General features: G+C 32.7%; 5 protein-coding genes and 1 long non-coding RNA gene across 13 annotated transcripts in view; 5 read left to right on the forward strand and 1 right to left on the reverse strand.

Annotated features, from left to right (window-relative positions):
* The first annotated feature begins 2,237 nt into the window (after positions 1-2,237).
* LOC107846901 (HVA22-like protein c) lies at positions 2,238-10,838 on the forward strand. 2 transcript variants are annotated; one of them, XM_016691174.2, is made up of 5 exons: positions 2,238-2,455; positions 2,614-2,640; positions 3,076-3,198; positions 3,781-4,021; positions 10,638-10,838. In XM_016691174.2, the coding sequence occupies exons 1-5, from the start codon at positions 2,391-2,393 to the stop codon at positions 10,704-10,706; spliced, it is 525 nt and encodes a 174-aa protein (XP_016546660.1). In that variant the 5' UTR covers positions 2,238-2,390; the 3' UTR covers positions 10,707-10,838. The 2 variants fall into 2 exon arrangements, with proteins under 2 accessions (XP_016546660.1, XP_016546661.1); XM_016691175.2 differs by having other exon boundaries at positions 2,239-2,455; positions 10,641-10,838.
* Positions 10,839-25,338: 14,500 nt separating this feature from the next.
* LOC107848281 (PH, RCC1 and FYVE domains-containing protein 1) lies at positions 25,339-36,373 on the forward strand. Of its 3 annotated transcripts, none has more exons than XM_047398760.1 (10): positions 25,339-25,401; positions 25,783-26,065; positions 26,688-26,774; positions 28,529-28,618; positions 28,955-29,035; positions 29,154-29,312; positions 29,426-31,522; positions 33,244-33,390; positions 34,121-34,401; positions 35,970-36,373. In XM_047398760.1, exons 2-10 carry the CDS (start codon positions 26,018-26,020, stop codon positions 36,064-36,066), a joined length of 3,087 nt encoding a protein of 1,028 aa, XP_047254716.1. In that variant the 5' UTR covers positions 25,339-25,401; positions 25,783-26,017; the 3' UTR covers positions 36,067-36,373. The 3 variants fall into 3 exon arrangements, with proteins under 3 accessions (XP_047254716.1, XP_047254714.1, XP_016548495.1); XM_016693009.2 differs by having other exon boundaries at positions 25,394-25,512; XM_047398758.1 differs by having other exon boundaries at positions 25,389-26,065.
* Positions 36,374-48,333: 11,960 nt separating this feature from the next.
* Positions 48,334-58,698, forward strand: LOC107847975. 4 transcript variants are annotated; one of them, XM_016692602.2, is made up of 9 exons: positions 48,334-48,673; positions 53,611-53,708; positions 54,092-54,274; positions 54,378-54,483; positions 54,656-54,838; positions 55,891-56,050; positions 56,515-56,831; positions 57,754-57,843; positions 58,387-58,698. In XM_016692602.2, exons 2-9 carry the CDS (start codon positions 53,673-53,675, stop codon positions 58,458-58,460), a joined length of 1,149 nt encoding a protein of 382 aa, XP_016548088.1. In that variant the 5' UTR covers positions 48,334-48,673; positions 53,611-53,672; the 3' UTR covers positions 58,461-58,698. The 4 variants fall into 4 exon arrangements, with proteins under 4 accessions (XP_016548088.1, XP_016548089.1, XP_047254718.1 ...); XM_016692603.2 differs by having other exon boundaries at positions 48,441-48,931; XM_047398762.1 differs by lacking the exon at positions 48,334-48,673 and adding an exon at positions 48,800-48,899.
* Positions 58,699-61,597: 2,899 nt separating this feature from the next.
* Positions 61,598-70,946, forward strand: LOC107848114 (ribulose-phosphate 3-epimerase, cytoplasmic isoform). Its single transcript, XM_047400118.1, has 8 exons — positions 61,598-61,775; positions 61,859-61,988; positions 66,401-66,489; positions 66,608-66,669; positions 69,788-69,885; positions 70,100-70,192; positions 70,321-70,362; positions 70,546-70,946. The coding sequence occupies exons 2-8, from the start codon at positions 61,875-61,877 to the stop codon at positions 70,690-70,692; spliced, it is 645 nt and encodes a 214-aa protein (XP_047256074.1). The 5' UTR covers positions 61,598-61,775; positions 61,859-61,874; the 3' UTR covers positions 70,693-70,946.
* Positions 64,453-65,128, reverse strand: LOC124888463. Its single transcript, XR_007046619.1, has 3 exons — positions 64,979-65,128; positions 64,813-64,875; positions 64,453-64,712 (listed from the first exon to the last, which is right to left on the reverse strand). It is a non-coding gene; the product is annotated as an uncharacterized LOC124888463 (long non-coding RNA).
* A 689-nt stretch (positions 70,947-71,635) lies between the features above and the next one.
* The window catches only part of LOC107848405 (protein DA1-related 2-like), a 19,865-nt gene continuing 19,411 nt past the window's right edge, over positions 71,636-72,089 (forward strand). The window contains exon 1 of one of the 2 annotated variants that reach the window (XM_047398763.1): positions 71,636-71,914. In XM_047398763.1, coding sequence (XP_047254719.1) covers positions 71,887-71,914 — 28 coding nt within the window. In that variant the 5' untranslated portion in view covers positions 71,636-71,886. The remainder of the gene's footprint in view (positions 71,915-72,089) is intronic. The other variant, XM_047398764.1, reaches the window with a different exon arrangement.

Genomic DNA, 72,089 nt, shown 5'->3' on the forward strand with positions numbered 1-72,089 from the left:
TCTGTTGAAACAGATTACTAATCTGGTGCAATAGAATACCCATCTATTCGATTCATATTACGGACACCTAAAACCCTTAAACATGAATCCATCCAACATGAGCCTATTGTTACAATAGAACATTTATCTGTTGCCGCAGATAATGGATCTGTTTAAATTGATTGCTCTTGTATTGCATTCATATTCGTGTGCAAGCTATTGTTGAAAAAACAACACACTAGCAATTACCCAGATTCAACTAAAAAGCATAATCTGACTCACCAAAGTCTCCTCTCAAGTAAATTCAAAAGTTGAAAGTGATTTACAAAATAAAATTTGACATAAGAATTTGGTCAAAGAGCAACAGTTGGGGTAACAACAACAACAACAACAACAATGGTCAACAAGAAGAATATGAAGATGATAATGAAGTATAAGATGATGATAATGAATCAGAATATGATGAATAAAGCAACAGCAATAATGAACAACAAATATCGTGAAGAGAGAGAAAATAACAACGGATGAGGAGAGAGAAAAATGCGCCTTTTTTTCCTTCATTCCCCGTTATATATTTACTAACATTTGGATCAAAGTATAAATTTAAAAACTTGTGGATTATTTTGAAATTTTCAAAACTTTCTTAAACCATAATTAAGTAATTATCACCTCTACTCAATTATTAAAACTTGTGTCACCTACACCTTATTTTAAAACTCTTTTATCACCTGTGGCTCAAACCCCCCAAACTCTTGAGGTTGAAAAGCAGATTACGACAAAAGGAAGAAGGAAAAAGAAAAATGCAATTATTAAGTGACCCTAACCTTTCTTAATCTGTTTTAAAAAAAGAGAACATATTTTTATATTTAAAAATAAATTAACTCTAACTCCTCATATTACTCTAGTAAGATATTTTTATATATACCTAGTAAATGATCTGTTCAAAATCATATAAGATTCGGCTACTCTCCATTTCTCTTCTCTCTAATTTCTTAGTTGAATTGAAGATATATGTCATAATTTAAAATTAATAATTGAAATTTAATTAGTTAAACTAAAATTTTAATTATAATTATCTACTTTCATATATTTTTTAAAAAATATCTACTTCCATATATTTGTTGCTTAAATATTTTTAACAACTCACTATATCTTTCTTAAATATATTAAACTTCTATCCTTGAACAATTTTCTGCTGGATTTTTACTTTTTTCTCTTTTTACTAATGTTTGTCATTTTTCTTAAGTAATATTTTTCAAATAAAAAAAATAAAAATTATGGCTTGAAATTTTTATAATTTTATTTTTTATGTCAAATAAATTTATTAGACGTGTGCCAAATTAAATATACAATTGTGCTAAATAAATTCATTATATTTTCATTATGTAGCTCTTTTGAATTCTCAATTAGAAAAATTAAAATTTTAACTATATTATGAATTTTAAAAAATATATATTTAGGAAAAGGTTTTAATATATATTTGTGGCAGCAAAAAAGTTTTTAAAAAAATATTGAGTAAAAGATATAATAGATATTTAAGGAACAAATATAATTAAATATATGGAAATAAATAATTATAATTAGAATTTTGATTTAACTAACTAAATTTTAATCATTAATTTTAAATTATGATATGTGTCTTTAATCCAACCAATAACTTTAAAAAATTAGAGAGAAAGAAAATGAAAAGTAGCCGAATCTAATCATATACAAAGTTTCAATAGGCTTATAACCATGAAAATATCATATCATTTTTAAGTCACTATCTCCGAAAGTTATTCCTTTCTAAAAATTTAAAAAATCGTCTCGAGACAACTTCCATTACATAAATCGAAGTAAAAATTACATAAATATTAATTTTTTTAAAGTTATTATTTTATTTTCAATTTAAAAAAAAATTATTAAAAGAATTTAATTTAGTCCACATGAATACATTAATATTCTTTTGGATACAACACTTAATTTTAAATTGATACATCACTTAATTTTATATAAATACATATATTTTTTGATGATGTATTCGAATTAAAATTACAAATTTAAAAAATTATTTTAAATAATTATAATAAATTTAGCAACGTTATATAAATTTTTCCAAATTAAAACAGAGCACAAACATCCATCAATGATGTTTCAATATTTTTTCGGTGCCTCGATATTCGCGTAACATAAGATGCTTCTTACAAAAATATTGCTCACTGTTTTCAATCATGTAGTATTTTCTTTGTACATCCCAGTAATCACTCATTTTTCCACTTACCTTTTTGACTTTTCTTGACTACTTTCTGTACTAAAAAGTCCATGCATTTACACTACCAACAATTCAGGCTTTTCACTTCCATCTTCTAGTAATTATAATAGCCTCTTCTCCCCTAACACTACTGTTTCTTACTAGTTGAACGTATCAAAAAATGGGGGGTAATTCAGACAACAATGTTCTTGCTGTCATTGCCAAAAATATTGATGTTCTTGCTTTGTAAGCTTTCTAGACTAGATCTTCTTCAAGTTTATATATATATATATTATAATAATGATCACACATTTTTTTTCTTGCTAAGTAAATTTTATTTACTCATTTCACATGCTAAAGATTCAAGTTTTTTATTTGACATTATTTATTTTCTGTTTCTCCAGGCCTCTAGTATCTCTTGTATACCCTCTGTAAGTGTAACATACAGTATAACCTCTAAACTTTCTTTAGATTAATACTTCCTTCGCTTATTTTTACTTATACACTACTGACTTGACATACACTTTAAGAAACAATAAGTATTAGAAATAATTTTGTTATATTACTCTTTAAATATAATAATAAATTTAATACGTAGTTTGGATAGTAAAAAATATTTAATAGCAAGGATAAAATGACACGAAATGATAATTATTCATTAATTTTTTAAAGTAAATAAATATTATTGAACATTTATTTTTAATATTATATACAAGTAAAAATGGATTTTTAGTATTATATACAAGTAAAAATGGACGAAGGAAATAGTAGGTAAAAAGGAGTTATTTTTAATTGATTTTAGTAGTTTTTTTTGTCTCTGTGTGAGCTGATTTTTGTTAATTATTAAATGGGGAATAATTTGGCAGGTATGCATCTATTAAGGCAATAGAGACAAAGTCTCGTGCAGATGATAGACAATGGCTAACGTATTGGGTTCTTTATTCTTTGATTACTCTCTTTGAGCTTAGCTTTTCTAAGGTCATTGAATGGTAAGACACATTTTTAGGTTTTATACTTATCTGTTGTTTTATTTTTGTTATTATTTAGTGTTTTTTTGTACTTTGATGATGTATAATTTTATTGCAGTGATTTTTTTTATTTTTTATTTTTTTGTCATATTTTCTTTAGCATTGTGCCGAGGCTTCTTTTACCTCGTTGTTTTCTTTTTTCAAGTTACTTTTATTTGAGTTAAAGATCTATTGAAAATTGTGGTGGAGTCGAAGTTTTAGTGAAGAATGTAAATTTTTTTTTTTTTTTAATTATGTTAAGCGTAATGCAAAATTAAATATATATTCATAATAATCTAATCAACATTTAACTTTTGTACACCTCATAAATTCCACCAAAAAGTATGCAGCAGATCACCCTTCATCTAAGTTGGCTCCACCTATGATCGGAAACAACGTCTCGATCTATCTCTCAGGGTGGGGCTAATTAAGGTCTGCATGCATACGCACAACCCTTGATTCTTACATCTCACTTATAAACTTAAAAGTAAAATTACACTGAATATGTTGTTGTTTTACTTCTAGTGCAAACTGACTTTTTGATGATGTTATAATATTCTTCAGGTTTCCAATATGGTCTTATGCAAAGCTAGCTGCAATCTGCTGGCTAGTTTTACCTTATTTCAATGGAGCTGCTTATGTTTATGAGAATTTCATAAGACCATTTTACAGAAATCCACAAGTCAAAATATGGTATGTTCCTCTAAAAAAGGACATTTTCAGTAAGCCAGATGATGTCCTAACTGCTGCTGAAAAATATATTGAAGAACATGGACCACAAGCATTTGAAAGGCTTTTAGCCAAGGTAAATCTATATTAATATTATTACAATTTTTAATTTTGTTTTTTTAATTTAATAACTTGTCTTTTTTATCTACATATTCTTAATAGCTAAGAAAAATCCAACACCAATAATTCAATCATATCTAGCAATATTGGTGTTTCCTTGACTGAAACTATATGCGGTTAAATCTTTTTATAACACCATCATTTCTCTGTCTATCTATCTCTCTCTATATATATATACTAGTTTAATTGCACGTGTCTCGCACGTGTAACGTTTAATTATTTAAAATTAAATAATTTTGACATATAAACTAAAACGAAGCAATACGATAATCAAGATATAAGAACAATAAGATGAAACCTAACCTTTATACAAAAATTCTTCATAGCCCAATCAAACTTTCATCTAACGACAAAGTAATATGATAATCGAGCTATGAGAACAATAAGATTAAACCTAACTTTTTTATAAAAAATTTTCAAAGTCCAATCAAACTTTCATCTTTCACATGTAAACTACGATAAAATAATACGATAATCGAGCTATGAGAACAATAAGATTAAACATAATCTTTCATCTACATGTGTAAACTACAACAAAGCAATACGATAATCGAGATATAAGAAAAACAAAATTAAACCTAACCTTTCATCTACCACTACAATAAAGCAATACGATAATCGAGATATGAGAATAATAAGATCAAACCTAACCTTTACATAAAAATTCTCAAAGTTCGATCGAACATTCATCTACCACTTGTATCAAGCAAAAAAAATAATACAACAAAACAATACGATAATCGAGATATTAAAATAATATAATTAAATTATAATACTTTTTTAATTAAAAAGGGGTACAGTTGCATGGTTCTCCTCGTTGCCAAGAGGATCAACTTTGCAACAAATATAATGGGTTTTGATACAAGATCGAACACACAACACGGATTCAAGAGATCTACAAGATCAACAACAATAGAGAATCAAAGGCCCCACTCGACCTCTCTATGTTTTCAAGACAACAACAACAATATTCAATAAAGTAGATAGAGAATACAAGATTACAAGGCTATAGTGAATCGAAGAGGCCCCACACGGCTTCACGATGTCAATACGTAAAAAACAAGATTACAACAACAAGAAGGTTACGGGTACAGTAACAACAACAAGGAACCATGGATTCAACGAGATACAAGAAAAATAGTTAGACCAAATGAAGGTACAATCTTAAGAACCCAAGAATTGTTACACTCTTGGACCCTTAAATACTATCCGTGACACAGACCTAACTCTACGTTGACACAAGAGGGCCTTTACCTCCTCTAAACACCAACGTTTCAAGCCAATATGCAAACACAAGTGAATCTTCACTTGTCTAGCCCTAGTTTCTGTTGGAGCTCTTGAGAGAGAACTAAAGTGTTGCAAATGTTACAAATCTCAAAATATGATCAACTAAGTGAATAAAACCCTAAGTGGTTCTATTTATATTACATCCCCCAAATGACTTAAAATGACAAAGGTGCCCTTTTAATGAATAAGGCTTCAAGGCCACCCCTGTAGTGCACACATAGGGGTGATTTTTGGCTTCTCCCACACTTAACTCGGGCCTTCTCTCGGTTGCCTTTGACATACACAAAAAGGGTCCATCTACGAGATCACACTTGTATCATCCTCTCCATCTTGAGAGGAGTTTGACCTCAAACTCAAGCAATCTTCACCCGTAAGCTCTCCTCTTTGAATAATCTTTTCTCAGCTCCTCCCAAGGTTAGGATATTCAACCAAGGATGTCATGAGATCATCAAGATTGCTCCTTGGGCTTGAATGTCCTTCAACCTGCATGTAAGAAGAATGGATGCTAGGCAAAGTGCTAGCATCTCGGTTAGTAAGTATCAAAGGGTCTTTGTGGAGAAATCCCACTTCTTGAACTCTCGGATCCTCCTCTTCTTCATTATCCTCACCCTCGGTTTCCTCTTCTAAACCATAACTAAGCATGATTCTCCTTGCCATAAACAAGGGTACTATACACTCTCCATCAACCAGTCAAATATCTTTCACGCCTTCATCTATTTCTACTTTGGCTTTTTGCTCTCCATCTTGAGCGTTTTCATCAAACTCATTTGATGCAAGCCCCACCTCCTCACCAAGGTAATACAATTTTTCTTCCCTAAGGATTATATTTCTTCGATTTGGGCACTCATTATCCTTGTACCTCCACCCTTGACATTTAAAACATTGAAATCCTTTAGGACGAGAAGTAGAATTTGGTTTACCTTCGTTTCTCGGAAGATACCTTTGGGAAACCTTGGTCTCGGCTTGGATCAGCTTGGCCTTGGGTTTATCCTCATTCAATCTTGTCCTTGTGCCAATCCGAGGGTAATTGCCCCTGAACTTGCTGCCCGCCCTTTCCCGTATCTCTCTCTCAATCTCCAAGGCGTCTTGGAAAATGGATTCAATTATGTCGAACTTGTGTAAGGTCAACCGTGAAGCAATATCTCTATTCAAACCCACCTTGAATATAATGATGTCATGACTCACTTGTTCCCCTTTATGATCAAGTTTCAAGATGAGTTATTAGAACTCATCCTAGTAAGCCACGATGCTTTTGTTTCCTTGCCTCAAGTTATACAACTTGGCAAGGAGCTCTTGATAATATTTTTTGGGTAGGTACCTTTGTCTCATGAGGTACCTTAGCCGAAACCAAGGAGGGGGCTACCCCTCTACAAACACATTGCCAAAACGCTTAACATACTCCCACCATGTAGTAGCATAGCCCTCAAAGTGAGCAATCGCGTAGAAACTCTTCTTCTCTTCGGTAAGATCATTGACTTGGAAGACCCTCTCACATGCGGATTCCCATGCAAGAAAATATTCGGGATCACTCTCACCCTTGAAGATTGGAAGCCTCATTTTGATGGTATTTAGTCCTACTTTACAGATTTGGTTCCCTTGTTGGTTCCAATGACCAACTCTTCCTTCTCAGCCATGAACCTCCCTTGGATCAAAATGTTTACCTCGTACCTCTTCCCCCCTCATGTAACCATCATCAAATAGACCATACCCCTCATGTTGGATAGGTCTATTTAGGTTGAGTGGAGTTTGTAGTGGCGGGTTTGGATTTGGTGGATAATAAGGTTTTTGGCCAAGTGGAGTTTGGTTTAGAGGGCTCAGGTTGTGGGGTGGAATTTGGTTTCAAGTCCTTCTTGTTGGACTTGGTGAAGTGGTGGTTGGATTGGCCTCTCATGGTCTCGGGTGAAGGATTACAGTGGAGTTTAGTTTGTGACATTGGAGGGTTATCTCGGTGGATGGAACATTTGGTGCAAGGCTTCGGGAGTAGTGGTCGGGGAAATGTGTTGAGGGGTGGATGGTCGACTCCTTTGACTTTCCACACGCTCTAATCTCCCACTCATTGATGCCACATCCGTATCTAGTTTCTCAAAACCCACATTCAACCTAGCCACATCTTGGGACATAGTTTCAAGGAGAGCCAAAATGAGATTGATGGCATTACTATCCATTGTTTGAGCATTTGAAGCCTCGGGTTCCATTTTAATGGTATCAGAATTAATCCTTCAAGTTACGATCCAACAAGTCGCTAAATCAGTCCACTATGTCACACACAACAATACAACACAAAACCTACAAAACAAAACACAAGTTAGTTCAAACAACCTCACTATTCTCTCACTTACGTTGTGGCCTCACACTTAATGTCACAAATGTTTGCAAGTCGGCTTGTAGTTGTGGTGAGTTGAAGAGTAAGTCTACTCATTAGTTGGAATGGATTCTTTATTGGATGACTCAAGTAAGTAATGTTTGAACTTGAACCAAGAAGCACTACTATTATAAAAATGACAAAAGCACAAAAGAAACGTAGACACGAATAAGAGATGCAAAAGACTAATTGACAATATAGTAGGAGTTTACTAGTTTATTAATTAGTTCTAGGATCAACTAATGAAACCAAGAATCAACAAGTAGAAACTAGAAAAATCCAAATTTGAGTTTAATTATTGACATGAACAGTAGCAAGTGGTGACATGGCAACATGTAATTTGTCTCGGGCCTACACAACTTAGTCATAAATTTGAAATTCTCAACCTTCACATAATTTAGAATGAAAAGCAATTGGTGTTGGAGGGAAAGTATAAGTCTTGAGTCTTTTGTAAGTTTATTCTCAAATGGATGATCTTGACTTGTACTAGTTCCACCAAACAAGGCTCCTTGATTTAAGGATAGTAGTTGAAAAGTCTATGAAGTGATGGTTCTTCTCACCAACAAACTTTAAAACTTTTATCTTCACTTTTTTGAATCAAGTTTGCACTTTTTGTAGTTTAAGTTATAAAACTAGGTAAAGAATAAGATGAACACAATAACAATATTCATGAACATAACAACAACACCACCAATCGGCCACCAATCTTCAACAACAAGGTTCAACACATGGCCAACTTCAAGTCACCACAACAATAGTCAATATTACAAGGTCAACTTTAGATTTGGACACTTTTGTGTTGATAAGAAAGGAACAACAGAAGAAACAAACAAAAAATTTAAAATCTTTTGTAGATCTACAACCAATTTCGACCAAGACAACAACACAACACCATTTTCTCAACCAAGAACAAGATGGACAGATTTCTGCCCTTTTTTGTTTGGAATTTTCAGATTTCAACAACTTTTTTTTTTTTGTATTTTTCAACTACCAAGCCCAAGATTGATTTTGTTGGAACAAAATCAACCACAAGCTCTGATACCAAATGATACAAGATCGAACACACAAAAAGGATTCAAGAGATCTACTAGATCAACAACAATAGAGAATCAAAGGTCCCACTCGGCTTCTCTATGTTTTCAAGACACCAACAACAATATTCAACAAAGTAGATGGAGAATACAAGATTACAAGGATTATAGTGAATCGAAGAGGCCCTACACGGCTTCACTATGTCAATACGTAAACAACAAGATTACAACAACAAGAAGGTTACGAGTACATTAACAACAACAAGGAACCATGGATTCAACGAGATACAAGAAAAATAGTTAGACCAAATGAAGGGACAATCTTAAGAACCCAAGAATTGTTACACTCTTGGACCCTTAAACATTATCCGCGACACAAATCTAAATCTACGTTGACACAAGAGGGCCTTTACCTCCTCTAAACACCAACGTTTCAAGCCAATATACAAACACAAGTGAATCTTCACTTGTCTATCCCTATTTTCGGTTGGAGCTCTTGAGAGAGAACTAAAGTGTTGCAAATGTTACAAATCTCAAAATATGATCAACTAAGTGAATAAAACCCTAAGTGGTTCTATTTATATTACATTCCCCAAAAGACTTAAAATGACAAAGGTGCCCTTTTAATGAATAAGGTTTCAAGGCCACTCCTTTAGTGCACACATAGGGGTGATTTTTGGCTTCTCCCACACTTAAGCTCGGGCCTTCTCTCGGTTGCCTTTGACATACACAAAAAGGGTCCCATCTACGAGATCACACTTGTATCAGGTTTCTTGATTTCTCTAAACAAAAGTAGTTGGCAAATATAATTTGAGTATTTAAAGATGTATTATAATCAGAGGTAGAGAACAATTCCTAACTTTCAATACTCAGAAAATAATTGATGCAAAACTATATCGAAGACAAATTTATTATTAGAATTTTTTTAAAAAAACAGCAACATAATTGCTTGATCATATTACTTTGTGGATAAAATTATAGCCTACTGGACTTTTTGAAATTATATAATATAGGAGTCAAATATTATACGTACAAGAAAAGATTTTCTCCAATCATATATTTTAATTTTTAAGATTCCTGCTTTTTTCTTCCTAAAAAATATTTAGCATTCCTTATTTTCACAAAGATTCTTTGAACCATCTATTTTAAGTAATTTCTCACTAATAACCTTTTATCATAAATTTTTCCTTCTTATACCATATATTTTAAAATCTTTATTCCTTATATTTTAGGGATACTAGCACGACTTTAATAAAAACTTACGGCCAACTTGAACTACCAAATTCATTGAAGTATTTAAAGATTTATTTAAGGTAAAAAAATTAATTGACTTTAAAGTCCTAAATTTTAGGTACATAAGTTAAATAAGGAAAGGTTTAATAACCAAATGTTTAATGAATTTTCAAGTTCTAAAAAATTTAGAAAATAGTCAAAAGATAATTTTGTCTATTGCGAAATATTTTAATGAAGGGCAAAAGGTCCAAACAGCATTTCTAAGGCCCTTCACACTTTTAATATATTATAGATAATAGATATAGATTATAAATATAGATATAGATTATAGATATAATGTAAAAATCAATTTTAAATAAAACATGATTGTTGTAGTGAAATGTTTTCATAGAAAAGAGTTGATTATATATAATTTAACCTTAATAAGGTGTTGGATCAATTACCAAGCCTTTGTCTATGAAATTGAAAATCTTGAAATCTGTCTTGAAAGTCTCCTTTTCGTAGAAGCGGATTTAGGATTTTAAATGAGTAGTGCGGTAATACCATTGTACTTAATTCTCTTTTTTATGCCAATGCACACAGCATATGTTAGTACACACATATATTCTTTTTACATGCCTTTTTTATTTTGGGGTTTAATGGTAATGATTTTGATTCAGCAGGCTGATAGAGATGCAAGAAGCAGGAGGAACAACTACATGACCTTTGATGATGATTATCGATATTAATTAGATTAGTCTTCTTAATTAGTTATGTGTGTTACTTAATTTGATGAACTATGTTTGGGTAATCCGTTGAGTTTCCCTACTCTTATGTAAGAATATTCGATTTGCTTAATCTTTCAAGGCTACTTGAAATGAGACTTGAGACTTATGTTCCTTGTTCATAATCAATTGCCAGAGCTAAAATTGATTATTGAATTTCTTTCTTTGAGTTTGGCTTTAAAAAATGGTGTTATGTTAAAAAGTAATGGCTTGATACCTCAAACTTTCTGTTTGAGTGATATTTTGAGCGAAATAACGAACGATAAATCACTTTTCTAATACAAAGAAAAGAAAAATTAACCTTTCTAATAGAGTCGTCGACATAGGGTTAGCCGGGCCTCATTCAACCTAGTTCATGGTTTGATGTGCTTTTTAGCTCTACCTAAGTCTGTTAGCCCATAGGCCAAATAAAAAGAATATTTAATCAAATTACAAAATTAAACCAAAAATAATAAAAATAGCATCCCGAATTTAAAGTCTACTTAGTCCAACATATTATAAAACCCAAAGTCTAGTGAAATTCTTAAAATTTAATCACAAAGTTAATCACTAGTTTCGTTATTACTCATTAACGATTTAGTTTTCATACTAGTATCGTCATTTGATTTGGAGGATATCAATTTTCTATCTATTAACGATGTTAAGAGTTATTAAGTTTTATATAAGCTTTATGTTCAACCAAATTATTTATTTGTACAAATATACACGAAATATTTGCATAGAGTATAAGAGATTTATATTGAAGACATGACATATAACCCACTTTAATACAGATGGTGCAAAGGTATAACCAAATCTTTACTTGAATTCAAGCTTGACTTCTAACAAATTTGTACCAAGACCAGCTGCAAACCAATAAAAAGACACTATATGTATCCAAATTATACTAAAGTCAGTAAACCATACGAAATTCTTCGTACATAATGGGCATTATTAAATTATCAAAAGCATTGGATAATTAATATTTGATCAATAAGTATTACTAAGATAATTTAATTATGGACTGGAAACTTGATTAGCAACATTATGTAATATTATCTTACAAGTTTATGTTTGAGCACTTTTACGTTCAAATTAGATTTTAAAAATAATTTCTTTTAAGAAAATGGGGTGCTGACCCGGCCCATGACCCACATAGAGTTGGGCGGGCATGAGAGGGCCTATCCAAAATGATGGATTAGGGAAATTTCAAGCCACGTATGGAATGAGCTGATCCATAATGACAATTAGATGCTGTCTGACAGAGGGCTCGTAGGATCTGTTTGAGCGGCTACACATTAAGTGAAATAGAAAAAGTTATAATTGAAGGGGAGCCTTGGAGTAACTGGTAAAGTTGCTGACACGTGACCAGGTGGTCATGGGTTCTCAAGCCTTGGAAACAGCCTCTGACAGAAATGCAAGGTAAGGCTGTATACTATACACCCTTGTGGTGGGGCCCTTCTTCGGACACCGCACATAGCGGTAGTTTTAGTGCACCGGGCTACCCTTTTTTTTTTTTTTAGAAAAATGTTATAATCCAGGGAAAACTACACCTCAAAAGCTAGCTATTAAGGTGGGAGAGTCCAAGGCTATAAATATCCCACACGAAAATTTTTATCCCACATGAGATATGTCAAGTAATAGTTGAGTGAGGCATTCATTACATGACAAGTGGAGCGAGTGTTGGCCAGTTAACAATTCTCATATCCAGAAGTTGAAGGTGACAGAAATGAGGATGTTGCGTTGGATATGTGGGCTTACTAGGGGAGATAGAATTAGGAATGAGACTATTCGGGAGAAGGTGGGTATAGCTTCGGTGGAGGACAAGTTGTGGGAAGTGAGGTTGAGATGGTTTGGGCAAGAGATGAGGAGGGACACGAATGCCCCAGTTCGTAGGTGTGAGAGGTCATCTTTGGCTGGTTTCAGGCGAGGTAGAGGCATGCCGAAGAAATACTGGAGGGAGGTGACTAGATGTGATATGAATTAGTTACAGCTTACTAAGGACATGGCCCTAGATAAGAAGTTGTAGAAGACACGAACTAGGTTAGAGGGCTCAGGGGCGGACTCACGTGGTCCGTGTCGGGTGCTTGAGCGCCCATTTGCTCTGATAAAATTTTTATATATTTATATAGAGATACAACAAAATTGGTTATAATGCATTATTAAGCACTCATAAACACAGATGACTATTGGGTGCTTTGGCTTTGGGGTGCAACTTGAGCACTTTGATGCCTGAACTGGTATGAGTTCGTTTCCTAGTAGCAACACACTTTTTTTTCCTTTTTTTCCTTAGATAGGAGTGCTTTGGTGTTAGTCTTACTAGTAGTCGTGGGAGAGTTGGGGTGAGGGGTGTGTGCCCAGTTTAATGGTGTAGAGTACTACTTTGTGGGTTCTATTTTACTTTATTCCATCTTGTTTCATGTTTTATTTCGATTTTGTTTACTGTCTTTGGTCCTGAGTCGGGGTCTATAGAGAACAGCATCTCTACTTCTTCGAAGGTAATGCTATAGATTGCGTACATTCTACCCTCACCAGACCTCACTATGTAGGAATTCACTGGGTATGTTGTGGTGGTGGTGGTGGTCTTTTATACTACTTCAAATAGCTTTACGGTTTTAGCCAATTAAATAATCATATTTAGTTTTACTAATTTATTTAATTAAAAATAATTACTATTTTTTCTTTTTTTACTGATTTTAAATTGTTGGGATAAAATAAACTTTTCTCTTATGCAACTCTGAGACTAAGCTAATGTCTGACAATATATTCTAAAAAAAATCTTCAAAGATTTGTTTTATTATAAAATTGATCATATTTTGAAAATTTAATCTTTAAATATGTTTAAGCTTTCAAAAAACTGTCTCACGGTTTTTAGATTTTTGAAACTTTCATTTACAAAACTTCCAACTAAAATTTTAACATTTTTTTAGGAATAAGACCACATTGAGCTGGTCATTGATAGCGTGAGTAGTGATGAAACACAAGTAAATATGTTAAAAATAATTTTTGTGCTAATTATAATAATAAAATTTTAATATGATTTGATTTTGAGTTAAGTGTAAGAAGAAACATATGTAACTGATCAACAAAATCATGTAAGAGTGTTCATGGATCGATTTGGATCGATTATTGCTCATAATTAAAACTAAATCAATATAGGCGGCTTATAAATTATTAAGATCAAACCAAATAATATATTTATCAATTTGGTTGTCATCGGTTTGGATTTGATTTGGTCTGATTGTTTGATTATTAACTATATATACACGAGAAAAATAAAAATAATTCATTCAAAAGCAAAAAATAGAAAGGACAACAATTCATTTTTACAAAACAAAATAAATTCAAATATTACCACATTAAATAGTAACATGACATGGTCTTCTACCAAAAAAAACGTGACATAATCTAATACAAGATATTTAAATTATAAATAAATTTAATGAAAATATATAAAAGATATTTAAAATTATTCATAAAATAATATATTATATGCATATATATGTGTGTGTGTTTATAAAATTTATCGATTCAGATCGATTAATTTTTTATTTTTTGGAACAACTCCAAACCAAATTAAATATTCTCGATTTTAAAAATGTAAAATCAAATCAAGTCAAATATAAATTCATTGGAATCGATTTTTATTCAAACCATGAATACTAATACACCCATATTTGTTAGCGTTATATATATATATATATATATATATATATATATATATATAATTAAATGAAATTTGAAAAGTAATAACTTTATTTTTTTTATTTAGCTAGTTCACCAATTATAGTAACATATGATTCGTGGTTTATTTTAAATTTTGAAACTTCAAGTTATTTCCATTTGTTTTATAAAAAGAAATTTAAAAAAATCAAAAGCAAATAGCGTTTGAAAATTAGAAATGAACAAGAGGAGAGAGAAAGGAGAGCCATAGAGCTGTCAGGTGGGATCACCAACAATGTCATATGTCTAATAAATAACACAATCTTATACAACTTTTATTGGTTGTATGAGACTTAAAATAAAACTACACCTCTAAAGCTAGCTACTAAGGTGGGAGAGTTCAAGTCTAAAAATATCCTACACTAATACTTTGTAATACGGATGCGGGACTTTTGCTAGCCCCAACTGAAAACTATCATACTGGCATCACCATCCCAGTGGTGGGCACGGAAGGTGATGGATCACTCTGATGCCAGAGTTATAACTCAGGGAGAATTATACCTCAAATGCTAGCTATTAAGGTGAGAGAGCCCAGCCTAAGGCTATAAGTACCCCACATCAATACTTTGTAGTATTGATGTGGGACTTTTGCAATGAATCATAACAAAAAAGAAATGTAACTTTTGACTTTTGTGATATAAAAATAATTGTTCATGAATTTCTCATAGTTGAGTAATTTTTTAATAGTGAATTTCTAAGAGAACATCTTTTGTAGTTTCCTATTAAGCTGGATGTAACGCTCCGAGGCTATCCCTAGACGTCACAGGGTGCTTAGGACCACAAGTGATCCCAAACTAACTCTTATACTAGCATAACTCATGAGCAACTAAGTAAGATACATTAATCTGAAAGAAATAAGCGGAAGAGATGTCTTTACTAAGTAGGCTCAATACAAAATTGTATAAAACGATTACAACTTTGATTATACAAAATAAAACTGAAATTAAATACATCAACTATACTGACTTTCTATGAAGCCTCTACTAATATTAACTATAGGTAGCTGGGACATAACCCCTAGATATCTCTAATCAATACAACTGAATATAAGAATGATACTAAAACTACAGTTGACTCGATTCCTTGAATCAAAATAACTCATCACTTGCTGGTTGAAAGTTGCGAATTGTCTGACTATGATATGCTACAACTGGTACCTATATTGTGAGACAATATGGCACATAGACATATATGTGGATCAGTACTTCTGGAATGTACTGAGTATGTAGGGGTGAATGCATAAATAAAACAATAACTCAATATGCTCATAGATTTTCAAATAATGCATGCTAAGTGTAAACAACTCACCTTGGGCTTGAATAAAACAAAAGCTATAAAATCATAAACATGAATAATAATTCATAATGACAAACTTTGTGAGCCATAATACTTAGTTCTGAAAACTTTACTTTTAATCTTTCTTAGGGAGGTTCTTTTAACCGACATAAACCATGTGAGTTATCATGGAGTCCAACGCCTTACCCATGTTTGGGAAAGTTGTCCTACCCTTGCCATCGGAATAGGACCTTAACTTAAGTTATCACTATCTGTAACTTCATCCATATTGGGAATAAGCTTAACCTACGATGGCTCGTAGTCCTGGGGCATGCGACCTTGGACGCATACCCAACTCGATGCTAAATACTACTCCTTTACTACTTAATGCTCATACCTTACGAAATCCACCTTAAAATAGCATAAGGGTTTATAATGAAAACCAGTTTGCTTCTCTTTGCTTTAAACTATAATCAAAATAAACAAATGTGGATTCCATATCTTAACTTAGGATCAAAGGATCAATTCTTGCTTTAAATCTTGATATAAGCTTGTCATAGAATGCTTAAAAGCATAATCTTCTTGAAATCTCAACACTTAAACTTAGGGCTAAAAATTCATGCTTTAAACTCGTGGTAATTCATATCAAAACTTCCTGCTCAATATAATTCTTGAAATACTTCAACAACAACAAGTAAAGATAGTGCAATCTCATTCATAATATAAGTCTTGTAAGTTAAAAATATAAACATAAGCGTTTCTTGATATACTTAAATCTTTAAATCTCATGATAATCTCATGCTTCAAGAATATATAAAGTTGGGTATAAACCCTACATCAAAACAAGTAAATACAATCTTAAAATCACGCAATTTGGGCACAAGGGTAAAAGGATACCCTTGTTCATAACTCCACATACCTTAATAGACTTGACTTGGTGGAGAAATCTTGACCTTGAAAGTCTTGGAGATGATCTTGAAAGCTTTCTTAAAGTTCTTGGATTAGGGAACTTAAATTCTTGATTTTTCTTGAAGAGAAGGTGATGGAATGGATGAACTTGGAGATGATTAGGATTTGTTCTTGAGAGAAAATTTAGAGAATATAGGCATATAATGTCCTAACTGAAGTCTTAGATCGTGTTTTTACGAATTGGGTTGAGGTGAAAAAAGACCCAATTGCCCCTCCATCATGTAAATCAAAAATTCATAACTGGAATATGGATTAAAGGCTCATCGCGACGCGGTCTGATCGCGGTGTCTTACTGGTTCTGACGAAAATGATCATAACTTTTCGCTCGGGTATCGGATTAAGGCAAAATTGGTATTGTTGGAGAGCTAATTCAATTATATACAATTTGGTGGGTATTGAGCTGAAAAATTTCAAGTATATCAAAAGTTATACATGTTCAAAGTTGACCCTCATAGAATCGAATACCAAACTTGGGACGAATCAAAGGCTCTTAGCTCAAATTTGCTTCAAGTGATTTCTATGAATACTTTTCACCTAATAATAAGCACTTCAAACACTAGGATAAAGATCATGACACATGCACTAAATTATAAATCAAAAACTGGACGAAAACACCTTCACCGCATCGCGATGATGTGCCTATCGCTATACCCTCCGCGATGCACCACTATCGCGGTGAGGTTCTGGAATCAAAATCAAAAAGTGACCCAATCCTTGTCTGAAAAATTCAAAACTTCTCCGAGATATACTTCTTACTTTGCTGAACATGAATTAACTCAAAAACTAACGTCTCGGGATCGGAAAGACCAAAATGAAAATTCTCGAAGTTTAGGGGTCTTGAAAATGACTTAAGTCCCCAACACTTAGTGAAAATTTCAAGCCTTAATCCCTTTTAGCATGCAACTAAGAGCTAAATCGAGCTAGGATTAGTACGGGGTATTACACTGGAACATTAGGTCTCTCATATGATGATATGAGAAGTTCATAATATCCTCAATTTCCTAATTAAAATGACCAAATTAATACTAAGATATCAAGTTAGCGGGACAACCTCCTCCAGCCTGCTTTAAGCCTCTTCTATATATTAGTAACAGTTAACGAATGAATACATAAATAATATTCCAAGAATTTAAAATTTTCAGTTTAATTTTGATTTATTAGTGCAGATGGGAGAAATAGTTGGCCTTTATGTGGCTTCCACTATTCCTTTTCTCATTTTGGAAGTCCTCGTAGTTGTAGCTTCATCAGTAATAGCAAATGCATAGTAATTTACAATTTTGTCTTAGGCAATAGTGAGTTTCTAAACATGTTGCGTATCCACAACTTAGATTGAGGTGTGGCCGTCGTGTTTTTTTTTTCATGCCCCAAAAATAGTTTACCTTGAATGCACAATGACTAAAGTAGGAACTCTTTCCTGGTTAAGGATCTTCAATTGTTATGGCGTCATTAGTAAACAGAGGAAAAGTAGGATAAAAACAAAATGAAATAGATAGAAAGCAAGCAAATTTTCATAATAAATCTATAATATCCTTTCCTCTAAATCACATCGAAAAGCAACAAAATTTAAGTACCATCATTCAAATTTGCAATAAAAATTTTTAGTGAAAACAGAGAAAATAAAGCACACCCACAGATTTAAAGCCATAATCGCACAAAGAAACAAAGTTCACCTCTGAAATCATTACACCTAAAAGCAAAGATATACCAAAGAACACACAAGTACGAAATTGACAATGCCTGTAAAAGTACGGATAAAAAATGAAAGAGAAATTTTCTTTGAAATAGGAAACGTCACTATCTAGATAATAAACATATCAAATCGCAATACGAAAAAATTATGAATAAAGAAATTGAAGGAAGACACAATACCAAACAGATGAAGAGAACTCCAAATTAAATAATGAAATAATAAAACAGAGCAATTATTGCAGAGAACCCACACAGATGGTCAATATTACAATTTTCAAAGAGGAAATCACTTTACCAAAACTTTGACATAGAGATGTGAAGATGAGCTGCAAAAACACACAAAAATATTTTGATGTCCACTTGCCACGTTGAGTTGTGGGATGAATGTTTGAAAGACACGTAAGTTGCAATATACAGATAAATAGTATATACTATGAGAAATTCATAATATCCTCAATTTCCTAATTGAAATGACCAAATTAACCTTGAGGCAGCAAACTGGTAGGACAACCTCCTCCAGCCTGTTTTTAAGTCTCTTCTATATATTAGTGAATTTGATTCGTATTTGTTTAATGGTATAACATGATTATGTTGATAGTTTAAAATAGTGAATTTTTTCCCTATAATGTACTAGTACTTGTGGATGAAATATCGTGACCTCAGATAAAATTTAGAAATTTGATAACATACGAAAATTTACTAATTGTCGTTGGATAAATCATTGAATAGATTGATAAATAATAATCAATTTAACTAAAAAAATTGTCAATTTACTAATCAACACATAACTTTTACATATACACGGGCTTTCATTATGAACTGATTACTTTTGTCATAATCGTTTACTTACACATAATTAGGGTACTTAGACTTAGGAAAGCTACTTACATTGCTATTAATAAGATATAAATCTAATTTGCTAATCGTAACGAACTTGATTTTCTCCTTTTGTCAGTAGTTGAAGTGGATAATTAGTTTATGGCACAATTTAGAAAACAAATGATGGTAGACTATTCATCCTAATATTCGATAATAAAATTATATTTTAAGAAATATATATCGTCTAAACAAAAGGTAACTTTTAATAAGAAACAGTGGCATTATTGTTTAGGAAAAATGAGGAGTTCTGATTGGGCTTTTTTGGTCCAATAACAATACAACACACATAATAAAAATTCACGGTAAGTTTATTTGAAAATATACTTAAATTTATATATACAATAACAATAATAATATATCTGTTATGAAATATAAAGTAAGAACAACAAGAATAGAGAGAGAAGAAAGAGTGATTATTATTTCTCTTGAGAGGTTCTTGAGAGGTGAATTACAATGAAGGAAACCCCTTTTATTTATAGAGAAAAACTAACTTTGGGGTTTCTAACTTTTTCATAAATAGACATTCATTATATATGGTAAAGTAGACATTCACTACATATGGTAATATATTTATAACACTCCCCCTTAAATGTCTAATTAATAGATAATGTGCCTAGTTAAAATCTTACTAGAAAAACCCAGCAAAAAAAAATCTAGTGAAGGAAAAAGAGTACACATCTCTAACAATACGCATATAGGCCAGTGGCGGAGCCACAGCCAACGAAGGGTGGTCAGATGAACACCCTTCGTTGAAAATTTTTTTGAGTATATAGGTTAAATACAGATATTTATGGCTATATACATGTTGTTGCACACCCTTGACAAGCTAGAGAAGCATAGTACAATGGTCAAGAGTGTGTATTTTCGCATCAACAACCCGGGTTTGAACCTTGACAGATGCAGCAGTGCTTTATTTTCTTTGCTTTTTAAACAGTTCTTTGCCCAAGAAAAAATATGAACACCCTTAACCAAAAGTCTGGCTCCGACACTAATATAGGCTACCTCATTAAAAAACTTAGAAGGAAAACCCAGTGGTGGAAAACCTCGTAAGAAAAAAAGAGTACAGCGCGTATTAACTCCCCCTAATGAGAACATCCTTGAACCTTTGCATCTCGATCTTGTGCACCATATTCTTGAAAGTTGCAATTAGAGGAGACTTGGTGAATAAATCAGCTACATTGTCACTTGAACGAATCTGTTGCATGTTAATATCACCATTCTTTTGTAGCTTGTGTGTATAGAAAAGCTTTGACGAAATGTGTTTCATTCTATCTTCTTGAGTCCCATCTTAAGTGGTGTTATACATGTTGCATTATCCTCATAAAAAATCATTGGTACTTTGTCACATGTCAAATCGTATTTTTCACAAATGGGATGTATTGTAGACCTCAACCACACACATTCTTGGCTTGCTTATGAATAGCTATTATCTCAGCATGGTTCGATGAAATGACTACGATAAACTGCTTTGTTCTCCAAGATGTGACCGTACCCCCACATATGAACACATAGGTCAGATAAGTACCCAACATCAACGTAACCAACAAGATTGAGACTACAATCTTTAAAATAAAATAAGCTCATATGTCTAATCTTATTCCGATGTCTCCTAGTAGGAGTAGAATTATACCTGCTAACAAATTAATCGAAAGGTTATATTGGGTCTTGTAGTAGTTACAAGTGATGTGAAACAAGAAAATAGAAGCAAGATACAAATTAAAGATAAAAGCTAAAGAAAGATAGACACAATTAGATTCAAACAATTGAAAGATGTAATGGTGAAACTAACGAAAGCACCACTCAATTGGGAACTAAAAGCACCTAATATATTAGAATCTTCAAGAAGGTAGAATCTTACTTGCAAATACTAGAAAAGTGTTGAAAATCAACAAAGAGTTATCAAGCTCTCAAGGAGGCACAAATATCCAATCTTTAAAAACTAATGGTTCAAACCCTAATAGTTAACTATTTATACTAAAGGTTAAAAGAAGTAAAGAAATACCAAATTGCCCTTCATTTAAATTACAAGTTAACTTAAATGGTAGACACTTAGAATATTAAATATCTTCAGGTCATTCATATTGGAGCCTTCCAAAGATTCCAGCTTCATCCATAAAGCTTGAAATGCTTGAAGGTCCTTAGCCTAACTTCTTGTGAAACCTTTAATTTCTTGAAGTAGCGTCACTTTAAGGTACATCAACAAGATATATTAGTACACCAATTGCACTAAAATATATAACCAATCCAATTCGATATATTTCTCATTCTAGTAAATAATCTATTGCTTTTAAAAACTCTCAAAGGGTTCCAATAATTTTCAAGTTATCAATTTATGCAATATAAGGATTATAGATAAGTTTCTCAGAAACTTTTATATGCTTCAAACATTTTGAATCCTTAAAAGTTTTCATATAACATTTGTCAAGTGACAATATTCTGTACTTCATATGTGACATCTTCAAGTGTCTAAACTGCAAATCAAATAAGTTTTATGCTTACCAAGATGCGTCCGTTTATGTCACTTGATAATTTTTTCTATGTCAACATGCTTAAATAAACGTAGAATTTGGATCCTCGTAATCTTTCACAATATTTCACCAATATTGTATCAAAGATATTATCGACGATATATTATTTTGTATCGGTTCACAATGTGGCATAATATTTTGAGATCTCATCACTTCATTATTTTCATGTACTTGAACCTCTCATAAGATTTTATGAAGTGTCATATCGTATGCTCTTCAGGAGCACATTGCCTTTTTATTATGATTATCTGCTCCTTATCCTTTTCAAAAATTATTTCATTTGGAACCGATTGGTCTACCACATTTTACGTATGTATAGACTTTGTTCTTTAGGAATACAAAATAGGAGTACTTGCAGCTTAAATATGAGATTAAATTTGAGTCAGCAAATACTTTCGGTATTTGACTTGAAATTATCTTTTCAATGAGGATCTGATGATAATTCCTAACATATTTCATAGCTGCTTATAATCTCCCCCTTATGTTAGAAAAACTAACATACATCCTCAATCTTCTTTAAGAAATCCATCTTTGTGTATTATGACATATTCATTAACCATATATCACACATCAAAATTATTAGATGGACAATATGTGGTTCCTTATTCAGAACCAACTTTGAGAGAAAATTAATCATAATTTATTGGTTTGATGCATACAAGTACTTTTGTATATATTTCAAACTAACACATGAAGTTTTTGTTCTTATTAGCAATGGTTCATCTATTTATCAAAGGCATTTAACACCAACTTAACTAGCATTATCAAGATGATTTGCCTTGATTACACAATTTGAAAATTATGCTCTTAACTTAATTTATATTCATCAAGCAACTTTATGAATGTCAAATTGCAGGTTGACAACAAACTCACATGTGATCATCCTATATCGATGCATCTTTTTAGATCATATGACAGGTGAACGGGCCCATATTCATCTTTTATACTTTTTAAAATTATAAGGGATTCAATCCCAACATTAGTTGATCCAACCAACTTATCACGAGGACAAACAACACAAACAACTCTTGAAGAATCTTTTAGTTCTTCAATACATGTCTAATACTAAATATGCACATCTTTGGGATGTCCCAATCATTCATGTCAATTTACAAACTTTTATTTTAGTAAACTCCAAGTTTATCATGACGTGTGTCTTTCACTTCTGGTTTACTATGACATAAATATATCAATAAACTCTCAGTTTATCATAGCATGTGATCTCACCATGCTCAAATAACTTTTCACATTCTTGTTTCTTATTATAATAACTTGGAGATATTCAATCTTCCAACTATTCTACCTTTTTGTAGGTGGATTGTTGATACGATCCAAGCCACAATGACTCGAATTTAAGTACAGAAAAGTAAAGATAGAGGATAGATAGATGATGTAATAATAAGGATAAATAAATAGACATAAAGAAGAAGAAGGAATTAAGAACAAATGAGTATGTTAAACTCAAAAACCCTTAATTCATTAATCTACGAGCACCCACCTCTTACGATGGTCGCAAGGAAATAGAAACACCCTTACAATCACCGTTTCTAAACGAGATTGAACATTTATTTTTTCAAGCTTTAAGACACTCTCAAAAGGGTTCATCATAATCAATATTCAAAAACAAGCTAAGAAAGAAATGACCTTAGGTTATCTATTTATAGTCTTAATCTAAGATATGACAATGGACCTAAAAGTGACCCATAAAACAAGTGAAATGAGATGGGAATAAGCTCAACAAAATTGACCAATCTGCTTAAGTTGGGACGAACCATATGATGGTCAGTCAAGGGTGGGACTGACTGTCCCTTATCTTGTCGCTCCTATCCAGGATGTAGTCCCTTTTGATCTTCACTTGACGGCCTAAGCGACGGTCCGTCACTAAAGTGGCAGGCTGTCGCTCTATTGGTCACTCCAAAATAGTAGAACTCTTGTCATTTTGGCTTCCTCGCTCAACCTTCATCACTTGGGATCCTCTTGTAGGCATCAAAGCAAGCTCCAAGTAATCTTCCAAAATAACCTTTTTTGAGAGGTCTTAAGGATGAATTACAATGAAGGAAACCCCCTGTATTTATAGAAAAAAAAATAACCTTGGGGTTTTTAACTTTTCCATAAATAAATATTTGTTGTATATAGTAAAATAGGCATTCGATGTATATGGTAAAATACACATTCACATATATAATAATATATTTATAACAATATCCAATTTAATTCAATAAATATAATTTAAAGAGACATGTTTTTAATAGACCCTCAATTTAAGTAAACATATTAAACATCAGGTATGCAAGGAAACAACAGATATAATACTAAATCGGGTTGGACAATATTTCCCTGCGTACTAGTCTTCTGATCCTCAAAATCTCATTTTATGAATGGGCAAAGTATAAGAATCCCATATTCCTTATTTAAAACAAAGACATTTGAAAAATAAAGAATCTTGGAAAATAAGCAGACAATTTTCTAGAAAAAAACAAAAAGGGACTTATAGTTGATTCTTTTTGACGAAGAAACAATCAAGCAAAGATGATTTGATTAAAGAAAAGATATTTAATTTTAGATTTGATTAAAGAAAAGATATTAATATTAAGTTACGGTATCAGAATAAAATACATACTCCCTCCATCTCATTTTGTTTCATTTCACTTTTTTTTTAGGTTTTTTTTGTTTGTCCCACGAAATATTAGGTTACTATAATTAAAAACAATTGACTTATATAATTTCAATTATTCTTAATGAAATAATTTATATCTATAAAAATATATAAGCATTGTTTTAGATTATAAAAGTGTTCGTAATTTCTTAAACACTGTGTCAAGTTAAATGGTATCGAATATTCCATCTATTTAAAAAAAATGATCTAATTTTTTTTTAGTCTATTTTAAAAAAAATGACTCCTTTCTTTTTTTTTTTAAGACACTTTAATTTCAACTTTGCATGTGGCATGTTTAAGACTACAAGATTAAGAGCATTTTTATACATTTAACATAACTCTAATTTAGGACCACAAGATTCAAAATTCTTCATTATTTTTTTAAACTTCGTATCAAGTTAAAATACGTTATTTTTTTAAAACGGAGAAAGTACTACCTCAATTTATTTTGACTTGTCCACCTTTAACTTGACACACTGCTTAAAAAGTAATAAATAAAAGGAATAATTTTATTATATCACCCTTTGAATATAATAAATTATTAATATTTTGTGAAATGCATTAGTTAATGAATAGGATTTAATAATAAGAATAATATAGGCACAAATAAATAAATTATCCATTAATTTATAAACTTGACAAATATTATTAGATATTTATTTTTAGTAATATGAATGAGTAAAGATGAACGAAAGTAATATTTTTTTCAGGCCTTATTAGTCAAAAAGGCAAAAAAAAGACAAAAGGAAACATCGCAATCATGGAGTCCAAGGTTTGGTACAAACTTTGTCAGGTCACTGACATAGATTGAATTTGCCAGATAACAGCAACAATAATTAATTAATTATTAATAATCAGTTAGTACTTAATTAAAAAAAGAAACAAAGGTCATTGGCACAGACAACACGTAATACAACATTATGGGACGCACGAAACAACTCTTTCCTTAAAATAAAACTTGGTATTCTGTTATTAGTTTAACTAATTATGGGTTTCTGTAAAGAAAAACTGAAACAATAATTAAGGTTTCAATTTAAAGAATCCATTTTTCATTCTCCACGTTCAATTTTTGGTATGCTTCATTGTTTTGCATGTTGGTGTCCATTTCTTGGAATAATATTGGCTTGAGCTCCAAAAAAATACTTTTCTTGAATTTACCTCAAATTTTCAAGAAAATGAGGAAAAGTGCAACCCTTTTGTTAGAAAATGTGACCCTTTTTGTTTAATTACATTTCTTGAATTTATTTTTAAAAAAAAATTTTTTGTATATGTGACCTTTTTCTTGATTTTCTTTGTAATATGAAAAATGATGACTTATTAGGGATTTTGCATGTTGTTGTAGGAGTGAATGAGTGATTTCAGCTGCTGGGAGTTGAATGTTGATTGATTTTTTGTGTGTGTTTTGGAAAAAATGTTGAGAATTTGAAAAGTTGTATAATGGGATAAATGAAGGAATTTGGTTGTTGTTGTGTTTGTATATGGGGTATACTAGTAGGGGGAAAGCTTTTCCCTTTGGTTTTTCAGATGGGTTTTGGTTCAAAAGCTGGGGGTTTTCACCTAATAGTATTACCACTTGAATGGCTGATTTCCAAAGGTCTAGTCTTGCTGATAGGGACATTGATCAGGTACTTATTATTTTGCTTCCATTTTTCTTATTTGCCAAACCATTATAGAGTAGTGGAAGGGGAGCCATAGCGTAAGGCTGTGTATGATAAACCCTTGTGGTTCTGCCCTTCCTCAGAGCCCATGCATAGCGGAAGCTTTAGTCCACCGGGCTGCCCTTTTATTGTAGAGCAGCGAGTTATGTTGCTCGGACAGGACTCTTCAAAAATACTGTCATGTGTGTGTTGGATCAATCCAAAAGCTATGTCTATTTGGGGGATCTGATGCATAGGGGCGTAGCCAGGTAGGGGTGAGGGGTTCATTTCAACCCTCTTCAGCAGAAAATTACATTGTTTTTACATGGTTAAAATTATTTTTTATGTATGTATATATAGTTGATGTTGAACCCCCTTTGGCTTCTTCGGGTGTGTAATTTTGAATCCTCTTAGTGAAAATCCTGGCTTTGTCACTGCTGACACGGGTATGGCAGCATTTTTGGAGCGTCCAAGCAACATATCTATAAAGTACATTATGAGGTTCTAGATTTAAGGAATGTACAATGAACGCATTATTACCCTGCATGTAGACATTAAGCTTAGACTTTTCTGCTTATTATCTATTTTCTTGGCTTTGTTTCATTTGAAGGCCATTGCAGTACTTAAGAAAGGAGCAAATCTGCTGAAGTATGGGCGCAGGGGAAAACCAAAGTTCTGTCCTTTTCGCCTTTCTAATGTGAGTTCTTTAGTTATCTCATTTTTGAAAATATTATTTCCATTTGCAGTCATGTGGTTCACAAAATCAAAGTTGGAGCACGGTATCTACGCCTTTTTGTTCTTAATAGCTGCAGTACGCGGTAAACAGATATTGAAAAAATGCTTTGAAATCCTTGTTCCCCAAACTGTTGATATCAACATTTCTTGCTATACGTTAGCTAAAAATAGATAGAAAGCATGGATCTCACTGGAAATGATTTAGTGACATCTATTGGATACTACAAAAGTTTAAGAGTACCACGACATTTGTATTTTCTGGTTTCATCCGTATATAAACATTTTGTTAAGGATTAGAAGTTGTTCAGGATCCCTCAATATTTGCATAAAAATGAATTGAACATCTAGTTGTATCAATCTTTATGATGTTGTAAGGCACTCGCCATCTACATTTAGCATCAACCATCGCAGACGTGAGACCACACCTTGGCACAGATATAGGCATTTTGTCTACCTGTTGCACAAAGAGTTGAAAGCGAGGTAGAGAAGAGAAACAGGTTTTGGGAAATAGCTGTATAGCTGTAAACTATTGTCATTCTTTCCCAGAGTAACTTCATGGATGCTGCCGCTGAATGTTCATGTTGTATTTCAATATTAACTATTTCAAGTCTTCCTTGTATGCCAGATTTTTTAACATTGTTAGTTGACATAGAATTAATAACTTTGAAACCAGAGATCATGTCTAGTTAGAAAATATGTTGTAGACTATTTTGTGACCAAAGTACTGAGACAGAGTAAGCAGCAAAAGGAATATTACAGTTAGATGTTCCTGGCTAGAGTTTCTCAGAGGATATGGAGGAAACAGAAAGAACTGCATTTGGTCATGCCGCATAATGTTGAAATTCTTTCCTGCAACCCTCACCGAAGCAGCTAAAAAAGACGGAGATTTGAGATTATTCTTAGTAAAGGGGAAACAAATTGTGCAGAAAACAAACATTAAAAAGAACTCACCAACAGAACAAAGTGAAAATGTGAATTCCAATGCTCCATCAGTATTCAAAACAACACTCAGACTTTTTTTGGTGAAAAGTAAAAGTTTTCATTTACTAAAACGAGCAGTATACACAGTTAGCTCCTTAGGACTCAAGAGCTAATTCAGAAAAAATCATACTTTAACAGCAAGAGAAAGCTTGTTGATCCTAAAAATATCAGCTTCCATCTATGGTTCTCATAAACTAAACAAGCTATTGAAATTGCTTTTTCACCGTGACAGATAACTTGAAAATAATATATGATTTTGGTAGAGAAACATTGTTGTTTCTATTTTCAGTAAGAGACACAAATATGTCTTATTTTTCTTCAAATAGGAAACAACATAGAGACTTCTTGATTTAGTGTGTGTTCTCTTTGAGACAATGAAGTCCTCTGGTTATTGAAAGTTAAGTTGGGATTTAGGAGTATTACATCTTCTCACATGCTTTATTCACCTTTTTTCACACGATTCCCTTGTTGTTTAATGCTCTAACCACTTTGCAATTTAGGGGATTTCTTCTTTATTTATTATCTGATCATCAATGCCATCTGGAGAACAAACAATCAGTATGTGACAAGACGACAAAATTGATTGAGATCATAGGGACGGAAAATTCAAGAACTGAACTTGATGTTGAATATCCCTTTCATTAAGTACTAATGTTTTTTTTTAATTACTTGGAAAACCCGATTACAAGTTGTGTCTATATAGTTTCACTAAGGGATTTCTTCGATATATGTCAGGACGAATCTGCCTTGGTATGGTATCAGGACAAAGAAGAAAAACAGCTGGAACTGTGTCATGTATCAAGGATTATTCCTGGACAGAGAACTGTGAGTTTGAGTATTTCCACAACTTTCTTCTCTTTTGAAGGAAATTTTTCTCCCTCAAGATTCCTTCTGAATGGAAGATTTGCAGGTTTTATTCTGTAAGAGAAGGTGTATTAATTTTCTGACCATTGATCAGTAAGAGTAATTTCGGCATCGAGTTTCTGATTGTGCTCAATGATTGAATTGTAAAGACTTTACATTTTATAGTTCAGAAGGGCTTTGCTATTCGACTTCTTGTCAAATTTAGATATTTCTGTGTGGTTATATATCCCATCCTCTTGTACTGGCCCTTTGGTTTCAAGTGGCTGACCAAAACAGTGGTAATTTTCTCCTCCTCAGGCAATATTTCAGCGGTGTCCTCGACCTGAAAAGGAGTATCAATCATTTTCTCTCATCTCTAACGATAGATCTTTGGACTTGGTAGGTTTCTGATTTGTTTCTCAATGAAAATAAGTATTCTTTACGGTCTCAGAAAATGACATTTTGATATTTACAACAATCTTAAAAAATATTGAACTGTAATGATAATTCTGTGTAGATCTGTAAAGACAAGGATGAAGCTGAGGTTTGGATTACTGGGTTGAAAGCAATAATTACGCGAGGACGCTCTCGCAGAGAAAAAAATGATGCAAGAGTTGAAACCATGTTTACTGATAGTCCGCCTAGTCAACGTGTCACCACATCAACTTCGTCTATTGTATGTTGGCATTTTGTTGTACCTTCAGTTGTGTGTGTTCATTCTTTCTCTCCTCTCACCCCTTCCCCCTCCAACTGATTCAAGAATATCGTATGACCATCTTTTTGCCTCAGGATCAAGCAGACAATCATAAAACTGAGAATCTACCTCAGAGCAGGCTTGGAAAAGTCTATGCTGACATTATTCAATACACTGCAGCTGGAAAGAGTCCTACGCTTGCTGAAACAGGTCCCCTTAGTCTTAGCTCGTTGTCTGCTAGAGCAGCTGATAACTCAAATGCTCGAAGTTCTACAGCTGAATTTCGGATTAGTTTATCCAGTGCTCTAAGTTCATCCAGCCAGGGTTCTTGCCTTGAAGACTTTGATAACCTTGTAGATGTCTTCATTTGGGGAGAAGGTACTGGCAATGGGCTATTGGGTGGTGGCAAGCACAGAATTGGTAAATCATCTGGCACAAGGATTAATGCTTATATTCCCAAATCGCTGGAGTCAAGTGTGGTACTTGATGTTCAAAATATTTCCTGTGGTAATAGTCATGCTATGTTAGTCACAAAACAAGGAGAGGTGTTCAGCTGGGGTGAAGAGGCAGGGGGCAGGCTGGGTCATGGGGCGGAAACAGACATTTCACATCCCAAGCTTATCAAAAAATTCAAAGGAATGAATGTTGAGGTGATTGCATGTGGGGAATACCATTCATGTGCTGTTACATCCTCTGGGGATCTATACACTTGGGGTGACGGTGCTAAAAGTTCGGGTCTGCTTGGACACAGAAGCGAAGTCAGTCACTGGATCCCAAAGAAAGTATGTGGCCTAATGGAAGGTTTAAGAGTGTCTCATGTTTCCTGTGGGACTTGGCATACGGCTCTCATAACATCTGCTGGCCGCTTGTTTACATTTGGAGATGGAACTTTTGGTGCATTGGGTCATGGAGATCGTTCTATATGTATTACTCCTAAAGAGGTGGAAACTTTCAATAGATTGAGGACACTCAAGGTTGCTTGTGGTATTTGGCACACTGCTGCTATAGTTGAACTAATGAGTGGATTGGATTCTGGACCATCTGAAGCTCCATCTGGAACACTATTCACCTGGGGAGATGGAGACAAAGGACGACTAGGACATGGTGATAACAAACCCAGACTAGTTCCTGAGTGCATAGCAGCATTGGTTGACAAAAGTTTCAGTCAGGTAGCCTGTGGCTATGCCATGACTGTTGCTTTGACAACTGCAGGCCAAGTATATACAATGGGTAGCAATATTTATGGCCAGCTTGGTTGCCCTCTTGCTAACGGAATGTCTCCAATTTGTGTAGAAGATAATATCGCTGACAGTACTGTGGAGGAAATTTCTTGTGGTTCACATCATGTTGCAGTTTTGACTTCCAAAACAGAAGTTTATACATGGGGAAAGGGTGAAAATGGACAACTTGGTCATGGAGACTCGGAGAATAAGGGTACACCTACTCTAGTAGATGTTTTGAGGGATAAACAAGTAAAGAGAATAGTGTGTGGCTCAAATTTTAGTGCTGCTATTTGTGTTCACAATTGGGCATTAAGTTCTGATAGTTCTGTATGCTTTGGATGTCGTGTCCCTTTCACTTTCAGAAGAAAGCGCCACAATTGTTACAATTGTGGGTTTGTCTTTTGCAAAGCATGCAGCAGCAAAAAGTCACTTAAAGCATCATTAGCCCCAAGCACAAACAAGCCATATCGTGTCTGTGATGATTGTTTTGACAAGTTACAGAAAATAGAATCAGAATCTTTGTCCCGAGTTCCAAAAGTCAAAGCGGGAAACACACTTAATAAGGCAAATGAGCAGACTGATAAAGAGAATGGGCCTCCTCTATTAGTAGGTCATATTTCCAGACTATCATCTTCTGACTCATTCAACCGTGCTCAGGGCAGAATTTCCAGGCTTGATCAATATGAGAACCGTTCATCTTTCCAAAATGAAAATGCTCCAAGGGAAAGCTTTTCCTTGTCCAAATCACCAATCAGTGCATTTCGAGTTTCCAAAAATCTCTTCTCAGTTTCTCTTCCAAGTACTAGAGTGGTCTCTCAGTCGACATCTCCTTTGTCAGTAAAAGCAAGTGCATTGTGGCCTGCAATACCAGCTTCATATCCTCCTGTTCGTACAGCTGAAGTAGTTGTAGATAATTTGAAGCCTATTAATGAGAGCTTAAGCCAGGAGGTCAAACAATTAAAGGCACAGGTGAGCTATTTTGATGCAGTGAAAGAATTTTCCAGTTTCTTAGTGCTAAATCGTAGTGCTTGTGATTTCTCAACTCTATATATGTTTATGGCTTCTTGGCTCTTGCTAATAATAAATCTGTGTTCCTTGTACAAGTATTAACATTAATAAGCACTCCGCTAGTTTTTGCCTCTCATTAAGTTCATGAGGTGCTAAAACTAAATAGCCAGTTGCTAACTTTCAGTTCTTTCTAAAATATTTACAGCATCATAATGGTGCTAAATTCATGCCAAGGCTTCTAATTTATATGCTTCTACGAAGATTCAAATTATAAATATCCCATATAAAACTGTCATTGGAGCAGTTCAATAGAGTATGTGACCTTAAAATTAAAAACTGATCTTTCGATGTGGCCAAGATGTGTGTATGCATGTGGTGATACCAGTACATGTGTATGCATGCGGAAACAGCCTCAGGAAGGGGTAAGGTCTGCGTATACACCAGCCTCTCCAGACCCCACTTCTGGGATTATACTGGTTATGTTGTTGCTGTTGTACACATTATATTGATTTTGGGTGCTACAAGATTAGGTTCCTTAAATGATTGATGTCTTTTTATTATAAGCTTAAATGATTAGTATTTTTGTTTGACTTCTATCTAGGATCTGTGCTAAGTTACTCAGTTATTTCTGACCTTAATTTAACTCGCCACTTCTTCCAATCTCAGTTCACTGAGTTAAGTCTGTCTACCCTTTCAACCAATTTTCTCTAGTATACATTTGCCTTTTCCATCTCACATACTATTCTCAAGAAATTGATGGTGTAACATAATTATTCATTGTCTATTTGCCTTTATATTTCCAACATATTGTACGGTTTCTGCAGTGCTATAGTCTTGAATTCAGCTCTTCTTAGGAAAGAAAAGTCTACTCTTGTTCTTCCTTCCAAAATCTCTTCCAACCCCCAACCCCATATAACTATCAACTGTTTCTGTTTCCGATATCCAAGTTGTGTTATTTAGATCTAAGTTGCTCGGACTCTTCAAAAATGTCTACGGGTGCGTGTCGGATCCTCCAAGAATAGTATATTTTTGAAGGATCCAACACAGGTGCGGCAACATTTTTGGAGAGTCTGAGCAACTTAGATTGAGATAACTAAGCTTCAAGAAAATACATGTTGGTTTTATGCGTGAAAATGGGCTGCTGTTCTCATTTCGATGTTGCCTTTAACAGGATGCTGGACAGCCTATAAATCTATACTCCATGAACTATTGCTCAGGCATATTGACTAGAAGAAGAAATGAGGCGAGAAGCCATTTTACGATCTTTGCCAAGCATACCTATTACTTAAGAATGAAGCTGTCTTACCTCTGAAAAACATTTTTGAATTTTGTATGCATGCCCACCTGCTTTTAGTTTGACAATCAACTAATACTAGCATCTTAAACTAGTGAACAAACTATTTTCATCTACCTAATTACATTGGTGGATGATCACTAGCTTCACATCTTTAAATAAGCTAAAGGTCGATCAAGATGGCAATGTAATAGATTAGTACTGGACTTGGGACTAGGTGGGAATTTCAGCTTGATTTCATCATGCTTTTGGATATTAAATAGTGTTTACACAGTTGATAGTGTACACAATAGTTTAAATATTCTTGACGCAAACCTCTGTGAGCAATTAAGTAAAGTGATAAAAAAAGTTTCACACTGCTAAAGCTTGACTCAAAAAATATTTGTAGCTGGAAGAGCTAGCAAGCAAATCTCAACTTCTAGAAGCTGAACTTGGGAGTAAGACAAAGCAGCTGAAGGATGCGACTGCAAAAGCAGCTATTGAAGCAGAGAAAAGAAGAGCTGCAAAACACGTTATCAAGTCTCTGACTGCCCAGGTTAGATTATCTTTATATTCAGACGTATAATCTCCAATGTTTGCATATTTATTGGACATGAAGTTTTTTAACTATTTTAGCATTCTTCAATAAGTCAACTTTTTGTAGCCTCATAATCTCATAACCCCAAAATAAATTTTGGTCTGCGGTGGGCAAATATTTGTATCGTTTGCTCATCTGTGGTAGTGATTCGCTTATGATTAGCAGTTAATGGAGTTAGTTCCAACATGTGGGAACTCAACCTATTAGTTTGGATATCGTAATGTGCATGTTATTCATTCAATAGTATATTCTGCTTCTTGCTGTTTTGCCATGACATACATTGACATGGTACATATTTTGCATGACCTATAAGGTTCTCATTATACATCAGTTAACTATTTGAGTTTCTCAGGAAGGGATCAGAGTATGTAAGTATGTCTTCTGTGTTTTGTTTATTTATTTGTATCTCATATTTTCTAGTCATTGCATAAACTTGCCACATAAATGAATCACTTTCTTTATAAGATTAACTAGCTCATGAGTAACAAGTAGTACAAATTGCTGTAAGATGGTTTAGTTGCAAAAAATCAGCTCTTCACAACTCAGAGAGAGAGAGAGAGAGAAATTAACGTAAGTTGATACTATCCGTTGATACTTGGATATCATACTTATTCCTTTGAGATTGAGGGAGCATGTAGCATTTTGATGATGTATATTCTAATGGCATGCATAATCAAATTTTCTACAGCTGAAGGAGATAACTGAAAGGCTTCCAGAAGAGCAGATCTCCACCGGCAATTTAGATTTTAATGTTGAACGAACATCGTTTGACCGTACCCGTCCTCCTAATGGTAATCGTGTGACCACCACAACCCTAACCGAGTGCAGTGGTAGTTCTAATTCTGCTGTCTCAACCAAGAAGTCTAGAGGGCAGAAGCCAGAGCGCATGTTACAAGTTGAACCGGGCGTTTACCTATATCTTACTTCCTTACCTGATGGAGGCAATGAACTAAAACGTGTTCGTTTCAGGTACTTATCCTTTACCCTATTTCATTTCTGGGCGGTAAAATACCTAACCACGGAGCAATTAACTTATTCCATTTGAAAAACTTAAATGAGAGCTTATAATATGTGATTTCTGAATTGGAAAGTTAGCCAGCAATTTCTCTGTTCACGTTTTTGTATTCATAATTTGGCGAGAAAAACAGAACTATTATTTGAGCTAACAATCCTTATAAAAGTTGTTCAATTGTCACCTAATTTGTGCTCAGACATTCCGATACTTCTGCTTCTGCCTCATTTAGGTTCCACCACAACGACAAAAGAAGTAAAAGGAATATATTTCATCTTATCAATGAGAACTATAATATATAAACAGACACTCAAATTTGCCTCGGCTAGCAAGTAAGCAGTCTAACTTTGAAAGTGCACATCTAAACACCTCAACTTGGTCTCAACTTGGTCTCAACTGGCAATTAAATACTCCAACTCATCCCCACTATATCTCGTGGATACCTGATGCTAACATGGCACATAAATCTTAGAGGTGTCTAGATGATCATTTTGTAAGTTGGAGTGTTCAATTGACACAGTGGAGAGAAGCTAAGGTGTCTAGATGTGCATACTCAAAGTTGAATTGTTTACTTGCCAGTTGAGGCCAAGTTTGCATGTCTGTTTATGCATTATGTCATATTTGCTTGTTGCCCCAAAGTGGCATGCAAAGACATGTTGGATGGCTTAGAGTGATTTCATAACTTTAGCCCGAAAATCCCAAATTTCCCAATTAAAATCATTGATTTAAAGGTAAAATCATCATTAAAGTATCAGGGAGTATGTAAATACTAGTTTAGACTCATACCAATAAAGAATCCTTGAAATAACCTTTTGAGTCGCCCAAAGAGTTCCCAAGCTCCAAAAATCTAGTTAAGAGGTTGAATTTGAAAAGTGGAATTTTAATTCTGTCCAGGCGAAGCTGTTCTTCACGGACTCGACACACCGAGCTGTCCATCATCGGGAAGGCAAAAAGCCCTTCACGAATGCCAAGGCCAAAACTCTACCTGACTTAGACTCATCCCTTTGGAAGCACGACTGGCTTTCATGAACGCGAAGGCCAAGAAACCCCCTCCTTCACGAATGTGATGCCCCTTCGCAAAGGCAAAGGAGGCCCTTTGAATCTGGGGTGCAGTGGATTCAACTGTTTCTTTATCTAAAGCTTGCATTCTGTCAACTATTTTTTTGAGAAGTCCGTCAACTATGACAACGAAAAGTTTCATTTACCTTGTGGCGGAACAAAAAAGATAACTATGAACGGGATGAATGCCTATCCCATGGCCTTCACACTGTTGCAATAACTTTAAGTTTCTGGTAGAACAATATCGGCTATCAAAATAGATGGAATTAGTTCTCTCCTCATGGGGACATACCCTAACCTAAAAGAGTCATCATAGATCAAAGCGGAGACTACATGAAACATAAAGCATCATGCATGTAGCAGTATGCATTGAAGTTGAATCTTGATTGGTGCTTTACTTTTTACTTTGCTTCAACTTGAATTATCTTTTTATGTGTTTTCTGATGCTTCGTGTTCTTTCCTGCAGCCGTAAATGCTTCTCAGAGGACGAGGCAGAAAAGTGGTGGAATGAAAATGGACAAAAAACCTGCGATAAGTACAACATCATACCAGATCATGCCTAATGGTAGCTACTGGACATTTCTTACGTTAAAAGGCGCTAAGGAAGGCTAACAAGGAAGCATAAGAACACAGAAAAAGGCTAAGGAAAGATTAGAAGAATCTGACTATTAGTTCTCTTTTTTTTTTTTTTCTTTCTTGACGCGAATGTCTATTTTTTTCGATGATTTCATTTTAACTAATAGCTAGTTTTCCTGTGGCAAAATTAGTGAGAAAATCAACCAATTTGTAGGTACAGCTTTTCTTAATGAAGTTGATACAACAGTCAAGAGTTGCACATACATTCTTTATGTATAGTGTACTCTTTGTGAAGAGAGGAGTTGTGTTCATGAGGATGCTGGTTTTTCTTCTTTGTTTTTTGCAGGCTTTGATATATGAGATTAATATCATCTCATGAAATTTATATTTCAAGTGATGGAATAAATAAACGAACAAACTAAAGAATAATGCAACCAGGTCTTACCAGAAGATTGTATTATTTGAGGGTTTGAGTCGTGAAAATGGAGCTAGAAATTCCTTGTAGGAAGCGTTTCTCCTTTAACGGACATTTTAGGGTGCACATCTTTAGTCGAGCCAATTACACTGAATTTAGTCATGCTTCAATACGGATATCGAATACCTGATGGAAAATTCAAATAGTACAATACATCATACTTGTATGAACACAACAATCAACATCTTAAAGTATTTCTTTATAGTTTTTGCATGTGTAGATTATTATTCGTTTTAAAATTCAAGAAACCGATATCTACAACCAAAAATAAGAAATTGATCTTTGTATACCGAATTTTTCATTCTTGTTGGTACAGAGGAAGTAGTACTTCCAAGTCATTATCATAGCATATGGAAATTACAGTAGGCAAGTTACACATTTGATCAATCAGCTGAAAATAATTACATTTGTTGGTCAAATATATTAAAAAGTAGTTATTTATATTTTATGTACATCATATATTTGACATTGGTACAACATGAGGCTTGCGAGACCTCAAGCATAATATACACTATTATTAAACTCTTAATTTCAGGCATGATTATCGACAAAGCATGTCAAGGTGTGCATTGGCCTTGACATGAAACAACGTGATGTTGGAGCAACTAAGTCTTAGTGTACAATTGATGATGACTTATAAGTTGCTTATACGATGGCAAGATAGCCTTAGGCACAATTGGCAAGAACAGGCGCATGGCACCTATGTGGACATGTGTGCAGGCAGTGGCATAGACTTGGCAGGCAGTGACATGGTGCAGGTAAGGCAAGACTCTGGGCTGAAGGCATGGCAAGGCAGAAGATGAAATATTGGAAGTGTTGAAAGCAAGGAAAATTCGGCTAAGACAAGGTTGTCCAATATTTGGCACATGGGATAGTTGTAATTCGAATTTTGAATGTTGTACACATGTAGATATTCAGTTTTGTACTTGGTCTATATATTTGGATAAAATCCGTGTAAGCCATGTGACAGGCATGCAGGCGATGTCAAATGACATGCTGCCAAATGTAAAGTTTGTAACGTCATTGTGCATTCTTTTTATACGTGTTGCTAGAATTGTTCTAAGGCGGTGAGATTTGTCTATGTTAAAGTACGTGCCCTACTGATCAGCGACTTTAACGTAAGAGTTGCCTATGGATGGAATGGGTAACCCGACGTGTTCCAAGAAAGCAGTAAAACAGAAAGTAAAGAACACAATGATTTTTACGTAGAAAACACCCGGCTCAAAAAGGTGTAAAAAAACACGACCTGCACCTCTACAGGATTTAACCCCAACTTCACCAAATAACTCTGAGCCTCAACAACGACTGATTACAAAACTCTTGTAACGAACAAATAGGAATTATAAACTCTAATTCCTAACTACACACACACACCTCCCAAGATATGCGTTCCCAAAGTCTCTGAGTTTTTCCTAACTCGAAGACTAGCTCCTAGTTCAGTTTATAACACACTGAAACTAATATTACATCAATATTTCAAACACAATGAACAACTCTAAAAATCAACGCTAAAACTCTTAGCTAGATTCTATACTTAGGACCAGGTTCTTTAATGTGTTTCTTCAGTGATTGAGTGACACTTCGTGAAGTCAATCTATCGATTGTTCTTTTCTACTTTTTTAATTGCGTAGTTTATTCTGACTAATGTATCTTCTATTTAAGCACAACTCCTCAAAGAGTCATTCTTTATTTCAAACTCCCCCTTCAATCATAACTCTCATTGCATAAACTCCTTCTTCAATTCCAACTCTTGTCTCCTTAGTGTTGTAGTCAAACTCCAACTCTCCAAAGAGTTCTTCAAATTGTACGTTTTGCATAGACTTCTGTAATTTTTAGAATCTTTCTCCTTCTACACATAAGACTCTTAAGGATATGCTCAAAAGTGAAACTCCTTCTTCACATAGGACTCCTTTTTCAACTCAACTTATTTTCTCTTATCATCAAGTGTTTGAATCAAATTCAACTTGTTCTATTCCCCACGTGATCAGTAAGTTGAAGTTTCCAGTTGCACTGAATTAACTCATTCTGATTTTTAATTATTTATACTGTAGACTGCATTCTTGAACTTGTCGGATCAGTGGAACACGTATATCAACTTGTTTCATTCATATTGTCGTTCATCAAAACTTCAAGATTCCAACAGTCTATGCCTTAGAAAATTTGTGCGGCAGTTCCTTGTGATATTCTGAGAGAATAATCAAGATTGAGACTTGTTCCTGTACATTGTTTTGTATTTTACGCTGCCTTATACTTGATCTAATTTATTTAGACGTTACTATGTGTGGCTGAAGTTGTGCTATATAACGTGACCGTCAAGCGGTGGTATTACGAAAAATAGATCACTCCCATCTCAACTACTATTAGAGGGACTTTATCCACCTGTTAACCTGAAGCAATTTGTTAGCTATTATTTTGATGGACACTATTTCCCAATTTCTCAATTAGAATGGTAGTTTGAGGATATATGGGCTTTGATTTAACATAAGAGTGGGACAAACGTCCAAAAGCATAAAGTGGGCCTAACAATAACATAAATTACAATTTTATTAGAATTATTTACACTCTCTCCCACTTTCTTAATTATTTTATTCTCTCTCCCAATTCATATGCATAACAAGGTCGACATATAAATAGAAACTTTTGTTTATGACAAAGCCGACATATACATAACAAGTACAACAACGCCGACATATACATAAACAAAACTGATTCATATACATAACAGGGCCGACATATACGTAGAAAGCTATGTATATGTATTTTTAAAGAAAAATGAAATTTTTGTAATGTGTTTGGAGAGATGAATTTTTTGTAATAAGTGAAACTTAAATTGTGGATTTGTGTAATTTTTAGTTATTATTTTGTCATATCCAAACAAGGAAAGTGGAGATGACTCAGATAAGTACTTCCTCCATCTCAATTTATATGAGTTGGTTTGACTTGATACAAAGTTTAAAAATGAAAAAACGATATTTAAAACTTATGATTTAAAATAAGTCATAAATATTTGAGGGACTATAATCATTCCATTAAGAAAGAAATAGATATCTTAAAATTAAATTATTATTAAATATAAAAATATATACTCCCTCCGATTAAAAAAGAATGACTTATTTTTCTTTTTAGTCCGTTTCAAAATGAATGATTCATTTTCTTTTTTGGTAATACTAATGATACCTTTTCTTTTTTGGTAATACTATAATTTCAACTTTTCACATGGCATGTTTAAGATCGTAAGATTAAAGGATATTTTGGTATATTTAATATAACTTTGACCACAAAATTTAAAAAAATTTTTTATTTTCTTAAATTCTGTATCAAGTCAAAGTAGATTTTTTTTTTTTTTAAACAGAGGGAGTACCATTTTTTTTTTTAAACCAACTAAAAGGGAATTGATTCATGTAAATTGGAACGGAGGGTGCTGAAGTTTGAAACTGAAAGGCAAATTTAGGATGAAAAAGGATGCCACGATGTGCCATTCTTTTCTTGAAACGTGTGCTCTTAGGACCAATCATATTTAGTTGACAAGACAATGGGAGTATGGATTTTTTTATTCACTTTTTGGTCTGTCCTTTGAAAAAGGAAACAAACATGTCATATAAATGCTGTCTAATTCCTGGATCTTCCTTTCTCAATACAAGATTTCCTATTAGGAAAGTCATCATTTCAATAGGAAATTTTCTTGCAATTGTTTGCTCAAACAGTGAATAATTTTTTTCATTCCCAAACTATATAGACTCTCTCCTTAAGTCACATTTTATGTGTGACAATTTGATTTGATACGGTATTTAAAAAAGAAAAAATAGGGTCTAAGTAGGCGTTAAAATAGGGTCTAAATAGGTGGTTGACCGTTAATATTATTCACGATAATCCGAAATATATTTTCACTCTATTCAAGAATACTTATTTTGGCCATAAATATTTTCGGAAAATGTTTTCACTATAATTGAATTTTTTTAAAATAACTTGACAGGTATTTTCACTATTATTTTATTTATTTTTTGCACTTTTTAATCTTTTTTTTTCAAAAAAAATAAAAAATCATAATATAACACAATTTTCATGAAACTAATTTTTTAAATTTATTTTCACTTTTATGTTTTTTAACTTCAAAAATATCCAATTTTCAAAAGACTGTGGCCAAACACAACTCCAAATCTATTTTTAACTTCAAAAATACCAAATAAAGTTAATATATTTTTTATTTTTAGGGCCAAATGGATCCTAAAATAATTCTTAGATATTTGTATAATTATAAATTATTTTATTAAGGATAAAAAAAATATAGATAAATTATTTCTAATTATAGTGAAGTGGAGTAACATTTTTCCAAGACGGTCTAAAACGAGAAGTGTCTCAAATAAAATGTGACGAGGAAAGTCACCAGAACCTTGCAAGAAGAATGAAAATGACCTTAGATATATTTTTAAGATTGTTTATTATAACTTGTAACTGTATTTTTTTATATATACAAAATTAAGTTTTTAATTGCAAGTCACAATAATTTTGATTAAAAAAATAAAAACTATAAAAATAAAATATTTATGAAGAAAATTTAATTGATAGTGAAACACCAAAATAGGGTGATCCAACTAAATGAAGAAATTAGGGGAATCCATATCTTTTATCCTTTTAATATAGTAACTGATTTTATGGAACATATTTTTCATTTCTTTTACCTTTTTTTAAAATTTACATGGAAGGTATTTTTTCATATCTTTTACTTTTTCGTCCATTTCAAAACTGATACCTCATAAATATTGTGTATTAATAATTTATTTACTCTAGAAATTGTGTATAATTTAGTATCCATACATTATTTTAACCAATCGCCTTGAAATCAGTTGTATATAATAAAGTCATTCTAATTGACTTTCAATTTTTAAGTTTCAATGGAATTGATATATAAGATTATATATATAAATGATGTATGCTTGTAGCTAAGTTTTAGTGTATGAAAAGGGCATACAATTTTTTTGAAAAAAATTATCCACACCTGGTATTTACCAAATATAGTTCATTTAACTAAGAAGACAAACTAAGGTCTTTTAATTTAATTCTTCTTAATAGATAAATAATAATTATTATTTTGTTAGGCTTTGTTAAAAAACTATTGTTGTGTAATGTAATTTAAAAAATATTACTATATATTGCAATAATCAATCTAATATTGTATGTATAGATTTTCCTCCCCTGTATTTTTCCTTCCCAAATTAAACCATATAGTAAGGTTACCATGGTGATAGTACAGAACTCATACTAAGATTATTACATGAATTGGAAATCAGTCTAATACTCTCCATGCAAGCTGAAGGTGGAAAGCATCATTCAACTTGAATCTAATTTAGTTCAAAACGATTAGAGGTGAGTTGCTTGGTTAGAATATGTGCAATTGTTAATCTTTGGTGGATAGAAAATGAACGTAGAGATCTTTTCTGGCTATCTTATCTCGAACAAAGTGATAATCAATTTCAACATATTTGGTGTGAGTGTGGAAAATATATTAAGCCTTAGCACGTTAGGAGTGATTGATTTAGATATTTTAAACTATTTTTTTATACCTCCAATATAAGCTAAGTAAGTCGGATAAATAAGTTCTATAAGTAATATTTCACGTTGATTGTCTCCTCACCACCTTCTGCAACCTTCGACATCAGAGTTTAATATAATTGTTATTTAGATCTTGTATTTGCATTAAGAAATTTCATTAAATATGGATAAATGTTTAACTGTGAATTGAATAACTATGTCTATAACAATTAGAATTCAATTGCAAATTCAGGATTTAGATATGCATTAGGAATTGCATTAGGAGCGCAACAAAAGTAAAGAAATAGAACGCTAAAGACCTCAGAATCATCCAGAGCTAGTGAATTGTGCGTTAATTAGTCCTTATTTTTTATGATTAACAAATCATCGTAGGGATATGGTCTCCATGGAGTACTAGTTATGGAAAGTACTTTTGATGATGAGCTGCAGCTCGTCAGGGACCAGGTTCATCGACTCGGTGTATTTTGTAATAAGTCAGCATTACAGCTGGAAAGTGTACTGATTGCAGAAAGTAAGTAAGAAAAGTGGTAAAGGTTCAACACCTTTTTATCTCAACCAATCAGAAGAACCCTAGGTTTTCTTATATCGCATTTATTCAACATGTTGCAACGAGAAAAAACTAACTCCTACATACATGAATACACAATCTCTCTTGAAGCAAACCAGATCAGCTACAACAGGGACCTGCTCAATCGAACTTGTTCGTCATATGTTTTTGTTGTACTTGAGTTTTCGTCTAGTGATCTCTGTATGCTGAAATCTACTCTTCTTGTTAAGCTATAGTAGATCTTTTCGTTGTTTGTTGACTACTTAATGTTTTAGTCAGTTAAAGAGTTAGTTAACTGTTAGGGCTAGAGTTAGCAAGTAATAAAATCAACTAGAGTTGGTTGATTCAATTAATAGCAATAGAGTTATTGCGGTGCAAGACTTAGATTAAAAGTTTAACCCTTTGAACTACGGAATCCGTATTCAAGTTGCATGAAGATAATGAAGTGATTGAAAATACTACAAGGTAGGTCGTGGTTTTACTCACTTGAATAAGGAGGTTTTCACATAAATATCTTGTGTTTATTTCTTTAAACTATACTTTCTGTTTGTTCTTGTTTATTGCTATAAACATTGGTTAGGGACCTGATCCATACACTGGTGGACAACTCTTACATTCCTATATGAATGAAATACGATTCTATCAAATCTACTACATCAAATCTAGATTCAGTACTAAAATTTTAGACTTCATAAATTTTAATTTTTGACTCCACCTTTATGAGCAGCCCTCTCACCTTCACAACCCAACCCCCCTTCCCCCTCTCCCTAACTATAGGAAAAAAGGCATTTGACCAGTGGGAGGTAGATATTTGATTTTGATGCAAGGCTTATAGATCGCTAGCCTATTGGCAAGTGGCATGCAATTTATGGGCTGATGGGCAAAAAGGACTGGTCCTCTTGTAGCCATAGATGCCAACTTTTTTTCTTAATAAAAAATTCAAAAGGATTCGTCTCAATGGACAAGATCTATTTTGTGGACCACTTTCATTGTGAGCCCCTACCAAAATGTTGTGTTTACTTTCTAGGCAATACCAACTCATATTTTTGTTGTTATAAATTAAATAAATATTTTAAATTTAAAATTTAAACACTAAAAAATTTACTATACAAAAAATAAAATAAATTGTAATTTTTTCTTAATGTCAAGAGGAAAAAATATATTTTAAAATATTAATCATATCTTCAGATATTTAAAATTAATTATTTATGATAAGTAAGTTGACTGTACTCGATATTTACATTAAGTCAATAGAGTATAGATAGCTTGTGTTCGTACATAGACTAATTTACTATGATCAGCTAATATATATTTTGAGCCACATTATATCACTTAATTACATAGTTTGATATAAACACAAGATACAAGTAAGTATATGTTGCACTGATAGTAAATATTAATATATTATCTACACTATATGTAACTATTTGGTCTTAGTACGTTATAGTATACTGTTGTTTTTGCAGAGGGAAAATAGTTTTTAAAAAAAAAAAGATACACAAAATAAAAGAAGATAGCCAACAAGTTGGGGTATGCACTTTGTAAACCCAAAATAATTATGCAATACATAAAGTTACTTATTTGTAATGTTCATCCATGGACAGACAGCTTCCCCATGGACATGTTACATAAAATTTGGTCTAACATTATGTCATATATTTTGTTATTTTCCTATTATTTTACTTATCTTTGAATATAGTAATAAATTTAGTGTTTTGAAAAATAAATTGGACAGTAAATAATATTTAGTAGTAAGGATAAAATAGGCATAAATGATAAATTATTCGTTGATTTTCTAAACTAAACAAATATTGTTGGATTGAATATCTATTTTTAGTATATCGATTAAGCAAAGACGAACGAAGGGAGTACATGTTTTACTAATTTTAAGGGAAAAAACATTGTTTTGACTAAGATTTTAAATTGCATTTCAACGTAATAACATTATTAGCCAAGATAACAATAGATCAACAAAGTTTAGAATGAGGCCAAAGACATAGCACTAAGCAAGAAATAATTTTACAATGAGCCAAAATAAGAATCAAGACAATGTACCAAATCATAATGTACTGATTTAATAAATGAAATTAAAGTCAATTATGATTTCTGTTCAATTACTGTTTAAGTTTCAGCATATGGTATCATAAAATTTAACAGCTTTTTGTTGTCATAGATTTGGTTTTGCTAATGTAAGAAATGTAGAAAGAAATACAAATACCAAATGCATAATTAATGTAAAAGAACGATTTGAAGCTAGTGACGGATCCAAAATATAAACAGTATTGCACCTGCATTTATTTATTTAGAATCATGCTATATTTAGATAAAAGATAAGATCCAAAATGACACAATCAAAGTAATTATTTTGCCATTAATGAATTGCACGTTATGAAAAAAGCAATTACGAAATAAGAACACTTCCAATATTGACTAATAACATGTTTTGGTCGATGCATACGAAAGAAAAAACTATTTGACAAATAAAATTATCAAAGATACTCATTTTTTTCAAAAAAATTTAGCTTGTACACAAATACAACAAATCCTTTCTAAATTCATGAAAAATTCTTTTTGCAGTTTTTTTTATTTCGTCAGGCCCAAATAATTTGACTTTCAAATTTTAATAAGATTGAAAATACCAAAGAAAGAGAATGCAAAATGAAAAAAAAAATAAAAAATTGAAGCTAGTGAAAAACCCAGCATATAAACGTTTTCACAATCACATTACCATATTTAGATAAAGTCCAAAATGGTATGATCAAAGTAATTGTTTTGCCATTTATGAATTTCACGTTATGACAATTGAAATGCAATTATGAAATAAGGATGCTTTTAATATTAACTGATATGATGTTTCGTCAAGTTTTAAAATAAACTTAATTTGATATATATTTTTCTAAAAAAACATTTTAATTGAGAAACAAGTTATACTTGAGTAATCAATATAAAAAATAGCTTGAGACAAACATTTGTATTTTGGGGGAAAATTATTTTTTTTAGTTTATTAAAAATAACTTCTACTACTTCTAAAAATACGTTTTAAAATAAATAATTTTGTCTATTGCGGAGATTTTTAATAAGTGTAAAATTTTTAATGAGTTTTCAAAAATCTTAAGTTTTAATGAGTTTTCAAAAATTGTTCACACTTTAATAGAATAATATAAACATAAACATATGCAAATATATATTTTTACCGCCAGAAGTTTTAAGTGGTTGACGGATTATCACTTTTGCGTTTGTCATATAGTTCCACTTTTCATTGTTGCCACAGGTTAAGAGAGACGCATCAATTTGAATCATATTTGTGTTACGATTATTTTATATCTATTTAAAATCTTTCCTTATTTTTAAAGTTAAATTTTTACAAAGTCATTGATTACATTCTTATTACGTATTTAGAAAATTTAAAAATCTGATACTTCTTAAATTTTTCTTATTCTTACGGTTTTATATTTATTTTTAGATTTTTAAAATCAAATTTAGTTGATTTAAAATTCTTAAACTAATGAAAAAAGTATTAGTTGTCATTAATTTTGATGACTTCTAATAAGAAATTTTTTTTACCATAAATATATATAATTAATTTCATCTCTTAAATTGGGAAAAAATAGTGAAATTCTGATTATTTCTAATAAGGAAAAGTTTTATCATAAATATATTTAATTAATTTTCAACTCTTAAATATTAAGAAAAAATGGAGAAAAAATAATTTTACCTAAAACAAAGACTTTTAATGAAGTACATAAAATTCAAACAATATTTCTAAGGCCTTTCACACTTTTAATATACTAGTTTAAGTGAACGCACCTTGCGTTGTACCTCACTTTAATGAATTCAAACATTGCACTAAATAGGATATTTGTTTAAATAATAAAGATGAATATAATAATTAAATTTAATATCTTTTGAGTATGTAAAGGTGGAGAATTTATTTATTAAACCTAATCTTTACCAAAAAAAAAATAAAAGTCGATCAACATTCATTTACCATCTGTAAATTGTGACAAAACAATACAATATAGAGACATCAAAATAATACAATTAAATCTAATCTTTACATATACAAATTTTCCCAGAGTCGTCTGGCACTCATTTACCACCTGTAAACAATAACAAAATAATACGATAATAGAGATATAAAAATGATACAACTAAACCTAATCTTTACATAAAAAAATTTCTCAAAGCCGACCAACATTTATCCATGACCTATAAACTGCAACAAAATAATACGATAAAATTGATACCAAAACAATACAATTAAACTTAAATTTTACACATAAAAAATTCTCAAAGCCGATTGAAATTTATCTACGAACTGTAAACTACCATAATATAACAAACTAATAGAGATATTACGATAATACAATTAAACCTAACTTTTACCTAAAAAATATTTTCAAAGCCGAACCACATTCATCTAGCATATGTAAATTTTAAAAAAAATAATAAGATAATAAAGATATCAAAACAATACGATTAAACCTAATCTTTACACAAGAAATTCTTCAAAGTCAACCGACATTCATCTATGACCTATAAACTATAAAAAATATATATATATAATAGTGATCACAAAACTTCGATTTTGATCCAACTAATTCTTGGTTGAGCGAAAATTTTGACCATAAAGAATGATTTTAAATAAAAACAAAGAAGATATATATATATATATACATACATACATGTTGAATTCTATTATGCTGATAAAGACAGTGAGGAAGTTGAGCGTTAGAAAATAAAGCATCCATCAATCTAGATATGCAGTCGAATTTAAGTTAGATGAGCATCGATCATATTCTCCCAATAGGCAAACCGGTTTGTTTTCCAGTTTAATGTACATCTCAATAGTTATAGAAGCATTTCCTTAATATAGTATTATATTAGGAGTATTTTTCTATGTGAACAATAGAAAGAAAAATATTAATTAATTCTCATATCATATATTTTAGGAATCCCATGTATTTTAGGAAGTCTAGTAGAAAGGAAAAATATTAATTAATTCTCCTACCATATATTTTAGGATGTCTAATTAATATTATAAAAAATATTAAATAATAAATTTTAAAAATTAGTGAAAAAATAGTTTTGTCTAAAGAAGAGTCTTTTAACGAAGGACAAAAAGTTCAAATCACTTTTCTAAGTGTCTTCACACTTTTAATATTATATATATATATATATATATATATATATATATATAAATATATAAATATATAGATAGATTATAAATTATAGATTATAAATACTTGTTTTTTCCCAAAACTTGACACAAACATCTCACTTTTCAAAAAATGGTTTTTCTACAAAAAAAAAATAAATACACACTTTTAACCTCCTAAAAACCTGACCAAACAATTTCTCTTGGTTTCATTTCATGTGGTACCTTTTTTATTTTACTCTGTCTAAAAAAGAGTGTTACCTTACTATAATTACAAATAATTAACTTTAATTTTTTTAATCTTAATAAAATGATTTATAACTACATAAATATCTAAAATTTATTTTAGGTCATAAATTTAAAAATTTAGTCTTTTTTCTTAAATATCGTATCAGGTTAAATCACAACATATTTTTATGAAATAAGTATAAAGCTTTCATTGAAGCATATCCTAATTTTCTGGAAAAAAGAAAGATTAAAAATCTGTATAAAGCATATTGTCCACCTTAATTTCAAATTAGAATAAAAAAATAATTGGTATTATTATTGAATCCAATGTTTGGCGGTAATATGCTATTTGCTACTATACTATTTCTTTACTTTACATAAAAGCACCAATAAGCAACTCTCTCATAAACCATTTTTCTCACACTTATTTTGCTCCATAAACCTTCCTTAACTGTTCAACTCCTATTGACTCTTCTAACCAAAACCCATCAACTGTTTTTTTTTTTTTTTAGGCTTTTTTAGCCTTCCTTTTTTTTTTTTTTTTTTTTGCAGATTTTGTGTTTTTTTTTTTTTTTTTTTTAAAATTCTGTTAATTTTAGCAAGCTCAAATTTTGCTAGCACTTTGTCACTTGCAAGGTACATGTTTTGGCCTTTTTTTTTTTGGGGTTTAATTTTGTTATATAAGCATTTCTTGATAGTTTATTTTATTTTTATATAGATGTTTTTAATCTGTATATTTTGTGTCATTTCTGTATTGGGTGTTTGAATGTTTTATGTTAGCAAGCTCAAATTTTGATAGCACTTAGTTCAGTAGATGTTACTGTAGGGCAAAGGGTTCACTCAGCTATCTATAAGGCAAAAGGTTTGGCCTTTTTTTGGGTTTATCGTTGTCATGTAAGCATTTCTTGATTTGGGTTTCTTTTTGCGTTTTTATTGTAAGATGTTTTTAATCTGTATATTTTGTGTTATTTCTGAATTGGTTGTTTGCATCTTTTACTTTAGTAAGCTCGAATTTGTTGCACTTGAAGCGAGGGTTTGGTAAGGTCTGCGTACACTTTATCATCCCCAGACCTCAATTGTGGGATTTCACAGGGTATGTTGTTGTTTGTTCAGTAGATATTACTGTAAGGCAAAGGTTTGACCTTTTTTTGGGTTTATCTTTGTTATGCAAGCATTTCTTGATTTGTTTTTTTTGGGTTTTTAATTTTATGTTTTTTTTTTTTAGATGTTTTTATCTTGTTTTTTCTTTTTGTGTTATTTTTGAATTGGGTGTTTGAATCTCTTTTTGTTGTGTAAGTTTAAGGTTTTATCTCATAATACAAAATTGTTGTATTTTGGGAGTTATGGTTAGGGATTTGTCAGATTGATGGTTGTATAGTTAAGAAGTTTTAATTTTGTTAGTTGTGTGTTACTAGGTGAATTTTGAATAACCCCACATTCTTAATTTCATGGAAAAAGTAAATCTTGATTGAAATTAAAATTTTTATGTTACTAGAAAATCTTAGTAGCTCGGTTGATTGACTATTTGAACTTTGTGCTATTGGGAAATCTTAGTAGCTTAGTTGGTTGATTACCTGAACTTTGTGCTAGCAGGAAACCTTAGCAGCTCAATTGGTTGGTTGGCGAAACTTTCACCTTGTTGGTGAGGGTTCGATTACCCATCTTGTAATACCCTATCGCCAATTGAACCAAAAAAAAGTTTTGTGCTACTAGATTGGAGATCTTTGATAATTTCTACTAGTACTATGTAATTTCTATTGTGTTAAGTTGGAGGTCTTGTAATAGGCCCTTGCAATGTGACTATCTTTATTTTGCCTCTTAGATGATGGTTGGATTTCTTTTGATGAAATGCACATTTTTGTTTCGATTTCTGCACTTGTGGGATTACACTGTTTTTTTTTTTTGTTGTTGAAATGTGGATTGTTGTTTTGATTTGTTATCCCATCACAGCTGCTTTCGGTAGTTCAGTTTTTAATTAAAGACTTTATGAATTTCTATTAAACTCAAGCATTTGATAGAAAAGACTTAATCGTTTCCGTGAGTTAAATCACAACCTTTCGAGGATACTTTTTTGTTGAGTTGATTATTCTTATAACTTTTCAAGATTCTTTGTTATGGTATGTTAATCTCATAAATGTGATGTTTGCTGATGCTGGAGTTTGTGTGAATTCTCATTTTTGGGGTCTCTGTAGGTAATTATTCTGAGATTTTGAGAGAAATATAAATTTTCTATAACAGTGTTACTCTCTAGTGCCAAATCCGGGCAGGTTGTAAATAGTAGACTGCAAAAATAATGAGACACTGCAAAAGTAATGAGACACTTTTTTAAGACAATCTCTTCATCGTATTCTTCAAGTCAAATTTTCCATTTTCAACAGTGTTAGCTCCTCCATTTGTCTTAGTTCTTGCATTACTTGAAGATAGTACAGCTTGAGCACCTTACCGTGTATACGGGGTTATATCAACATTTGAGTTGTACAATTTTGAGACGAGACATTTAAGAGCTACTAAGTAGTTACTTGAGGATTTGGGGCTTAATGAACAAAATAGACAGATAACATAAACTAAACAACTCTTTGTAGAATATAATGGAAGTTAGGAAATCAGTAAAGGATCAGAAGAGATGACCATTTCGTTGTGATAGGGTGGCGGTACATGTTCCATGAACTTAATGCTGTAGTACTTGATTAATAGTTTGTGCGCGCAGAAAGTTGGACTAGTCTATCTGTAGTGTGTACAAGTTAATTTAAGGAATGACAATAGTGGTGCCTCTAGTGGAGTCTGGTTTGTATCCCTATCTGAATGCATTATTTCCAACCATGTGTAGGCATTAAAATTTAGTTGGGCTTAATCCATAAACTAATTTGGATCATATTTAAAGTCGAGATATGTTGGTCCAAGCAATATTATGAGCTACCATGATTGGATTTATTGTTTGAATCCAATATATATATGGATTTGATAGAAAGACCAATTCAAATGACTAATCTGTCTTTGGACTTCACATGATGAGCTCGCTCCATTAGCCTAAAGTCCATGTCGTGTGTCAGATGATGTGGCACACCAAGTCAAGTCAAGTCAAGGACCAAAAATCATGCCACATGCATAAGTGACGTGGCATGCCAAATCAATTTAAGAACCGATCAAATATCGCAAAGTATTAAATGACATGGTTCAACCAATTACATACATGCTTATCTCATAAATTTTGTGATAAGTTTGATGACTTAGGTAGACCAAAATTGGAGGAAAAAAAGTAGGTATTTATCACAAGCTCCCTTCCCGACAACTATAAATAGGTATCTTCATAAGCCAAAAGGATCATCAAGAAATACATAAAGAAAACTCTGCTCTTCAGTGTCAATTCACAAGTATTCTGCATAAAAAGAAGTCTTCTTCTCCAAACAGTGAGTCGCAACTTCCCATACCTCCTTGTTTGTGATCAAAGCCTAGCTCTGCATTCATGATGAAATTTCAACAAGTATTCCATCAATTCAGGAACAATTATAAGTCCTTGAGTTGATGGTCATAAGGAGAAAAATCTAAGGATTACTTCCTTTCTTATATAAGATCTTATAAAGATTGTAACCCCACACAAATTGTTGAAATTAAATATCATTACTTGTCACTATTTTTTCTGTCTTGATTATTATTTTGCAGCAAAGAAATTTAATCGTTACACGATGAATTTGATGTTCGTTAGTACATCATTCGTGCTTGTATATGTGCAATTGTTGTTAGAATTGGAGTAGAAATAGGAATTAAATAGAATCCTACTTGTAAAAGGATTGCAATATAATGTCCTAGTTGAAAAAGGATTATAGTGTAGTAGTTTCCTAGTTGGAAAAGGATTAATGTTGTGTCTATAAATAAATAGGGTCTCAATGTAATAATGTAGAAACAACAATTCAATCATATTTTTCTCCAATATTTCTCACATAGTATCAGAGCATCTACGATCTTGGTAGAGAATCAAAGAGCCTTCGTTGCCGGCAGGCGGCTATTATACATATATGTCGCCCGTTTGGCCAATGATCATGTTAGCAAATGTTTGGCCCAACGTGCTTTTTTCCGATGACTATTTTCTTATGTTTGATTTGAGTAGCACCATGCATCTTTCCGGTGATTACTTTCTCATATCTGATTTGCGTGCCAACGTGCATCTCTCCTGACTACTTTTATATTTAATTTGCGTAGTATTGTTCATCTTTCCGAACTACTTTCTCAAATCTGAGTTGCATAGCATCATGCGTCTTTCCGATGACTCCCCAGATCTTATTTGTGTAGTTTTGTGTGTCTTTTCGGTGACTCCTCAAATCTGATTTGGTAGGGTCGTGCCATCATTTCGACCCTACCCATATAATTTTTCTTTTTCAATAGGGTCGTGCCATCATTCTGACCATACCCATGTAATTTCTCTTTTCCAGTAAGGCCGTGCCATCATTCACGTCCTACTCATATAATTTTTTTCTGTCAAGTTGTGTCATCATTTCGACCCTATCCATACAATTTCTCTTTTCCAGTAGGGTCGTGCCATCATTCTGACCCTACCTATATAATTTCTCTTTTCCTGTAGGGTCGTGCCATTATTTCAACCCTACCCATATAATTTTTCACATATTTTGACCACTTTTCAACTGGCAAATCTAATTATCCCGTGCATGAGCATGTTCCGACCAATTCTTGATGACCTTGTTCAAGATCTACTCATTTCTTGATTTCGAGATGACCATATATTTTATACCAGCTTTCAGCAATTTTCCTGCATCAGATCGATTTTTTGGCGACGTTTATTACTTTTCCAACTACTTTTTCAGGTTGTTCCCTTGCAACTGTATCGCTCAAACGTTCCCAACAGTCCTTACCAGCTTTTTTGTAGATATTTTCATCAAGTCCCTCATTGGTCCTTGTATTAATTACATTTGTAACAAACTCGGTACATATTGACCTGTATGCACCAGCTTGAGGGGGAGTGTTAGAATTTGAGTAGAAATAAGAATAGTAAATAGAATCCTAATGTCCTAGTTGAAAAAGTATTATAGTGTAGTAGTCTCCTTGTTGGAAAAGGATTAATGTAATAGGGTATCAATGTAATAATGTAGAAACAACAATTCAATCATATTTTTCTCCAATATTTCTCACAAGTGTGAAATGAAGTTCTTATCTCAAGATCCTAAAAAGAAGATTCCGAGGATATTATGACCAAAAGGGAGGATATTTTTGTGCAAGTAACATTGAACTCATTTGCTATCCAGTGTAATAGGTTCCTTTCTATATTTTTTTATAGCTTTCTCATTGTTTGGAATAAATATTCTATTTTCAGTTCAACTCATCAAGATCTACAAAACTCGATAAGTAGGAGTGAATGATTCTTTTTAGACTTTATATATTATCGTAAAATATATCAACCTCCTGCATTGATAATGATATTTGCTTTCTCAATTATGAAACTTTATGCTAAACTTTCCATATTCAGTTTCTCTCCGTTATTGAACTCATGTGATTTTCGTATCTTCTTTATTGATTGTACTTTTTATTCTCACGTGATTAGTTCTCCAACTTCCCATATGCAGTGTGCTAGAAGTACAGATACACATTGTAGCAAAGCCATGTTGGAGCTTTATGGAGATATTTAATGTGCTTGGAGTTCAGTAAAATGAAGACCACTCAGGTTGTTTGTTTGTATTTCAGCGAAGTTCCCCTTGCTGTGTTCAGATCTTTCATTTGTTGCTGTTATGTATGCATTCTTTTGGCAATGCAACCTATCATTATTCTAGAAGTGTTAAAATGCTTCTAATTGGAAACAATATCTAAAGTCTATTAGTTTGCCTGCCACCTCTGTATCATTTTATTTAAATGTTGGGGATACTCCTCTCTGTAATTATGTTATCCCTATAATGAGCGATTATATACAGATGCTTTATACTAAATTACAGAATAATTTTTTCTAAAGTTCTGAAATGTTTATGATTTTTAGTTGAGAATATCTATTGGATAGATATTATTCAAATATGGAATCATATTTGCTTCTATTATTTTACGAAAATACTGCAGCCAAACAAAGCAGAAAAGAAACCGCAGCCAAACAACGAAGAAAAGAAACCGTCAATTAAGGCTTCTCACGAGGCTCAAAATGATCAGCAGAACCATACAGCAGATACACCTGTAGCTGATGCAGGTTCTGTTTCTGCATCAGGCAATGATAACAGGAAAGTTTCACGTGAAGATATTGAACTTGTAAGACGGTCTTTAAATTCTTTATTTTGCCTGGATATCATTCGTTAGGAAGTTGTGCCGGGGTCTTTAACGTTTTAATTTTATGATGACATATTTTTTGCAGGTCCAGAACTTGATTGAACGGTGCTTGCAGTTGTATATGAATAGGGATGAAGTGGTAAAAACACTTCTGAATCGTGCAAGGATAGATCCTGGATTTACAACTCTAGGTAGGTACATGAGTTATTGAAGAAGTTGTTTATGACTCTGGCTGCTTGCGTTATATATGCCGTCCACTGTCTCACATGTATTCTGAACAAGTGTTTTCTGGTTTCTGGCTATGGTTATTGGGTGGTCTTTAGATTTTCGTCCAGCTTTTGAATCTTTTCATATTGCGTGCAGTTTGGCAAAAATTAGAAGAAGAAAATGCGGAGTTCTTTCGAGCCTACTACATTAGGCTTAAACTGAAGAAACAAATCATCCTGTTCAATCATTTGCTTGAGCATCAGTATCATCTAACGAAATATCCAGTGCCTCCAAAGGTTCCATTGGCGCCAATGCAGAATGGTATTAGGCCCATGCCAGGTACATTTATTTGTTGTATGAAGGCGAGTGTTACTGCATTGTTCTGCTTGGGATTAGATTTTGAAATTTTGAGATTTTGAGATTGTCCGTTCATCAATTACTGAGCCTTTTCTACGTCCTCCTTTGCGATCTTATTTTGTGAACAAGTAGAAGATAGGAATCCCTCCATTTGTAGTGGAGGGTCAACTATATTAATCTTTATTAGCGAAAAAGCTTGTATCTTCTGTGGATGAACTATTTCTTGTAGAAAGCTTGGTAAGTTTTCAACTTTATAGTGAAACGAACTGCACTTTGCAGAAGCTGGTGAGAATCTGCATGATTTGGTTCTTGTAGAGATTAGATTTCCTGTCCTCACAGGAACGTAAGAAGTATGTAGACGAGCAGTGTGCATATGCCATAGCAGAAAGTTCTGTTCTTATGCTTATACCTCCATTCTTGGCAGTGCTCCTGCTATTTATATTAGTTAGGTGAATTATAAACTAACCAGTAGATGGTCAAAGTATGTGTTGTTGCTTGACTTACTTCTTCAACCTTGCGACCCTCGAAATTCAGTGAAAGGCAACTTCTTCCTCGTTTTGAAACAACGGGTTTACTCAAATGGAGGACTGGGGAAGGGGCAGTTGCTGTTTGCCGTAAGTCTAAAGCCATTGGTAGCAATTTTCTGTAGAATATAATGTCTCTCTTAAATGGTTTGGAATGGGCAAAGAAACTCATCTTACTTTATAACTTTATCTGGACAACACCCACATTTTTGAGTGGACCGAATGGAGGCACAAGATGGAGGGGAATTGTAGAGAATTTTACAATATAAGTCGTCCTTACAAAAACAAAGAGTTTATGCAACGTAAGTTCTACAAAATGTGTAGTTCATCCTGCCCTCCACACTTGCTTTCATCTGCTTCCTTTCTTCCTCAATCTTCATGGATTTTCAAATTGGAATTAAGCTGCATGAACACCATGGGATTTAATATTATTTTCAGACCAGGTAAATAAGTCTTTTCGTTTTTCAGTTTTTATATCATTATATTCATTGCCACTTGTTCCTAATGCAGTCAACAACCTACCCGTGGGATATCCCGTCATGCAGCAACCTCCAGTTCCAGCTGCGGGTCAACCTCATCTTGATCCAATGGGCATGTCCAGCTGCCACGTGGTTAATGGTGTGCCAGCACCAGGAAACTATCATCCCATGAGGATGAATTCAGGAAATGAGTGAGAATCTTTTTTTGTTTAGGATGTTAGGTCTCTTTGATTCTAAAATTGAAATTTGAACTCTCTACCTACAATTTATGGTCTATCCAAGTTCTTTTCTGGTTAGCCAGTGTGTCTGTGGTACTTATTTGCTCATCATCTTTCTTGCCATGCGGCCAAAGATTTGTCATTTGACTATTTCAAGTACATTTAATTCGCTCTTCCCAGATTTAGTCGGAGTTGAAATTTTGTTGATATTTCATATTGATTTAAAATGAGTGTAGGTTAGTGAAATATGCTGCTGTTATGTGAATATTTCAAACCTAACACGTGTTTGTTGTTGGTTCATGTCTTCTTTTTATGATTGAATAATCTGATTTTTGAAGTGAAAATAGTTTTTGGCTTCTGGGGTGAAAGCGGTTTATATATGTTAAAGGAGACATGGCATGACAAGTGACACTTTACACATTGTTCTCTGCTGACAGTATGGTGATTGACACTAATGTGTCAGATGTAGCAGCAGCTGGTGCACCTAGCAATGCTATGTCAGATATGGCTGTAAGCCCTACATCAGTAGCTTCCAGTGGCCATTTTCCCTTTACCGCTTCAGAGATTTCGGGTATGGGAGTTGACACCTCAGCCCTTGATGCTGCCTTTCCATCTGATGTAGCAAGTTCAGTAGGATTACAACTGCCGCCAGATAATGGTGTTGGTAATTCGAGGGATTCACTGAGATCTTTGGCTCAGATTCCTTGGAATTTTAGTCTCTCAGATCTAACAGCAGATCTGTCGAACTTAGGAGGTAAGTTAATTTATGCACATCTCAAACATTATCACTGCTCATGACTAGAAAGCAAGATTCGGCATAAATTTGCAATGTGGTTCAACCGCCTCCCACTCCTTTGGTGCTTCCTTTTGATCTTGCAAAGAGTATTTGTCTTGAGAACTTTGTTATTTTCTTATTTGAAGCAGTGCCAATTAGACTCTTTTGACAATTCATAGAGTGAAAGTGCCAATTGGGCTCTTTTGACAATTCATAGAGTGAAGTATTAAGTTTTAGCAGAGTTAAAGGCACTCACCTAAAAATCCAATCCAGCGGCTTGTAGTAATACAAATAAAGTCCATCAGCCTAAACTGAGAAATTTACTTTGCATTATTCTTATGGACACTAGATGAAGGTCATGATAGTTACTCCATTAAACAATAGTTCATGTATGAACTTTCATGTTAATAATTATCCACGGCAAACTGTAACATTTAATTTCCGGAGAAAGCATGGTAAGTGTATACATATTTAGTATACTGGTGGAAGACCTTTTGTTATCGAATAAGTATGTACTTTTCAAGGACTTCTAGTATGGTGTTGCTTGTTTATTGGTATTAAGTGGCATGCATAGGCAAATTAGACCAAGAGACTGCAAAAATGTTGCATAGAAGTAGTATTCTTTTCTAGGGAACAGGGAGCATTTTTGTAAAATTTGAATATATTACATATATGATATGTATTGGAAGATATGACTTACAGAGACATAGTTGCAGTTGTACTAGTAGTGACTGCAATATTTTGTACGGGCACTTCTGCAGCGATGATTTTTATGGATTGTTATTCTGCTGACTTTCTAGATTTTCTATCCCCTTTCTCATGAACCACGAACCTGCTCCTGTTTTTTCTTTTTTTTTTTTTTCATGGTTAATGTTTATTTTTTGCTCCAATGTAATTACAGATCTAGGACCTCTTGGGAACTATCCTGGTTCTGCATATTTGCCTTCTGATTCAGATATTCTACTCGACTCTCCAGAGCAAGATGATATAGGTGAGAACTTTTACTTTGTTGCCCATTGAATGCTATGCTTTGAATCATCAAACTGCAGAGATGTCAAAATATGTTAGCATTAAGCGTCTCAACTTACGTGTTGTTTTAGCCTATTAGATGCAATGCTGACGCTCATATCTTTCTTACTCCAAAATTTTCTTTCTTTACATTAGACTATCTTGGCTTTGTTTGGCATCTCACTTCTTATCTTTGTTGGTGCATTCTGGCTTTCATTTGCTGCATTTGCTGTCAACATGGTTGGTTTACTCATGAATATTTACTTCTGCATTACTGTTCAATTTCAAGTTTCCAACTGGCGGATAAGTTAGATGCAAAACATCGATGCATAAATGTCCAGAGTGGTATGCTTGGACTAATAAACATGTTACAGTCCGCATTTCATATACTTCTCTTGGGGAATATCTGTTTCTATGGAATACGTTTCATTTCGCTATTATGACACTCTGGAATGCAGATTAGAGTTCTTATATTTGCTTGCATTAGCTTGATTTGGTCTTTTTTTCCTCCTTTTCTCTTCAATAGAGGAGTTCTTTGTCGATGTTGATGATGCCGTTCCAGAACCAACTTGTCCTCAATCGGATGAAGAGAAGTCATAGTTTCAACTGAGATATTAATGTCGCATTGCATTTGAAGTTAGAATGTAAAATGATTATAAACTTGTAGAGTGGATGAGCTGAAAACCATTCATTTTTCCCTTTGCTAGCTGTGCTAGATATAGTTATTAACCTAATTTAGATATTAACTTTACTCTTGGATTATTATAGTGAGCAGATCTTTATTTTATCAGTGAAACAAAACAGGATATGTTTATCAGAAAGGATTTATATTTATCCATATGCCCATCCTCGGTCTGCGCAAATAGCGAGGGCTTTACTGCACTAGGCTCCCCTTTATATGTTGTTGTAGTTATCTAAACAAAGTTTGTAAGTTATGCTATTGCTTTTGGATGATAGAGATGAAATCATCGATACATATGCTTAGAGGCCGGTATAATAGTTAAAGAGGACATTTTTGAGTATCCGTAGAAAGAATGGTATGTTTGAGCTAGTTTGATAGTTGGAGAGTATTTTTGAGCCAAAAACTTTATTGTAAAGGTAATTTTGAGCGAAAATCGTATTAGAAGATAAAAATGATTCATTTTCAATGACTTTTCTCGCATGAATCTGCATTAGTTGAATTTCAAAACGGATATCAGATACTGAATGAAACCAAAGTTGAATTCAACCTGATTTTAAAACAGAAGATTGATTGATCATAGGTATTCTTGTTGAATCATATAACAATCTATTTTATAGGAGGTGTTTTAAGAGATTTTGTCAATTCAATTTTGTAATGTTAACACGCATACCCGGTTTTAAAGAAAAATGGCAATTAATCGATTCTATGTTTGAAGTTATTCTGATTTACGGTAAAATAATGAAAACTTTTGAACAATTGTTTTACAAAATCACTTGGGAGGTTTTGAGTTTTGTTTTAGATAAATAATCTTTTAATTTCATAGCCTCGTATTTTTTAGGGTTACTGATACTCATTTAAAATCAAAGTAAACAAATTTGAAGAGCTCAACAATATTATTTCGACATTTAAATTAAATAAAGTTCCATGCATATCAACATCAAAGAAATTAATCCACATTAACTTGGATGTAATAGCATTCTCTCAAATACGTCTTTTACTAACAAAGCTACAGTTTAAATTATAATGTAAAAAAATAAATCAAAATTGTTACTCGAGAAGTTTAATGTCTTGTCCGGAAGAAAAATAGAATATAAAAAATAAGAAGGGAGTTCTATCTAGACTCTAAAGTCACTTTTATTTAATTACGAGTAAAAAAATAATTATGATATGATTTTATTGGATATTGGTTTAACTATTAATAAAAATGTAAAACTTGAAAAGCAAATCAACCCGGTTGTAAACATCTTTTATCTTCAATCATAATACTCTTCACATAAAATGAAGGGCTATTTTATTTTATGTTTTATGTGAGATACTATTAGATATCAATTGTTATTTTATGCTGCCGATATGTACTGCAGAACCCAGTTCTGTAACACCTATTTAAGAAATAAATCCAAAATAGATAATCAACACAAGGATTTATGTGAGAACTCCTTGCCCCAAGTGTCAAAAATCACGATCTACCCCAATAGGAAGGTGTGGAGGTCACGGATTAGGATAGAAAGTTAATGTGTGTGTGGGTTGTAGCTAGTCGTTAGGGAGCTCTGGTATAGCCGGATTAGTAAGCCTATGACTGTGCCCACTGGTAGGAGCCGTTAGTGTATGCTATTATAATGGGGTGACCTTTTCTTATTTGTTATTTACTTTTTTTTTTACTTTCGTATTGCTCTTATTTTCATGGCTCTCTTAGCTTTATTTGTATTATTTCTCATTTCTTATTTCGATTATGCCATCCATTCTACTTCAGATATTACTATGACCTTGTTAACTATTATTATCTTGAGCCGGGGGTCTATCGGAAACAACCTCTCTACTTTTTCGAAAGTAGCGGTATGGACTGCGTACATTTTACCCTCCCAGACCCCACTTGGTGGGAATTCATTGGGTTTTTTGTTGTTGTTGTATGTGAGATACTATTAGATCCTTTATCTTGAATCGAGGATCTATCGGAAACAATTTCTCCACTTCTTCAGAGGTAGCGGTATGGACTGCGCACATCTTACCCTTCCCGGACCCCACGCTGTGAGAATACACTGAGTTTGTTGTTGTTGTTATTGTTGTTGTTGTGAGATACTATTAGTTAGTATCGAGATTATTTATTCTACCATTTACATCATAGTGATGGGATAAGTTATCCCATATATATGGTGGGATGACTCTTTTCCAACAAATGACCCAATGTCAAATTTATTGTAACGCGCCTCAACTTTGCAGGGTCCTATGACCCCGCTTGACTATATAAATCGTATTTATGTGTCATATATTTGTCCAAATGGACCACTGTGTGAATACACACATACTGGAAGCGTAAGGATCTGAAGTGGTCCAACTGGACAAATATATGCCACAAAAATACGATAATAAATAGTCGAGGGGGTCATAGAACCACCGCAAAGTTGAAGCGTTTTACAACAAATTTTATCAAAATTTAGGTATATTTCTGACTCTTTTCCATAAAAAAATTATAGTCCTATAAACACGTTTATAGAATCATTTAAAAATCATTAATTGAAGGAGATTCTTGACGTAACCGATAAAGTTATTATCATTTGATCATGAAGTGACGAATTTTGTAAAAACAACCTCTTTCATAAATACAGAATAAACTTCGTACCCAATACACCTTTATAGGTTAGAGTTTCTTTGAATCGCACACATACCAGAAAGCTTAACAGCTCACATTTAAAAAATAATTAACCTAATAATTCGTATCCATAAATTAATAACATCTTTTTTCGACTCCTATGCGAGCGCTGCCACCTTAATAGGCCCTGCAACGTGCAATCCGAATTAGTCAAAGCTTTAATGTGGGCACTAAACATCAGATGAGAAACCAAATTTTTTTTTTTCGACTCTATGAAGCTTATTTTTACTCACCCTCAAATTCGAGTAAATTTAAATTTACACTAACTATCCCAAATTAGCTATTTAAAAAAAAATTATTCCGCTATATATATAAAATAACTTATCTCATGAGATAAATAATCACCATACCAACTAATACCTTCAACCATAATAATTGTAAATTTTATCTCAAAATTATTTTACCTTATACCTTACCTAAACGACTTACTAAAAACGGTAGGTAGAGCTTAGAAAGGTGATCTGTGTTTATTTGTCCTACAAATTCTCTCACTGTGACAGAAAAGCGGGTCGACCCGAAAATTTAACGGGGCAACAACTACTTTCGTTGGCGCCAGAATTTGACTGACCGGAGAATTTAGCGGCCGGCAAGTATTCTAGAAGCTTCTATTAGATTCCTACAATTTATTTCTATTCGTTTTGATTTTATTATTGTTATTATTATTATTAGTAAAAGGAAGAAAAAGATGGTGAAGGCAATAATAGCGCCGTCGATGTTGTCATCGGACTTCGGTAATCTGGCATCGGAAGCAGAACGCATGCTCAATTGCGGTGCTGATTGGCTCCACATGGACATCATGGTAATTTTTTCGACTACTGCTTTTTTTTATTTTTATTGATTGATTGATGTATGCAATATAGAGGATTCATATAGTTCACGCTAGTAATCGGAGAGCGAGGCATAATTAATTAATTAATACTACTTCCGTTCCATTTTAATTGAGCACTTTCCATTTTGCGCGGTGCTTTAGAAATCATAAATGGAATGATCGATTATACTGCTATATCCTTTGTTCATATTAATGGACATAAAGTTAAAGGTATGAAAAATATTCATAGGGCATATGAATAGACATTTTGGAACTTCTAAAGAATATATTAATTGCACGGGTAAAATGGAAATTTTTTATTTAATTTTATCTGATTTGATTTAGTGAGTGATCTAATAATTTAAGGCATATATGTTTAGTAAGATGACCAACTAATATGAGACGGAGGGACCCAAGAGTGTGGCGAAGTGGTTTAACGAAGATGGATTGAGCACCATAAAGTCTCAGGTAGGGGTGGCAAACGGGCGAATTGGATTGGATTTAAACGGGTTAAATATGGATCGAGCAAAAACAGTTTGGATTGTAATCCGCCCATATAAATATGGGTAAATATGGATTTGGTTAAATATGGATTGGATAAAAAATGGTTTCAACCCACTTTAACTCCTAAGTCAAAAACTTAAAACTTCTATATCATATCAACTTGACTTTTTTTTCATTTTTTTTTTTAGTTTTTTTTTTCTCTCTTCTATATGTAGCTTCTAGTTTTTTTTTATTTCATTTTTTTGTCATTTCTTTTTTTTTTTTCTTTTTTTCATTTTTTTTCTATATCTCTATCCTTTGTTTCTCTTTCTTTTTTCATTTTTTTCTTTTCCTTTTTAGTCTCGTTTTTTCTATTTGTTATTTTTTTTGTTTTTGCTTCTTTTCATTATTTTCTTTTTTGGTTGTATTTTATGTTTTTTGTTTTTTTTTTTAATTTTCGAAGAACATGGTTAAGTCGAGTACAAATTATGAATGATGACTAAAATATCGTAATCACTCCGTATATTTATTTTCACCATCATTTTTTTTCTTTTTCCTTTTCTCCTTTTTCATTTTTTTTTGATTTTTTTTGTATTTTTTTATTCAATTCTTTCTTTACGTTTTTTTTTCTTTTCTATCTCTAACTTCTATCTCTCTTTCTATTTTTTTTCTTTTTTGAATTTTTTCTATTTTTGGTTTCCTTTTTTTTTTTTTATGATAACGAAAAATCATAAACACATATTGATTTATATTCGCCCAACATTTATAATTCAAGAGCTATGTGGATCCTTAGCCATATATATTTTAGTCTCAAGAAAATAAAATTAGTTCATCTACTTTTTTTTGGTTTTCCATCCGGTGTCCGATGCCTGCATTGGAGCCTCGACTAATACGCATCGGGCGTTGTAGGGCCCATTAAGGTGTCAGCGCTCCCAACAGAATTTTCTCCATACCCTGGATCGAACTCTCAACCTCTGGTTAAGGGTAGAGTAGCCCCATCCACTGCACCACAGCCCATGTTGATTTTAATTCATATACTTATTTGTATATAAATACAAATGATAAATTGCACATATTAACAACTAAACTATTTAAATACAAATAATAAATTTATTTGAAATATATAGTATGATACAAATAAATTTAAAGTAAAAAAATATAAAATGCAATGACAAAAAAAGACGAGGAAAGAATATAAAAAATAAGAAAAATGACAAAAATGACGAACCAAGAATGAAAAAGGGGGAAACGGAAATACGAAAAAAAAAAAAGAATGCAAAGAAATAAAATTGAAAAATAAAAAATGATGAAAAAGAAGAAAGAAAAAAAGTGTAAGAAACGAGTTTAAAATAAGTGGAAAAAATGAAAAAGAAAAAAAAGTAAATTAAAGGAAAAAAGAAAGAAAAAAAATAGTAAATTAATGGAAAAAAGAAAGAAAAAACAAAAAAAAAAGGAGAAAAAAAAAGAAAGAGAAATAAAAGATATAAAAAAATAACAATAAAGGAGTGAGACTATGGATTATATTCAATTGATAAGAGATCTTGTGAATTATATAGGCTAAATGGGATAATTAAAAGCTTATATTTATTAACTCATGTAGGTCTCAAGCGAATACGAATGATGAAATAAGAATGAAAAAGAAAAAGCAAAAAAAAAAAGAATACAAAGAAAAAAGAAATAAAAATAAAAAAATAGATGAAAAAATGAGAAAGAAAAGAAACTATAGGGAATGAGTAAAATAAAAAAAATGAAAAAGAAAAAAAGTAAATTAAAGGAAAAAGGAAAGAAAAAAAGAAGAAGAAAAGAAACTAGAAAAGAAAAAAAACTGAAACTTTATCTCTGTATTTAAATGGGTACCCATATTTTACCCATTTTGTCCATATTTGTATGAGCTTTTAAAATGAGTTGAAGTCCATATTTATCCATTTGAAATATGAGTGATCCAATATGGGTTAAATGGACTCTTTTTACAAATATGGGCTGAAATTGCCACGCCTAACAACTACTATCATTAACTTATCAAATATCACAAAGTGATTCTCCCTCAAATACTTTCCCGCCAAATATTTCAGTAGAAAACCAGTTACGACAACCAAATGGATCTAGAGCTCAAAGTAAACCCCACCTCTAGATGCCTCAACATGGAAAGTAAAGCCTGAAGCACCAGCTTTGCCTAGTGGCTCCACATAATCAAGGGGGTTAGTGACCATTAGGTGGCAGTCCAGATATGCCCTGTAGAAATTTAGACAACGCTTGGAACAACTTCATTGTGCGATAAATAAATACTGGACAAGAAAAATAAAGTTGACATAGGGCACTCATGAAGTCATACTTTGTATGCTTTCTCAGACTCTCGATAACTGGAGCACCAAGGGTAAGATTTGGGACAAAGTGACTGCAAAAGAGCCAAGTGAGGAAAAGGAAAGAGTATTACAATGCATTGTATGTTTAGAAATATGAAAAAACTCAATGAGCATAATTTTCATTGGATTATCCACCCATCATTTTAACATGTATACAACCAGAGCTTGACTTGATTATCTGACCTACCCGTCCTGCAATGCATCAATATAAGGTTTCAGTATATGTTGATGAATGAAGTGCCTAATAAAAGAAAGATTTAAAGAGCACTTCACATCCCAAAATCATTGAGCTAAAGAAGAGAAGACTGAAATACTACTAATAACACAATCCAAGTGAAAACAGATGAAGCGCACTTGGAATAGAATTCTAGCCCAATCGATATTTTCAGTTTGAGGACATGATCAATTTAGTTAGTTCATCACGCTAAAGAGTTGTCAAACAAGTGGCTGATCTGGTAGAATCACCAAGTTTATCCTGGAGTCATAATTTCACATGATTTGGCCGGCCTCAGAAACACAAATTCTTTGAAAATGGATGTTGAGATGTTAACCTATTGCTACTTTTCCATGTAAAGTACAATAAACATTTTTAACTGTTATGACATAGTAACCATACAATCTCTTTCTTAATAATCAAAAGATAATTCATTAAATGGACCAAGAAGATCCTAAAATAAACTATGCAGTCATTGAAGCTGGTTATGTCCCAGTCTTCATGTACACACTCCAAATATGTCACTTAGCTTATAGTTGCCCATTATTTGTAGAAAATTGAAGGGGAAAGTAATGGAGGAATTCAATAGTTTGGCAAATTCTTTACAGCAGCTTCTCAACACCATGTTTCTGTTGGCAGTTTTTTACTTTTCCAGTAGCAGAACACAGCTATTGGAAACTTGATCTTCAAAAGGAGAACACGAGTTTCATTAGTTACATTCAGACCTTTAAGTCCAGTTCTTCCAAATTATGCATTTACCTCCACTCTTAAATGTTTCTATAAGACCCATTAGCTATCTAGGCTTCTTAGTTTATATACTATGTACGTAACCATTTTAGAGAAAATGGAATTCCACTTCAGTGTTACCTTCTCAAAAAGAAAATATTTAGCTCTCTTTAGCATAGCTTTAGCTTGGTTTTTTGTCAAGATTTCTCCTCAAATTCCATTTTGTATCATTTGGTCTCAGAGCATGATCATCCACAAGAAAACTTCAGAGAGGGCCGGTGTTATTTTTGTTCAGTATCAATGGCGGATTATATCAAGCTCATAGGGAATGCACTTGATTTTTCGTTAGTCAGAAGCTTGCTTTCACCACCAGATCTCGAGGTTCAAATTTGATGCCATGTGTGCAGTCATAAGGGCTTATGAAAAGTTCATTCTTGATGAAAAACTAGGAGTTCGTTTGAAGTCTGATGCAAATTGAGGGCCTCTGGACGATTTTGGTGTCTGTCCTGCTAAGGGTGGAGGAAGATGAAGGATACTTGTGGGCTTCGAGAACTATTTACACAGTTATTGACCTTGTTTTTCTTGTTGGGATTGATTTGTTCATTTAAAAGTAACAGAAATTCAAGCAAATGACAAAGGAATTACATCGTGGACATCATCCCATAAGTTTAGGTTCAGTGAATTTGATGGCCTACATGAAGCTAAGGTAATTGGAATAGGAGCTTCAGGGAGAGTGAACGAAACTAACCTAAGCAGTGATGCAACTGGAACCAAAATTTCAGATTTTGACGTGTAAAACTGGAAAATATTGCTGAAATAACCAGCAAAGGTGGTGTTGAATCCACGTATGTCATTGATGGTTCCCTTATGGCATTGGATGCAATCAGTATGGATATATCAATAGCTGAAAAGTTCATAGAACTTCCTAATGGGAAGTGGTAGAATATTAAAACCTGGTATCTTAGATATGATCCCAGTCATATGCACCATTCTTTCAATGCTTTGATCAAAGCAACAACTCTATGCCATTTCAATAGGTTATTTTGTGCCTTTGGGCTTGAAGTTTAAGTAGACGATGCTGGTATCAAAGAAGTTTCTAATGAATGGTCATTGGTGAACAAGCAGAAGTCTATTTTGATGAGGGGCAGAAGAGAATACGGAATAAGAGTATGCTCTCTTCTTAAGAGCCTGACCAATGACTAATAGCAACATTTGGTTGTCAAGAACTTCTCTGTTGACAGACAGTTAAAGTTCAAAGTAGTTCGTATTGTTACAAAAGGGCTCTTTTTAATCTCTTTGACACAACAAAAAAGGCCACCCATATGAAGCTGTATATTAGTATATGACTAATATTAGTTGATCATATGGTTCTGCATGACAATTGTCTTTTGAAGCCTAGCTAATAACAACACACTACTCCCTCCGTCCCTTTTTGTTTTGATAACTATGGTGTCCGGGCCAGCTTGTGTGCACCTCAACTAATTCCATGGGATACCTGCCGCCTCCCACCAGCAACAGGTACCAAGCAATTCTGTCCACCAAGGCTAGAACAGATGGAAAAAATCCACCTAGTATTTTTCTTTGTTAATAATTGAACCTGAGACTAGGGGTGGCAATTTCAGCCCATATTTGTGAAAAGAGTCCATTTAACCCATATTTAGTGAATTGAATCACTCATATTTCAAATGGGTAAATATGGACTTCAACTCATTTTAAAAGCTCATACAAATATGGACAAAATGGGTAAAATATGGGTACCCATTTAAACACAGAGATCACCCACCTATGCTTAAAATTTCAGTTTTTCTTTTCTTTTCTAGTTTCTTTTTTTTTTTTGTTTTTCTTTCTTTTTTCCTTTAATTTACCTTTTTTTTTAATTTTTTTACTCATTCCTTATAATTTCTTTTTTTTCTTTCTCATTTTTTCATCTATTTTTTTATTTTTTTATTTTTATTTCTTTTTTCTTTGTATTCTTTTTTTTTCGCTTTCCTCTTTCTCATTCTTATTTCATTGTTCGTATTGGCTTGTACATGGGTTAGTAAATATAAACTTCTAATTATCCTATTTAGCCTATATAATTCATGACATCTCTTATCAATTAAATATAATCCATAGTCTCACTTCTTTTTTATTATGTTTTTCCATCTTTCATTTCTTTTTCTTTTTTTTTTCTTTTGTTTTTTCTTTCTTTTTTCCTTTAATTTACTATTTCTTTCTTTCTTTTTTCCTTTAATTTTTTTTCTTTTTCAATTTTTTTCCACTTATTTTTTATTCGCTTCTTACACTTTTTTTCTTTCTTCTTTTTCATCAATTTTTTTCTTTTTCAATTTTATTTCTTTTTTCTTCACATTCTTTTTTTTTGTATTTCTGTTTCTCCCTTTTTCATTCTTGGTTCGTCATTTTTGTCATTTTTCGTATTTTTGTATATTCTTTTCCTATCTTTTCTTTGTCATTGCATTTTATATTTTATATTTTTTTTACTTTAAATTTATTTGTATCATACTATATATTTCAAATAAATTTATTATTTGTATTTAAATAGTTTAGTTGTTAATATGTGCAATTTATCATTTGTATTTATATACAAATAAGTATATGAATTAAAATCAACATGGGCTGTGGTGCAGTGGATGGGGCTACTCTACCCTTAACCAGAGGTTGAGAGTTCGATCCAGGGTATGGAGAAAATTCTGTTGGGAGCGCTGCCACCTTAATGGGCCCTGCAACGCCCGATGCGGATTAGTCGGGGCTCCAATGCAGGTGCCGAATATTGGATGAAAAGCCAAAAAAAAATATATGAATTAATTGTATTTGTTGAGACTAAAATATATATGGCTGAGGATCCACATAACCCTCCAATTATAAATGTTGGGCGAATATAAATCAATATGCGCTTACGGTATTTTCGTTATCATAAAAAAAAGAAGGAAACCAAAAATAGAAAAAAAAAAACAAAAAAGTAGAAAGAGAGGTAGTAGAAGTTAAAGATAGAAGAGAGAAAAAAGCGTAAAGAAAGAATTGAAGAAAAAAATACAAAAAAAATCAAAAAGAAAAAATAATGAAAAAGGAGAAAAGGAAAAAGAAAAAAAATGGTGAAAACAAATATACTGAGTGGTTACGATATTTTAGTTATCATCCATAATTTGTACTCGACTTAACCATGTTCTTCGAAAATTAAAAAAATATAAAACAAAAAATACAACAAAAAAAAAAACGAGAAAGAAGTAAAAACAAAAAAATACAAAAAAAGGAGACTAAAAAGAAAAAGGAAAAAAAAGATAAAAGAAAGAGAAATAAAGGGCAGAGGGTAGAGATAGAAGAGAGAGAATAAAAAGAAATGACAAAAAAATGAAAAAAAAAAAACTTGAGGCTACATATAGAAGAGAGACAAAAAAAAACTAAAAAGAAAAAACTAAAAAAAAGAAATGGAAAAAAAGTCAAGTTGATATGATATAGAAGTTTTAAGTTTTTGACTTAGGAGTTAAAGTGGGTTGAAACCATTTTTACCCAATCCATATTTGACCAAATTCATATTTACCACTATTTATATGGGCGGATTGTAATCGAAACTATTTTTGCTCGATTCCAAATCCAATCCAATCCGCCCGTTTGCCACCCCTAGTAGTTGTTCAGTAGAATGTGACAGAGATTGATTGAGTTGATATAGGGAAAGGATGGGACTAGGTCATAAACTGGGAGTAGTTAGTAGAAAAGGTTCAATGAGGAATGAACTGCATGTCAGCATATTTTGTATTAGTGGTGGTGAAATGTCGTTGCATAAAATTTCTTTGTGCACTAAATACATCGAGTTGTTTTTCTTCTATTTGTTGTGAAACAATTTGATTAACAATTTTTTTTACAAGTTTAATGTAATCAAAACCTGAAAATGGACAACATTTTCCAGTAGAACATTTTATACTCACACCTAATGGATCTTTGATTTCTGCGGATTTTATCAACATTACCTTTCATTTCTGTTATAATGAAGGTATTATTCTTTGCAGATAACTGGCAGGAGCTTGTTCAACGGATAAAGTCAAAGGGCATGAAACCTGGAGTTTCTTTGAAGCCTGGTACACCAATTGAAGAAGTGTACCCACTGGTAGTTCTTCATTATCACATTTTATTAGTTTTATTAGCGAATTACTCTGGGATTTTCTTAGTACTTTTGACTTCTCCTTGTTGTGAACTAAGAATATAACATAGTTTTGAAAAGGAAATCACTTGTTGCCATTGGTGCTAGTAAAAAGGAAGAAACTAAATTATATCTTCAAAATATCTATCATGATACACCAGTTTGCCTGTATATTTTACAGCTTGATGGTGAAAATTCTGTCGAACTGGTCCTTGTTATGACTGTTGAGCCTGGTTTTGGGGGACAAAAGTTTATGCCAGAGATGATGGATAAGGTGAGAATACAATTTGGCGTTCTCCATATGAATATCATTATCATTTTCTGCATTATATCTTAAGAGCCACATCAGGTTACCAGTTAAAAAAAAAAGAAACTTAAGAGCCACACTCTTTCAATTTTCAGGTACGCACTCTCAGAAAAAAGTACCCATCACTTGATATAGAGGTGAGCTTTTCGTTTCTTGATGGTTTTATTCTTGTGTTAGATATTCCAACTCTTTCCATGTTTTCATGGACCATTCCCTCATGCATTTTCCATTTCTTGAATTATCATGTTGTCAAGACGTGATTTAACACTAAACTTTTTTTCAAAGTCAGTTTATCATTCGTATGAGCTATTGTGATACAGGTGGATGGTGGTTTAGGACCTTCAACTATTGAGGCAGCCTCATCAGCTGGAGCAAACTGCATAGTTGCGGGAAGTTCAGTGTTTGGAGCTCCAGATCCAGCACAAGTCATAACTTTGATGCGAGGCAGTGTGGAGAAAAGGAGTTGATACTGGAAGAGGCAACACTTCATGTTGTATTAATGACTATTAAAAGTGAATATCATCTTTATCACGTTCGCGGAATCAATATCACGAGATGCCTGCACTTGTTGAGTTATCCAAGTTGTGTATTTGTTGAATAATGTTATTAAACATGTATTTTGTCACATCTTCTTGAAACTTGCACGCATCGAGTTATCCAAGTTGTGTATTTGAACAATATGAAATATTTGTTACTGAATTTAGTTGGTGTCCATGTCCAATATGATACCTCCTTACCATGTTGAATCACATAAATTTTCACAATTTCATTTGCAGAGAAACAGAAAGGAGTTATGGAGGGTGAAAAATGTGATTCTAGTATCTACCTTCAAACAAGTGTTGCATACAAGTTCCAATCAGGATGATTGAGAAAGATTCAATCACATCACAATAATAATAGTATAAATGTTGTAAGGAAGGGGGGGTGGGGTGGGGTGGGGGCGTGCAACACAACATAATATAAGACTAGTATTACTTATCAAAATTGGTACAACCTCTGCTTAATTAATCGGCACAATAAACTACTACAATTCTATTAACAAAAATATAACTTCAATAAAAGAACATTACTCTCACTCGTACCACCACGAATTTGCTCTTCAGAAGAATACCTCCAAATATTCTAACTGTGTTACGGTTGTCACATATTGTATCATAATGTATGGTACTGTATTGTTTTAATTAATACAAGTTTGTATTGTTTTAACGAATACAAGTTTGGATAGATGGTATGATACCGTATTGTTTTAAGTTTGAATAGATTGTATCGTTTTTCATTGTTAGATAATTTCACACATCAATAATTTAAAGGATCAACCTATTAGAAAAGTTAGATACCAGATAAAGCTACTATACAAGGTAAGATAAAAGGATTAAATAAGAATATTAAATAATGAATAATGAGAAAAAAAATGTAAGGTTGAGCAGGATATAGAGAGACAGAGAGGTTTGCTTTTCACCTTTCCATCACAAATCCTCCTCAGCAGATTCCTCAACATCTCTTTACTTCCATTTGTTTCTCTCAACCCAAAGAATAATAATCTCTTTTACTTATCATCTCACATATTCTATGATGCCATTCTTCTTATTCTCTTCCTCCTCTTCTTCTATGCCTTCTTTCTCTTCCCCTCTTTCTCTTAACCCATACTATTCCTTCATCCAATGTATAGCTCTCAGCCTTCACCACATGGTAATCTCTCTTTCACAACAACCTTTTCAATCAAATTGGTTTTTGTGCCAGTTTGGATTGACTTTTGACTTATCAAAGTCATAAGTTAAATGCTTTTGACTTATTTTTAACATTTTAAGTCCGAATTCGTAAATTAGTATTTCTAATTTAAAACTTTCGGCTTATCTTTGGTATT

The sequence above is a fragment of the Capsicum annuum genome, chromosome 11 (assembly GCF_002878395.1).
Source record: "Capsicum annuum cultivar UCD-10X-F1 chromosome 11, UCD10Xv1.1, whole genome shotgun sequence".
NCBI classification, from domain to species: Eukaryota; Viridiplantae; Streptophyta; class Magnoliopsida; order Solanales; family Solanaceae; genus Capsicum; species Capsicum annuum.

Excerpts from the sequence above, each read along its gene's own strand:
- LOC107847975 (XM_016692602.2), top strand. The coding sequence starts at position 53,673 with ATGTGCTTGGAGTTCAGTAAAATGAAGACCACTCAG. Across the intron at positions 54,275-54,377 it reads CACGTGAAGATATTGAACTT|GTCCAGAACTTGATTGAACG; the intron begins GTAAGACGGTCT and ends TATTTTTTGCAG. Across the intron at positions 56,832-57,753 it reads AGATCTGTCGAACTTAGGAG|ATCTAGGACCTCTTGGGAAC; the intron begins GTAAGTTAATTT and ends ATGTAATTACAG.
- LOC107848114 (XM_047400118.1), top strand. The coding sequence starts at position 61,875 with ATGGTGAAGGCAATAATAGCGCCGTCGATGTTGTCATCGGACTTCGGT. Across the intron at positions 69,886-70,099 it reads TTGAAGAAGTGTACCCACTG|CTTGATGGTGAAAATTCTGT; the intron begins GTAGTTCTTCAT and ends TATATTTTACAG. Across the intron at positions 70,363-70,545 it reads ACCCATCACTTGATATAGAG|GTGGATGGTGGTTTAGGACC; the intron begins GTGAGCTTTTCG and ends ATTGTGATACAG.
- LOC107848281 (XM_047398760.1), top strand. The coding sequence starts at position 26,018 with ATGGCTGATTTCCAAAGGTCTAGTCTTGCTGATAGGGACATTGATCAG. Across the intron at positions 31,523-33,243 it reads TCAAACAATTAAAGGCACAG|CTGGAAGAGCTAGCAAGCAA; the intron begins GTGAGCTATTTT and ends AAATATTTGTAG. Across the intron at positions 33,391-34,120 it reads TCAAGTCTCTGACTGCCCAG|CTGAAGGAGATAACTGAAAG; the intron begins GTTAGATTATCT and ends AATTTTCTACAG.
- LOC107846901 (XM_016691174.2), top strand. The coding sequence starts at position 2,391 with ATGGGGGGTAATTCAGACAACAATGTTCTTGCTGTCATTGCCAAAAAT. Across the intron at positions 2,641-3,075 it reads GTATCTCTTGTATACCCTCT|GTATGCATCTATTAAGGCAA; the intron begins GTAAGTGTAACA and ends ATAATTTGGCAG. Across the intron at positions 4,022-10,637 it reads TTGAAAGGCTTTTAGCCAAG|CAGGCTGATAGAGATGCAAG; the intron begins GTAAATCTATAT and ends ATTTTGATTCAG.